Source organism: Tursiops truncatus, chromosome 10 (genome assembly GCF_011762595.2).
Source record: "Tursiops truncatus isolate mTurTru1 chromosome 10, mTurTru1.mat.Y, whole genome shotgun sequence".
Lineage (NCBI taxonomy): Eukaryota > Metazoa > Chordata > Mammalia > Artiodactyla > Delphinidae > Tursiops > Tursiops truncatus.
In genome coordinates, this window is record NC_047043.1 from 13,266,579 (window position 1) to 13,329,410 (window position 62,832).

At 41.5% G+C, this 62,832-nt stretch overlaps 1 protein-coding gene and 1 non-coding gene across 2 annotated transcripts; both read left to right on the top strand.

Annotated features, from left to right (window-relative positions):
• The first annotated feature begins 24,801 nt into the window (after positions 1-24,801).
• Positions 24,802-24,908, top strand: LOC117314038 (U6 spliceosomal RNA). Its single transcript, XR_004528721.1, has one exon. It is a non-coding gene; the product is annotated as a U6 spliceosomal RNA (small nuclear RNA).
• Positions 24,909-45,246: 20,338 nt separating this feature from the next.
• On the top strand, positions 45,247-58,680 carry RBM24 (RNA binding motif protein 24). Its single transcript, XM_019944975.3, has 4 exons — positions 45,247-45,918; positions 47,032-47,155; positions 48,606-48,660; positions 55,417-58,680. The coding sequence occupies exons 1-4, from the start codon at positions 45,751-45,753 to the stop codon at positions 55,778-55,780; spliced, it is 711 nt and encodes a 236-aa protein (XP_019800534.1). The 5' UTR covers positions 45,247-45,750; the 3' UTR covers positions 55,781-58,680.
• The last annotated feature ends 4,152 nt before the right edge of the window (positions 58,681-62,832 follow it).

The following is a 62,832-nucleotide window of genomic DNA, read 5'->3' on the forward strand; positions in this document are numbered from 1 at the left end:
CATATGGACAATATTTGAAGTTAATAGTCTGGTGAGATTACCAAGGAAGTGTATGTACATAAAAGTAAGAAGAGGGGATTCAGGGGTTCACCCTGATGAACCCTAACATTAAGACTTTGAGGAGAAGAGGAGGAATCCACAAAAGAGAGAGGGGATGAATAGAGAGTGAGGGAGGTGAAGAACCAGGTGACTGTGCTGTCGTGGAAGCCAAAGGAAAAGGTACTTCAAGAAGAAAGAATAAGGGCACTTCTACTCTGTCAGATGCTGTTGATTGGTAACTTAAGTTGAGAGCAGAGTTTGGCCATTAAATTTAGCAAGGTCATTTGTTGTCCTTGACAAGAGCTGTTTTGGTAAAGTGGTAGGAGAAAGGACATGAGTGAGTGGAGAAAGAATGGGAGAACAGGAAAGGTAAGCAGAAACAGAAGCAGAAAAACAAACAGAAGCAGAAAAATGGGTAGATGGAGGGAGATTTGGGGCCAAGAGAGGAGTTTTTCTCCCTAGGATGGAGAAATAAGCATGTTTGCGCACTGGTGGAAATAACCCAGTAACGAGTAAAAAATTGAATAGGGAACAAGGAGAAGGGAGAATTGCTAAAGCAATATCCTTAAGTAGGAGAGAGGGATGGGATCTAGGGCATAAAGGAAGAGTTAGGAGCATGGGTAAGTTCATTATGTTAATAGGAAATATGTGGGTGCAGATGAGGGTGCTTGAGTTGGGTGGTCGAGATCTGTGGAAGTTCTCTTCTATTTCCAGTTTCTCATGGAAGTTAGAAATGAGGTCATCATCTTAGTTGTTAGATGTTAATTTTAGAACACAGTTGCTCATATTATCCTCTTATTTGTAAAATAACCAGAACATCAGTAGTGGAAACTTGGTTTCATTCTTGTTATTGGTTATTTGTGCCTCCTTTTTTTTGTTCTTAAACAATCTCACTGGACATTTTTCAGTATATATATATTTTTCAAAGAACTGCCCTTCCCATGATTGAGTCTGCATATGATTTCTTCATTTAAAGTTCATTTAATTTATTTCTGTACTTTATTTCCTTTCTTCTACTTTGGGGGGGGCACGGTGGGTATTTTCTGCTGCTTAGTTCATTAATTTTCAGCCACTCTTCTTATCTAATATATATTTTCCTTTATAAGGCATGTTAGCGGCATTCCATAAGCAGCTAAACATATACTAGTTTTATAATCAGTTCAAAATATTATGTAATATCTATTACGGTTCCTTCTCTGACTTGTATGTTACATGGAGTTACATATTTAATTTATAAAAATGTAAGCTTTTCTACTCATTTTAATTATTGATTTTCAGCTTAATTACATTGCAATTGGAACCAAGCTGTGTAAAATTTCAGTTTTTTGAAATTTATTATGACGTGCCTCATGACCTTGTATTTGGTCCTTTGCTATAAACACTCTATGTGTGCCAGGGAAAACTGAATCCTGCAGTTAGTGGGTTCAGTTTTACATCTATGTTCATTAGATCAAGATTGTTAATAATGCTATTAAAATCTTCTGTACCCTATCTAATTCTTATGTGCTAAATTTATCAATTACTGTATGGTGTATGTTGAAATCTGTTATGACTGTGGATTTGTCTCTTTTTTCTTACATTTCTGTCTATCTATCTGTCTACAAAATTTGGGGACTAAATGAATAAGTTATACTGCCTAAAATGTATTGTCTTTAGTTTGAACCTTTAGTTCAATCTTCTCTTATAAGGACACCAGTCAGATTGCATCAGTATCCACCCTAAGGGCCTCATTTTAACTTAATTATCTCTTTAAAAGCCCTGTCTCCAAAAGGGTCACATTCTGAGATCCTGGGGTTTAGGGCTTCGACGTAAGAGTTTGGGAAGGGGGTGCAAAATTTAGCCATAACAGTGAGAAGCTCCTAGGAGACTCCCTACCTTAGGGGGAAGCTGCCTTTGGCATCTGTCCCCTTCGCAGCAGGGAACTGTCAAAATGTAAGCCTACATTTACCTGGCTGAACAAATGCCCTCAGGGCACAAGAGTTTTAAGAGCTTGGGTTCCCATGTAGTCCGCTTGGTTCCCATTTCCATTCAGATTTTAACCTGTTAATTTCTTATTATCTTGTCAGCTTTTTCATGTTTTAATAACCTAGCCTGGCATAGTATCCGTATCACAGATTATATTCTACTGAACCTTATATAGTAAATAGAAGAGCAATTCGCCAGTTTCATGGAAATATTTTCCTACTATATTTGTGTTTAGTTTTTATTGTTCAGCGTACAGAGATGGAATGATCAAGTTAAGCAGGGCCCCGAGGCCTGAGCACAGAGTTGGTCACAAAATGAGAGTTCATTAAATATTTGTTGAATAAACAAATAAATGAATGTTCTTTATAATTATGTGGTCAAATACGCTACTCTTTTCCATTGTGAATTTTCCTATTGGCAGGCTCCAAAGTTAAGAAAGTTATTCCTATCATTCATACATTAAATGTAAGATACATTCTGAAGAAAAATGAATCAGTATTTCTAAAAAATATGGCAGTTATAAATACAGGTGAAATTAATACAGACCTTAACTTTATTTAGGTCTTAACTTTATTTAGACCTTAACCTGACAACATGCCAGGCCTCTTAAGACACTCTATGGTCAAAGACCTCATTCTGGGTGATTTAACACCTTGGATTATGTTTTTCTTCCCTCCTAAAGTCAGTTAATCATATTGGGAGTTGGGCCTGAATACCACCAAGGGCATTACACAAAGTTACTTATTGAGGACGTTTTTCCAAGCCATTTCCAAGGACCTGAACCTTGGAAACACCAAACTAGTTTGAGGACACACCTTGGCAGAGGAAATCACTTCTCACCGTCCTCTCCCAGCTTCTGCTCAGCTTCCATAATCCCTTTTGCCTCTCCCATCTGCAGTGACCAAGGAGCAAGGGGAACAGTAAATCTCCATGTTAGTGATGGTGGCGGTATTGAGCTCCCTCACTTCCAAAGGTCCTGGGAGCACATCCCGCACTTGGTGAGGTGTCCTATTTATACCAGTGACCTTCCCCATGTTCAAAACTTGAGCAGCTGCACAATATATATAACGGAGTGGAAAGTAACATGACACACATTTCAAAGAGAAAATTGGAAAGGGATGTGTATCCAACCTTCCTTCCAGCTCTACAAGGCTATGTTTCTTTGAGTCTATATTATAAAAATAACAAAGGGGCCGGCATGGGGCATGACGGAAGAGGCTGTTTTAGGGGAAATTATTTTGACTCCCTAAAGTGAAAGCCTGAAATAAAGAAGAAAATGTTTAAGAAAAAAGGGATTACTGATAAAGACTCTTATAGAATGATATAATCTTTCTGAATTTGTAACAGTACATTTTAAAAGGTACCAATCATTCCACTTAATATATTTTAAAATGACTGTAGATTTTTTTTACTGGAACCCTTGAGCGGCAGTAGCATGTGTATGTGACTCTATCTTCAGGGGTTGTCTAATGCAGTCCTACACATGTAATAGTCACTCAACTCATGGATTGTAATTAATAAATTGTGACAATCTCAAGAGTGATGGAGGATATGTGTGTGTTGTATCTACACATCTGTAATCATAAGAAATCATCAGCATTTATGGAGTACCCACTGTGTACACCACACTGCTCAAGCGGTTGAGACCTTGGAGGAGATAACACAGGGCTCAAGTAAAGTGAAGATACTGGGCTTTGTGACAGGATAATGACGGAATGTAAAACCATTTTAAATCATCATTTTAAAAGTCAAGGGACTTCCCTGGTGGCACAGTGGTTAAGAATATGCCTGCCAATGCAGGGGACACGGGTTCGAGTCCTGGTCCAGGAAGTTCCCACATGCCGCGTAGCAACTAAGCCCATGCGCCACAGCTACTGAGCCCACGTGCTGCAACCACTGAAGCCTTCAAGCCTAGAGCCTGTGCTCCACAACAAGAGAAGACACAGCAATGAGAAGCCCGTGCACCTCAATGAAGAGTAGCCCCCGCGCACTGCAACTAGAAAAAGCCCAAGCAACAATGAAGACCCAATGCAGCCAAAAATAAAATAAATTAATTTAAAAAAAAAAAGAGAGAGAGACATTGGGTTAGAGCAGTCGTTCTCAACCTTGGCTCCACACTGTAATCAGCTAGGGAGCTCTACAAAATACTGGTACCTGGGTCTCACCCCCAGAGCTGCTGATTTAAGCAGTTTGAGGTGCACCTGGGCACTGGGATTTGTCAAAGCTTTCCAGATGATTCCAATATGCACCCAGGATTGAGAACTCCTGAGCAGGAGAGGTAGGATCTGAGAGTCTGCAACATGAGCTACAAAGGAGTCACTGGCACCAGATATGTGAGGAAGAGGGCTATAGAGACTGGAAGGTGGCAGAGTCCACTGTGAAGTCCGTCTGTGAGGATGTCTCACTAGGAAGAGAGAAGGAGGGACTCTTTGTAAGACTACGTGACAATACAGGGTGGAACCTGGAAGAATGTGAAAGGAAAACCCTATTTCTATAACTTTGGACTAATGGAAAATGAAGGTACCCTAGCACCAACTAAAGTTTTTCTTCACAGTTGAGTAGAAAATAGATATTTTTCTGCTGAGAGGGATTCTGATTTTAATTTCCCTTTCCAATGTCTTTTTCTGCCCCCACGTTAAAAGTTTTTGTTTTTCTTGGGCTTCCCTGGTGGCGCAGTGGTTGAGAGCCCGCCTGCCGATGCAGGGGACGTGGGTTCGTGCCCCGGTCCGGGAAGATCCCACATGCTGCGGAGCGGCTGGGCCCGTGAGCCATGGCCACTGAGCCTGTGCGTCCGGAGCCTGTGCTCCGCAACGGGAGAGGCCACAGCAGTGAGAGGCCTGCGTACTGCAAAAAAAACAAAAAGTTTTTGTTTTTCTTTTGCTATTTCAAAGGCGTTCGTGAGCACGATTCATATTTGGGCCTCTGATTTTGAGCAGTAACGTGAATGCTAAGAGAGACCGTGGGGAGAGGTGATAGGAACCAGAACTGTGCAAGATGTTTCGTGGATCGCAATGCAGGCCAACGTGATGGGGCACGAGTTATGAGCACCTCAGTGTTCACGGCATTGCCCTTTCCCCACTGCTGAAGAGAATTTTGGATTGTCGACTTAACTTCAACTCTCTTCCTCCCCCGCTGCCCCCCAGATGGAAGGGAACCTACATGGCGGAAGTTGGAAGGTGGAGAAATGCCAGAAAACTGCATTGGCTGTTTGTTGAGAGAATTTTGTTCTGGACCAGCTTTGGGGTGTGAGAGAAAGAGTGTTACTGTGGATTATGAAAGGGATCCTTTTGACATTCTCTGAGAAACACAAATAAGGGGGTGGAACTGCTTTTTTAAGTACTTTCATTTGCTCTGTGGATGCACCCCCACACTCTGAAGCTGGTTCCAGATATGCAAATATCAGGTAAATAGGAACATAGTTTTGGGAGCTGCAGTGCTGCCCCAGGGACTTCTGCTCCCCTTGTACATTAGAGGCAAGGTCCTTGGGGCAACACTCCACCTTTTCAGCATTTATATCTACTTTTATTAACAAGATGTTACCATGACTAGTTGATTTTTCAGTATCATGAGAGAAGAGCAAAACAAAACATGTTCTCATTGTGTTTTTTACTCGTTTTACTGCATTTTTTTACCAATTGAAGGTTTATGGCAACCCTGGCATATGGCAAACAAGTCTATCATCGCCATTTTTTCCAACAGCATTTGCTCACTTTGTGTCTTTGTGTCACATTTTGGTAATTCTTGAAATATTCAAACTTTTTCATTAGTGATCTTTGATGTTACTACTACAACTAGCTGAAGGCTCAGGTGATGGCTAACATTTTTAGCCATAAAGTAATTTTAAATTAAGATATGTAAATTGGTGTTTTTAGATGTAATGCTATTGCACACTTTATAGACTATGGTATAGTGCAAACATTACTTTTATATGCACTGCGAAACCAAAAAATTCATGTGACTCACTTTATTGCAGTATTATCTTTATTGGGGTGGTCTGGAACTGAACCCACTATATCTCCAAGGCATGCCTGTACTCTGTTGCAGATGGAATCTAAAATTTAAAATAGTTTGTAGATAGTCATATGAGAGAAGCAAGGAAAAAATTTGTTCTGGTCAGTAGTAACACAGACCACCGTTTTCTTGTATAAACCCGATCTCTCATGTGAAAGAACTTCCTTTTATTTGGTTCACAATAACTGGGCAAGGGTGTAGTGGGAAATGGTGCCGAACAGAGTCCTCAGGGACAGAGATGGTTAATATCCCCCAAATATGGGTGGGCTTCCCTGCATTGCCCCCAACGCCTTACAGCTGGGTTAGGGGCCTAATGACTAGATCTGGACAATGAACTTCAAGTAGAAGTGATGTTCGTCACTTCCAAGCCAGGACATTTCAAAGCTAAAGTGCTTCCTCTCACTTCCCCTCTCTGCACAGTGACTGGAAGTTGTATGATGCAGATAGCACAGCAGTAAGATGGAAGCCCAGACTCCCAGATCTCTGCTTGGATGAGAGCTCCCAAGGGAAGCCTGCATCAGCCTGTTACAAGCACAAATACAGTTTTGTTACTTTAAGCCCCTGAGGATTACTTGAGCTTTATTTGTTATTGAAGCATAACCTAGCTTTACCCTGACTCACATGGTCTCTGAGGAAAATGGGGAAAAGATTCTGCTCTTCTTCTTACTGGAAAACTATGTACAGGGAGGAAAGACTATGGCCACTACTTTAGAAATCAACTCAGGAAGGCTACCTTCCCACTTGATGAGAGCCACAAAGACAGATGAGATACGGACATTGTGAGGCAAGATAATTTTGTATCTATTTGCCTAGTTCTCTGAGGTCCCCACTGATCTCCTGACTAATGCTTTTTGTGACCAACTTTTCAGTAAACCTTACTGCATTTACCTGGAGTCGAGCCTGGACAGAATTCTGTGCTAACTTGGAAAAAGATGTGGCAACACCTTTGATGAAGCCACTGGTCTTAATCTGTTTAATGATTTCAACACTTCCTTCCCATTTATTCAACTGATGTTGAAGACTTTCTGTAGCACTAGGCTGCCTCCAATTTTTCAGGATCTTTTGGTCAAGGCCAGGTGCTCCAAAGAAAAACTGACCTCTTGGCTCTAGGCTCTCAAAATTTCAAAGTAGTGCTACAGAGTATAGCATTTAGTCGAAAGGACATTTCATTGTTACATAAATAATAGCCAGTGGTAAATTAAACAGATGAGATCTCAAAATCAACCCTTTTTACTTAAAGCTAAGAACTTTCCTTAAAGACCTGATGAGCTAATATTTTTTGAAGCCCCAATTGGATAATGTACTTGAAAGTGCTTTTTGAACTTCTTTTTTTTTTGCTACTATCCAGAGAAATGCTCTCTTCCTTGGCTTTAGAGAAATGGAGAATACTAACCTTATTTTTATGACTATTTAACCCCAATAACAATTTAGAATTACTGTCATGCAGCCGGCTGCCTCATAGCCGCCTCTGTCTTTATCTGATAGAGCTGTGGCTGTCTCCTCACTGCCTGTCTCTCTTTCAATAGTGTACAGTCTGGTTATTATGTGAGTTCTATTTTTTCAGCACCAAAACCCAGCTTTTAGCCCATAGGTTTCTTTATTACCATCTAAGGAGTCCTGGCAGACTGGAGCCATTTTTCCCTTCGACAGACCTTTAAATGATTCTTCATGCTTTTGTCACATAATTAAAATTAGATTACTTTAACTCCCTGCTGGCTGGCCTGAGCAGGGGCCCTTGTAAAGCCTCCAGCTGGCCAAGGGGCCTTTAAAAGGAGGAACGTGGTCCAAACACACTCAGCCGCTGCCTTCCCCCACCCAGCCAGGAGGCCACTGTGTTCCTTGCCAGTTAGACAAGATTTACCCCGAGTTTATCAATGGCTGCTTATTTTCTAAGGTCTAGATTTTCTTTTCAAAAGACTTGGAGTCAGGGATTGGTATGTTTGTTTTTAAGGGGCTGAAGCTCTTCTAGTCACCATTCTCCAGCACCTAGAGAGAAGACCAAGCGGCTGAGCGAATAAACTGTCATACCTGTTTGCACCCAAATACTTGTTTGGTTTCTCAGCCAAGGCCGAATGCAAACTCCCTTCTCTCTTCTTTGGGCTCTTCTCCTTTAAACCTCCCCCTTCCCCTCTGCTACCAGGACACTCCCTGGCTGCATTTCGAAGCACAGCCTCAATTAGGTTTCCACTGGAGTAGCAGGGAGAGCTCCTATCACACAACAACCTTTCACAACACACCTACTCCTGCTCAATTTTTGACACCTGCGTCTTGCGCCTTCTCAATTTCCCCCCCAAAAATACAGAGGCAGGACAAGTAAAGTCCAGTGTTACTATCCATCAAAGAATCTCAGCTCTCCCTCCAAGAGAACAGCTCTTGGTTACTCTTGGCATTTTCTCTAGCCAAATGCCGCCTCACAACCTTGCCCTGGATCATTTCATCCTTCCATCTCTCTGCCTGCCTTTCACCTATCCACGTTCTATTATACAGCGCAGCTGTGAGAGAGGGTTTGAACTTGATCAGATGTTCAAGGCTAGACTCCTGTGTTAGCAACTTGTTAGGGTTGTGACCTAGAGCGAGTGACTTAATGTCCCTGTATTTTCTTTTCTTATCATAAAATTAGGGATAATAATACCCACCTCCAGTGGCTGTAGGGAGGATTGGGAATAACACTCGATGCCTGGCTTAACCAGGCATCAGGTAAAATGCTTTAACCTGGCTTCTCAACAGAGCTGAGAAATTGCACTCGTGCGCTTTGTTATTAAACACTGCTTTCCCGTCTTTCTGTAAAAGGCAGTTAATTTCCCTAGTCTATTACTGCATCTTGACTACCTCGTGATAGAGTGGATCTCCCCTCATCTCTTAAAAAAGAAGATAGAACATCATGTGAGTTTTCCTTGAGGGACAAGGTTGACATTTCTGACGCAGCGACAAGGCAGTTTCTGCTTCTCCTTTGCTGCCACACTCTTGGTCACTCCCCACTGTGCCCCCTGCCATTGGTGTGTTTGCCTCTTCCAACCTCCCCACTTCTGATTTTCTGCTGATGGTCTGTTCTTTACATGAAATAAGACACCTAAGCTGGCTAAGATTATCAGTGGAGTTAATAAGCCCCCAGTGACAATCTGGGGACTCTCTGAAAGATCATACCCTTCAGACTGTGTTTGACAATTTCAGTGACTGGGTAAGCTTCTACATGTTACCTGTGGGCGTCTCACAATCTAGTTGTGGGAACAAGACAAACATGCAAAACAGTTGAGAATCATATAGGTCGGACGAGAATCAAACCCCACCACTATAAACACTGTGGAAAAGGGGGGAAGTGGTGAATCCATCTCCAGTGGCAGACAAAAAAAGGGCACAGAAAGCACCCCATGTCCCAGTTCTCCCCTCCCTCACCGTTGCATTGAATTCCGTACCCTCTCCTGCCTCTGCTTCCTCATCTGTAAAATGGGGGTGATAATACTATGCACTTTGTACTATTTTTATGAGAGCTAAGTGAGTCCGTGTTTGTGAGCTTCTTAGATTAATGCTTGACGTATAACGTGTTCTTAAGTGCTTTCAAACAAGTTGTGAAGATGCAGGGGCTGAGATGGTCAGCCAACACACAACAAAGAGGGGCAGGGAGCCTGGGCGTAAAGCGAGCTGTCCAGCCAGGCCAGGATTCCACCCCGCCTCCCATGTTGCTGAGCAGGCGTGAGCATCCACCCCTGACTGCTCCCTGAACCTGCTTCTCTGAGCATCAGGGTCAGACTGGGTCCTGCTCTTGGTTCTCCCAGAAAAATAAAAATGTTCTCTGCCTAAAAGGCCACGTATGCTTTTGTTCCCTCATCAGACATCCCTTTGACTTGGATCTTCAGAGACAACCCGAGAGCATTTTTATAGACAGTTGTCTGTCTTCACACTAGGACTGGTCTTGGCATGTATATGCTTATAGCTGTGCTTACCTATATAGACGTAAGAATGGAGTTTCTGTTTTATTCCAGAAATGATCTGAGGCCACTGGAGAAAGTTTTGTGACCTGGTGCCCATCATTTGCCAAAGGCTGGGCGAGTACGTACCTGATGCCCATAAAATAGCTTTATGAAATGTGTGTGTGTGGCTTTAGTCCCAGTTGGCTGAATCTGGGTGAGCTGTGCAGTGCCCCCTGCAGCATTAGCCATGTTCCTGGCACTAGCAGGTAACCGGAAAACCTCAGAACTTATTTCCCTGGGATGTGATTTCTTTTATTAGCGCTGAGGCCTGGCAGGTGTAAGTAGGTAGAAATGGTCTGTGGTATTACAGAAGCCCAAGGACACTTCCCAAGTGGATAAGGTGGTAGGTGCTGGTTGGGTGGCCTGCCCTCTGTGGGACTCTGAAAATGCTGCCCCAGGCCCTGAGAATTGTGGATGGAAGCCCCAAGGAGCAGTGCTCTGTCACTCACCATCTTGCTGGTGTTAAAATGTCATGTCCACATCTACCCCCCCACCCCGTGCCAGGAGCAGGTGATGACGTGTAGTCAGAAGCCCGGTTACGTTTAGGAATGGGTTTCCTGGTGTATGGGATGGGGGGCATCTTTAATGCCTGTTTTGTACCCTCTCAGCACCTCTTTTTGTTGTGCGCATTGCCGAGGTCGCCAGGCGCCCTCAGGTGGAGTGGCTTTTCTCTTGCTGCCTGCCGGGAGCTCTCCACCTAGGATGTCTGCAGAGACCACTGAGCCACACATACTCCCACATTCTATACAGTTCTGGGAGAGAAGGGAGTCAACATTTTCAGAATAATCCTTGAGCAAGAGACGTTGAGACAAGGAGTAAATACTCCCATGCTCCCTCTCTCTGGATAGTCCCAAAATACATTCTAGAAAGTTTCTCAGAGGGGCCACAGTGGGCTAGATCCCCACTGATTACAGGCGTTAACAAGGTCAATCATGCCTCCTTGAATTGGCTTTCCTTCTTTCTCTGTTTCACTCTCCCCAGTGCCCCCTTCCTTCTGTTTCTTGGGCTCAAATCCCTAAGTATACTGGCTGCTCTAGTCTGAGACTAGGCACCAGTCCTAGTCTCTGGCTGTGTGTTTCCAGGCTCAGACAGCAGGAAAGACCACAAGAGCAGGATGGCATGAGCCTTCCATGGATTTTAGCCAAGACTCTGTGACAGTGTTACCACACAGAGCTCTTAAAGAGGAAGATGAACTTCAATCCACTGTACGTTATGCTACCATGTGCTTGTTGCTAATGGTATCGGTAACAACCAGTGTCCCCAGATTGCAGGCTTGCAAAATTCAAGCGAGTCTGACAAAAGGAGGGCACTTAAAATTGTTCCAAAATGGGTAAGAGGAAAATTATCATGTTAAGAGACGAGGAAATTTAACACATCCCTCTTATTACTGAGTTTAATGGAGTTTCTTCTTCCAAACTAAACTGTGGTTAAAATGTGTGGTGCCCTTAAGAAGGAATCTTCAGTTGAATTCCCAGAATTTCATTTCTTAGTGGAAAACTGCCTGCATTTCACATAAAGTCATCTGCTAACATTCGCACAAGTGTGTTTGTAGGAATATCTTGAGACCCACAAGGAACCAGCCTTGTTCTGGTCATAATGTCCTCATTTTACATCATCAGAGAAAATAACTCTATCATATTTAGAAGGAATATGACAAAAACATACAGCAAAAGCCGATATTCCTATTTTTAAGTGATAATAGCTGAGGTCCAATCCTTGTTTTCACTTATCAGCGTTGCTGCACAAATTTCTTTAAAGAGAGATGCTAAAAAGAATGTCAAGAAACTTAAGTACTTTGAAGTTTTGATTCAAAGAAAAGAAAGGAATGAATCAGAGGCAAGAAGGTGATAAAGATGATGACAGCAACATAAAGAGTGCTAGATGGTCAACGAACAGCTCTGAAAAGTTAGGAAAATTGAGGGGGGAGAATTTAAGTCTAGTTTCCTAATTTAGAACTAGAACTGGGAAAGCACAATAAGCCACTGCTTCTGTGATATGAAATAATAAATTCTAAAAACCTGACCTATTCTAGAATTTCTTATCCCTTTCAGTTACTTCGTTTAGAGGCATTATTTAAAACAAAATGAAAGAAAAAAAAAACGCACCTGTGAATGCTGGGAAGCCTTTATCCTGCATTTCTTTATCAGATGAATTGTCACCTATAGGAATTCTGATGGGATGGGGTACAAGGCAATAACTTTTGATCCTTTTAATTATTATCTGGAGGCTAGAAGCACAGCCCTGGGAGAACATATTCAGCAATTCAGTAGAGAATCTTGGTTAATCAAAAGGCAGCATGATACAATAAGTAATTGATGGAGAGTTCACATAGGGAAATTTAGTGTGTATTAAAGGTTATATTTCAGATAAGTGGGGAAATTTCAATTATTCAATAAATGGTACTAGGACAAGGAGGTAGCCACCTGGAAAAAGTTAAATAAATCCACATCTCATTCCTTGAGCCAAAACAAATGACAGGTAGAACACATAGTTAAATATAAATAAAACCATAGAGTATTAAAGAAAACAGAAAATTTTAAAATAATTATGGAGTGGCGAGAACTTTCTATGACTCAGAACACAGAAACTATAAAAAAGGTAAATTTAACCATGTGAAAATTTAAAATTCTGCACAACAAAGAAAAAACAAAAATTCAAGACAACCATCACCTAGAAAAGTAACAGCAACCCGTATCACAGACATGGAGATAATTTCCTTGCTATATAAAGACTTACAAATGGCTCTTAAAGTACATAAACATATTCTCAACCTTACTCATACTAGATGAAATACAAAATAAAACCATAAAAAGACACAGTCAGAATGACAGCTGTCCATAAAGAGGCAAGAGGACGTCTTAAATCTTACACACATAGAGACCACCTGGAGGTGCGATTAACTTGCAGAACCTCATGGATAAAGTCTGGAGTGGGGCCTGAGAATTTGCATTCCTAACAAGCTCCCTGCTGATGCCTGCACCAGGCCCAGTGACCACAGCCTGCGTAGCATGCATTGCTGGTGGGCATGTACATTTATATTACCTGTCTGGAGGGCCATTTGGTAACACCCTTCAAAATAAAAAGTGCACAGGCTGTCGGCAAGTCCACTTTAGTAATCCTGCAATAGGAGCAATGGATACAATTGAATTTGCTGAATTTGCAGATGGGAGAAAGCCAGACAATCCAGACAAAATCCATACATTGAATATGCAAATGAGGCAAAGAATAAGGCTGATACTGATGCAGAGAAATCTCCAAGAAACTTTAACTTGATAAAGAAGTTTCAGAAAAGAAAAACCACACAGATTTGTGTCTCTGTGCGTGTGTGTGTGCGTGTGTGTGTGTGTGTGTTATTGAATGGGCTGAAGACATACCTGAGTATTTTTTCCACCTTCACTACCTGTACAAACCCACTCTGTCATCTAGTTCTGCCTCAGACAGTTTCCGTAACTTTCTCAAACTCTCTTGGTAACACACAAGCACACACACAACTGCAAAGTGCTATTGGCTTCCCATGGAATTCCCTTTCTCTCTGATCCATCATTGTGGGCAGACGGTCACAGCTTCCTGCCCCTTAGATTCTTCAAATATGAATCATCGGGCATCATGCTTTCTTTCCCCTCCAACTCCAGGAGACACACTTCAAGCTCTCCAAGTAGACTCCTTGAAGCCCCTCTCAGGTTTAAGGAGTGGTAAGGCAGAATCTTGTATGTAATTTCAGCCGCTACTTCTGGAGCCTCTGCCACTTGCTTCATTGAAATAGATGTAGCTGTAGATCTTATTGCATAGACTCTAATGTTAGAGACCATAAACTGGTAGCCTCGGCCATGTCTGGCAGCAGAGATATTTGGATATTTTTCTTCTTATTTTATTTTGTTCAGAAATTTTTTCCCAGCTTTATTGAGAGACATAGACACATAATATTGTGTAAGTTTAAGATGTACAACATTGTTGATTTGATACATTTATAAATTGCAAGATTATGGCCACAATGGTGTTACCTACCACCTCCATCCCATCATAGAGTTACATTTCTTTTTCGTGCTGAGAATATTTAAGATGTACTCTGAGCAACACTGCAAGTATATGGTACAGAATTATTACCCATAATCACCATGCTGTCCATTAGATCCCCAAACTTGTTCATCTTCTAACTTCAGGTTTACACCCTTTGAGCAGTTGTCTCCCCATTTCCTCCACCTCTTCACCTCCTGTTTCTCTGCGTTTGTCTTTTTGCGATTTCACGAGAAATATTTTGTTTGACTCTTGACATCATGCTCAGCATTCCCAAACCAGAAGATTTCACTTAAACCTCCAGAGTCTGAAAATTTGAAAGATCTGCCAATAAAGGGCCTGTGTTCCTCCTTTGAAAGATTTGGCTGGAGCTAAGCTGTGGTCGTCCCTTTAGTGAGACCCACAGGGGCCATGTTCCAACCATTCCCTTGTCTCGGGTTTACTCGTTATTATGCTAGCACTGTAGTCTTTCTTCCACCCTCCTGTTCTTTCCCGGGTGTACGTTTGAGTGTGTGATTCCTCCCCCCACCGTGGAGAGCATTACCCTTGGGGCAGGGCTGGGCCCCAAGCAAATCTGCAGAGCTCCAGAGCATCCTATCACGTCTTTCTAAACTATTTCCCCCTATTTAATGCCTCTTCCCAACCTCCAAATCCACAAGTTAGTGCTTTCCTATTGCCTCAGGTTCTCCTCTTTTCTGAAAGAAATGGGATCATCTCATTCACACTAAATTGTTAGTGATTTAATGTGCCTTTGGGGGGAAAAAAATAGCCGGAAAATGCTCAGCACTTCCAAATGGTGAAATTCCAGCCAGTTGGACACTTGGATGAATGAGGCATTTGGGGGCAGGAGACTCTTCTCTAAGACCCTCCAAACCACACCTTGTGAGCGATTACTCCTTCTCTACTTTACGTCAGCCCGCTAAATTATTTGCCAAATCCATGAAGGGCTGTTCCTTTCTGTTTCTCAGGCTAGTGGTTTGCCAAGGAATCCCTGCCCTAGTTGGTTCTTCCTGGAAGAAATATTTATATAATTCACTCCTATTCTGAGATGGGGTGCCCTGTGTGTTTTAGCCTACCAGAAGCTTACTATGTGCCAACAGTGCAGTGTGGCTATAGACAGACGCACACACGCGTGCGCACACACACAGACACACACTTGAACGCAAACTTAGCCACGTCGTCCATAGATAAAACGTAAGAAGTAGTTTCACTGAAATTTTAACCCACATCTGGGGATTTGTACAGCTCATTCGGAGAGACCACATTTTGAGAAGAATGCTGGCAAGTTAATAACATTCTGAGGAAAGAAACTGGGAGAGTGGAGAGGTTGGAACCGCACCAGTAACAAAAGAAGGTTAAAGAAAGACTCAATGGCTGCCTTCAAAGGTTTGAAGGACTGTCACCAACAGGGAACCAGATGGATTAGGTTCTTGTTATGCCAAAGAGCAAACCAAGACCAATGGATACATGTTAAGGATGAGAGTGGGAAGTGATTTTGGCTCAGGGAAGAAAATTTAACAGCTACTAGATAGAGATTACATGAAAATGACTTTCCCTTTCACTAAAAATATCCCAGGAGAGGCTGTTTGACCATCTGCTTGGAATGCTATAGAAAGAAACCTTACAATAGTTGGTGGCCTGATTTGATTTTTCTGGGACTCTTGATACCAAATTCCACTTTTGTATGATTCCACTTGCATTTCGCAGAGAACACATCATCCACGAAGGCAGGATAATGTCTCTACCTATTCCGTTTGAACTTCAGTATAATCATTGAGGTCCAATTACACCAATGTTCCCTTTCAGACCCAGCATCTGTGATTTCTGTAATTTCACGTTCATGCCCCTTGGATGTGCATCCTTTGTATTCTTGTTGTCAGTTAGCATGTAAAATCGATTTTCACTCAACGGGTTTTTCCTAAGCACCCTTGTAAAGCAAATGATGTGGCCAATTGTTTATTTTCTGGACAGCCTTTTTCTGTCCCCATAATGGGGCTAACATATCTATGACTCACATTCACAGGACAGAAGGATTGTTCTGGTTTGTGCTTTTACTTCTTTTGGCCAACTGGAGAGTTATTTATAAACATTTATCGATTTGGATTCATAAACCAAAGGGGGGGGAATCTTGCTGTGCTGGTTACTATGGTAACTAGCATTTCACACGTTTACTCACCAGCCAGCAGTGATGGCTCAGAACAAAACCCAAAGCCTACCTGTAGCTTCAGACTGCGTATTTGCTCCTTTTACATTTTTAATTGAAAATCAGTTATTTCCTCCACCAGTGCCATGCGACAGCATACTGTATTGAAGTCGAAAAAAATATTTTTCAAATTTATTCCTGAGAATAATAATTTATTCTGTACTTCTCTTGGGGCATTTTCCAGACATATGTGACTTCTAATCAATTTTGATTGTCAAGAATGAAAAAGATTCCACCTCGACTCTCTGCCATATGTTGAGAGTGATAGGGAAGAAATTTGGGTTCTATTTTTTATCTTCAAGGAACTTACAGCTGAATTAAGGACCATAAGTATAAAAGCAGCAGACAGACAACACAAGAAAAATGTAGTTAAGTGTGATACCAGGTAACAAAGAGGGTAACAGCAGCAAAGCATGCTGGCTGGAGCACAGGCTGCAGAATGAGACAGAACTGGTTTGACCCTAGTATGGCCTTGAGTAAATTACTTCATTTTTCTGTAACCCTCTGAAATGAGAAGCATATCAGCCACAGGGTTGTCTTAAGGATTAAATAACAGAATTATATAAAGTGCCTAAAATAATGTCAGACCCATAGCAAGCCCCCAAGTAATAAGAGTTATTACTTTTGTGTTGGGCTAATTTATTGAGGTAATAAATTGTGTTTTGTTTTTGCCATGAGAAGATCCAGGTTTTATGGGGGAGGGGAGCTTATACAATTTTTAGGTCCTGTTTTAAAAACATAATAAAAACTTATGAATGTAAAATCAAGTATAAGGAAGAACTACAAATGCAAAATAAGCAGACAAAACCCCCCCAAATAATATATTTTATTATTTAGTTGCCTGACATATGTCTGTAATATTTCTTCCTACACTTTCTGACTATATACTCTTTGATTGCCTCTTCATATGACATTGTTTTTGTAACACATTCTACAAAGCAAATACAAAGATAACTCAGTCATTCTTCCAACAGGGTTCATTGAAATTTGCTTTTTGTTACTGACAGTTGGGATGCATAAAACATGTGACTTCACATTGGATATCCTTGCTGTTTACTGCTACAGGCTTCTGTCTTACAAGCACAGGAATTCTGATCAATTTTATTTCATGTGATTGCCATGAAATAGGAAGAAAATAAAAGGAAAATAGGATAAAAAATATAGTGTGTGTATAATTGTATATGCAGCATCATAGGGTATATTCCGAGAGCTTCTGTTTTGACTAGGCACCCATGAGAATGGAATACTTGGCGTACATTTTCCTACATTTGGTGATCGGAAGAATTTTTCACAGGTCCCCTTCCAGTTCCATGCAGTTTAAACCTAGCTTTTCTTCCACTATCTGTGTATTCCTGGTGCCAGGTACCCAAGGAGACATACATGCCCTAATTGATCCGCCAGCCTTGCCCAGGGAGTTGACAGAATGGTAATAGCAGGATTTCTAGGAGCCATTCCTAAACCAGAATGGCCAGCAAAAACCTAACAATATATGTGAGTAACTGCCTACCACATAAATATATTCTACTAAATCTAAACTGAATGTTTTTCCAAGTTAACTTCCTCTAAGCTGGATCCCCAAAATGCCCATGGCCACCCATCACCACCCAACACTAGGGGACAGAGAGAGTTGTCAGCTGAAATTAGAATATCTTATTTCTGCTAATTTTGTAATGACCATGTGAATACATTGCTGGGGTTCCTCCCAAGGCCTTAGGACCATGCAAGTGAGGCGCCCTGAAGCTAAATTTCATTACCTCCATGGAAATGCTTTCAGTTCTTTCTGCTTTAGAGCAAAGTGAAAAAGAACGTGAGCAAGGTCTCGGAAGAGGTGCAGCCCTTGATGGGATCCTGGGACAACTCCTCAGATATGAACCGAGTCCTTGTCAATAAGCTTATGAAATCCATCTCTGGAGGACCTTGAAGGGCAAGCAGAGGAAGAGCTAAGAGTGAAAGGCTTTGGGCAGGAGAGAGACTAAATGAAAGCATTTTAAAAGATTAGTTTGGTTAATTTGAAAAGATACATGCACCCCAAATTTCATAGCAGCGTTACTTACAATTGCCAAGATACAGCGGCAACTTAAGTGTCCATCAACAGATGAAGGGATAAAGAAGATGTGGTACATATACATGTATATACACACACACGCTATGGACTACTATTCAGCCGTAAAAAATGGAATGTTGCCATTTGCAACAACATGGATGGACTTGGAAGGCATTATGCTAAGTGAAATAAATCAGACAGAGAAAGACAAATACTGTATGATATCACTTATATGCAGAATCTAAAAAATACAACAAACTAATCAATATGCAAAAAAAGAAGCAGACTCACAGATATAGAGAACAAACTAGTGGTTACCAGCAGGGAGAGGGAAGAGGGGGCAAGACAGGGGTAGGGGGGTAAGAAGTACAAACTATTATGTATAAAATAAACTACAAGGATATATTGTACAACACGGGGAATATAGCCAATATTTTGTAATTATAAATGGAGTATAACCTTTAAAAATTAATTTTGAAAGGTTAAAATAAATAAATATATATATAGACAGTTTAGAAAACTTTGAACTTCCATTCTTCATATTACTAAGAACAAATCTGCATTTGATTCTCTCTGACAAAATTGAGCAATTATAATATCTACTATTTCAATGTTTTCCAGAGAATTATTTCATTCAATTCTTAAGTAAAGAAATTGTTTATGGTACTTCCCTGGTGGTGCAATGGTTAAGAATCTGCCTGCCAATGCAGGGGACACAGGTTCAAGCCCTGGTCAGGGAAGAACCCACATGCCGCGGAGCAAATAAGCCTGTGCGCCACAACCTCTGAGCCTGCACTCTAGAGCCCGCAAGCCACAACTCCTGAGCCTGTGAGCCACAACTACTGAAGCCCACGTGCTACAACTACTGAAGCCCAAGTGTCTAGAGCCCATGCTCCGCAACAAGAGAAGCCACCACAATGAGAAGCCCACACACCGCAGCGAAGAGTAGCCCCCCGCTTACCGCAACTAGAGAAAGCCCGCACGCAGCAACAAAGACCCAATGCAGCCAAAAATAAATATTAAAAAAAAGAATGATTAAAAAAAATTGTTCATGTTTAAAAAAAATGTTTTAAATAGAAAATAAATAAAAGACTAGTTTGAATGAGTACCCTTAGTTATTTGCAGAGGCCCAAAGAGAAGCACATGGACCTCAGCCAGAGGCAGAACTGACCATTTCAGGAGCCCAGAGAGGAGACGAGGGAAGTTGTATCTTCCAAAAATACGCTGTTTAAGGCAGTCTGTGGGTCTAAACTACAGACCGTTGGGTTAAAATGCTCTTATGATGAATCTACCTGGCCTCAGACACAGGGGGAATATACAAAAACTGTTGCTGACAGTTCTTTCAGTACACTTACTCCAACTGGAATTTTAAACCAACAAGCTGTCTTGTCCTCAGAAGTCAAGATGCGAATGACAGATATCAGAGAGAAATTCCGCTCCAGCGGCCAGGCCGTTCTGCACCCCCTGAGGTCTCCCAGCTGTCACCCAGCGTATCCCAGCTTGTCTGGTGGACCATTGCATTGTCTCCTGAGGACTACTGGACAGTAAACAGAAGAGAAACGAGGCTGGCTGTGGATCACTCAGTTACACAGGGAAAAGTGGCAAGAAATAAGAGATGGACCCATAAAAAGAGGAAAGAATGAACCAGGATATCTGGCTGAAAAGGCCTTGTAATGAGTAAGAGAGGGAAACAAGGGCCTAGAATCATATGACTTTGAATATCAAAATAAATATGGCTACCATATGACCCAGCAATCCCACTACTGGGCATATACCCTGAGAAAACCATAATTCAAAAAGAGTCATGTACTACAATGTTCATTGCAGCTCTATTTACAGTAGCCAGGACATGGAAGCAACCTAAGTGTCCATCATCAGATGAATGGATAAAGAAGATGTGGCACATATATACAATGGAATATTACTCAGCCATAAAAAGAAACGAAATTGAGTTATTTGTAGTGAGGTGGATGGACCCAGAGTCTGTCATACAGAGTGAAGTAAGTCAGAAAGAGAAAAATACCGTATGCTAACACATATATATGGAATCTAAAAAAAAAAAAAAGGTCATGAGGAACCTAGGGGCAGGACAGGAATAAAGACACAGACCTACTAGAGAATGGACTTGAGGATATGGGGAGGGGGAAGGGTAAGCTGTGACAAAGCGAGAGAGTGGCATGGACATATATACACTACCAAACGTAAAATAGATAGCTAGTGGGAAGCAGCCGCATGGCACAGGGAGATCCTCGGTGCTTTGTGACCACCTAGAGGGGTGGAATAAGGAGTGTGAGAGGGAGGGAGACACAAGAGGGAGGGGATATGGGGATGTATGTATATGTATAGCTGATTCACTTTGTTATAAAGCAGAAACTAACATACCATTGTAAAGCAATTATACTCCAATAAAGATGTTTAAAAAAAACAAAACAAAACACATGGAGATACCACTACCTACCTATTAGAATGGCTAAAATAAAATATAATGACAAGACCAAAAAAAAAAAGGCCATATTGTGTACCCTAAATCAGTACAGTGGAATATATGTATTTGTATGATAGGCCAATATGCCTGGATTTTCAGTTACTTATTTGTTCAGTGACTCTTGACTGAGTGTCTGCATGTGTCTATAAGCATTACTGTTGGAGGGAAGAAAGTAATGTTCAAGACAGACAAGGTTCCTATTCCCATGGAACTCACATTGTAGACAGAAGGAGAAGGGAAGTGAAAAGATAAAAAAGCAGAATAGTTTCAGATGCTACATTGCTAAAAAAAAAAAAAAGGATAATAAGATAGAGTTTGTGGCATATGGGGAAGGGGCTCAGCTATTTTCCCTTAGGTGATCAGGAAAGGCCTCTGTGAGGATAGGATGCTGGAGCTGACAGATAAGAAGCCATCCGTCATCCAGACACCTGTGGCAAAGCATCCCTGACAGAGGGAGCACGGAAGAGAAGATCCCTTGAGGCTGGAGGAACAGACAGAAGAACAGAATAGCCAAGTAGAGTGGGCAAGGGGGAGAGCGGTTAAAGCATGAGGGCACAGAGATAGGCAGGGGCTGGCAGATCCTTTACGACCGGTAGCCATGGTAAGGCATCTGCATTTTAGTCTAAATGCACTGGGGAGTCATTGAAGGCTTCTGAGCAGGGGAGTGACACAACCCGATGAATGTTTCTAAGAGATGATCTTAACTAATAGATGGGGAATGGATTGTAGGGACCAATGGTAGAAGAAGGGTAACAGGTATATAATGGTGGCTATGGAGCCATAGAGTCAAGACATACTATGACTTGGCCTAGGGTGGTGTGGTAGAGTGCTTGCATGAATGGCCCCAATTAATGGCCTTCTAGTATCCAAGCTCTTTGGTCTAGAATTTACAATCCTCTTCCATCTGACTTTGGGCTTTGAGCAATGGGATGCAATCAGAGGCTACAAAGTGCTATGCAATGGGGCTTGCTCTCCTGCAGGATTAGTCCTGCTTAGTCTTGGAGCCCTGCCATGCCATGAGAACAGGCTCAGGCTAACTGCCTGCTGGAGGAGGAGAGATCACATGGAGAGGTCCTGGGTCCTGTATCATCCCAGCTGAGGCCATCCTAGATCATCCAGCCCCTGACCACCTTTCAGTTTGAGTGTAGACACGTGAGCAAGCCCAGCTGAGCTCAGTGGAGCCCAGTCCAGATCAGCAGAAATGTCCACACAAACCAAGGACAGGTAAGAAATACTAATCGTTGGTTGTTTAAAGCTAGTACATTTTTAGAGTGCTTGTTACTCAGTGAGAGCTTGCTTAAAGGAATTGATCTTGAAGGCCAGGACAGCTAAGGAGGAAGGTGCAGCCAGGCGTGGGGCTGGTCAACCAGCATAACTAGAAGGAACCAGGGTAAGAAGAGGTTCATGGAAGTGAAAAGCTTTGGTGTAGCAGCCGTATCAGGGGGCTGCTGAAGTGAGGTGAAGGGCCCCACGTCTTCTCCTATCAGTAATTTTATCTTGGGCCTTATCAATAAGCAATGATCTTAGGGTTCAAATATTTCTAGTCTTGCTGGCCCTCCTGCCTAAGAAGCCAGTAGCCACCTTACCTGTCAGGCCTTGTGTCTGACCTGATATCCTCTAATTCTCAAATCCTTCGATCTCTCCTTCATCTTGGGTTCCAATAGTCCCTGTTGTCAGCACCGTGAAAAGATGACCTATCATACCTTTGTAGATCGGAGTAGGAATGCATGACTTCTTGGTAAAGTGTGGCTGGGAAGATGAGTCTTTCCTCTGTGGGATTATCTTCTATCCCTCTGAAAACCTGACCTTTTCTTCCTACTGACAAGACAAGGAGAAAATGCTCTATGGCAGAATTGATTTTATACCAAGACAAAATGCATGTATGTATATATAAACGCTTTCCACATGGGATATACCCATGTGCAACCGCAATGAGCTATGTTTAAGTAAACTTGGGACAGTAACAAGACTTATGTTTCATATGCATATATGCATGTATGTAAAAATCCTATTAAGGATTCATTAGAGATTGTGAAATATGTCTGTTCTATGAGATGACATCTGAGTCAAGGTGATCTTTATTTAAATGACATTAAACAAGGTTACATGAGAACTGCTGTAGTCTTTTTAGGGGACAATAGTAGAAACCAGAGATAGATGAGACCATTTAGGTGATTCAGCACCTCAAGATCCTTGGCAGAGAAACTTTGCCCAATGCCCTGTGTTCACTTATGCTTCTCCCAGGTCGGTTATAACAGATGCAAGAAATCAGGCTGTCACCAGCTCCTCAGGAGTTTCTCCTTTGCAGAGTTGATTAAGACCTCTGGCCTTGTTCCACTCTGGTTTAATCTTGTCATTGCCTCCTGGATATACAGTGAAATTCCTGAGCCATAAATCCTGCTTATCACAAGTCCCTTCAGAATGTCTTCAAGAAAAGAGGGGAGGGTGTACGTTTCCTTATAAGGAAGCTTTGGACCAAATGACCCCCCATAACCAGCTCACTATTGACCTAAACCACAGACCATCACAGAACCCTTCCCACTTGCCTTAAGGACCAATAAAGAGAGTATCCCAGGCCTCACAAGAGGATAGTTAACTTGACAGGAGAGGTCATAAATAAGTAATTCACTCCCAGGTTCAATTTCTTTTGTTTAGTTTAAGTGTCCAAACGCCACCTTGTTGTTTTATTAATGCAGGTGTCTCATTTCCATTCTCAGTTTCAAAGCTGATGGAGTCGGAAGAAAAACAAAAACCCAAACCAAACCCCTGCATCTGTTAGTAGGCCAAAGTCCATCAATCTCCCCATGAAAAGTATGTTACTTTGGAATACTAAAGAATAAAATTCTATTGGCATTGTCTCTAGTTTGATTGTTTAGGGCACATACCTTCCTATCCTGTCTTTGTTTGCTGCATCAGTGCTGTCTTACAAGGAGAAACCATGCCTGGCTGTATATAAATTGGACTCTACCAATCTGTGTGATCAGCTTGTAAAGGAAAATTGGCTCTCCTCCTCTAGGATGGATCAGGAAAAGGAGCCCTCGACATGCCTGAGTGATGGTAGAGGAGCTCAAGAGAATGTCTGCTCATAGGCAAATGCCAAAGTTGAACCTAGTAAGCTAAGGACTGGAAGAGATCCCTCGAGGCTCAGAACCAGAAAGAATTGTAGAGATGGTCTAGTCCAATCCCCTACAGGCATGAAAACGGAGGTCTAGGCAGTTCAAATAACTTCTACGACACTAGCAAGAACGGGGAGCAAAGACAAGAGTAAAATCTAGTCCTTCTGACCCCCAAGCCAACACTATAACCTCAGATTCTTAAACAGAATGACCAAATCTTGGGGATACAACTGCCAGGAAATACCCGAAGCTGTAGCATAACTAGGCTACTTCTTTGAAATCTTAAATATTACTTTAAAATAAGTAAGTTAAAACAATTTTTTATTACAAGAAACAAGCATGTATTTATTTTCTAGAAAAGAGGGAGAACCCAAATCTCAAAGGAAGTTTCTGCTTGGGGCAGCCAAGCATAGACTCTCGGAAGGAATGTGTAGTCATTGCTCAGGGCACATCATGGGCTGGTGTAACACGCACTGCTTTTCACTGCAGCACTATTTACAATAGCCAGGACACGGAAGCCATCTAAATGTCTATCAACAGAGGAATGGATAAAGAAGATGTGGTACATATATATAAAATGGAATATTACTCCACCATAAAAAATGGAATATTACTCCATTGGGTTATTTGTAGAGACATGGATGGACCTCGAGACTGTCATACAGAGTGAAGTAAGTCAGAAAGGAAAAACAATTATCATATATTAACGCATATATGTGGAATCTAGAAAAATGGTATAGATGATCTTATTGGCAAAGCAGAAATAGAGACACAGACATAGAGAACAAACATATGGACTATGGACAGCAAGGGAGGGAAGGGGGGATGAGTTGGGAGATTGGGGTTGACATATATACACTATTGATACTATGTGTAAAATAGATAACTAATGAGAACCTACTGTATAGCTCAGGGAACTCTGCTCAGTGCTCTGTGGTGACCTAAATGGGAAGGAAGTGCTCGCTTCGGCAGCACATATACTAAAATTGGAATGATACAGAGAAGATTAGCATGGCCCCTGCACAAGGATGACACACAAAATCATGAAATGTTCCATATTTTTAAACTCAAAGTGGAGTAAAGACCTAAATGTAAAGCCAGACACTATACAACTCAGCAGAAACACTCTATGACATAGATCACAGCAAGATCCTTTATGACCCACCTCCTGGAGAAATGGAAATAAAAACAAAAATAAACAAATGGGACCAATGAAACTTAAAAGCTTTTGCACAGCAAAGGAAAACATAAACAAGATGAAAAGACGACCCTCAGAATAGGAGAAAATATTTGCAAACGAAGCAACTGACAAAGGATTAATCTCCAAAATTTACAAGCAGCTCATGCAGCTCAATATCAAAAAAACAAACAACCCAATCCAAAAATGGGCAGAAGACCTAAACAGACATTTCTCCAAAGAAGATATACAGACTGCCAACAAACACATGAAAGGATGCTCAACATCACTAATCATTAGAGACATGCAAATCAAAACTGCAATGAGGTATCACCTCACACCAGTCAGAATGGCCATCATCAAAAAACCTACAAACAATAAATGCTGGAGAGGGTGTGGAGAAAGGGGAAGCCTCTTGCACCGTTGGTGGAAATGTAAATTGATACAGCTAACATGGAGGTTCCTTGAAAAACTAAAACTAGAGCTACCATGTGATCCAGCAATCCCACTACTGGGCATATACCCTGAGAAAACCATAATTCAAAAAGAGACATGTACTACAATATTCACTGCAGCACTATTTACAGTAGCCCGGACATGGAAGCAACCTAAGTGTCCATCAACAGATGAATGGATAAAGATGTGGCACATATATACAATGGAATATTACTCAGCCATAAAAAGAAACGAAATTGAGTTATTTGTAGTGAGGTGGATGGACCCAGAGTCTGTCATACAGAGTGAAGTAAGTCAGAAAGAGAAAAACAAATACTGTATGCTAACACATATATATGGAATCTAAAAAAAAATGGTTCTGATAAACCTAGAGGCAGGACAGGAATAAAGACGCAGACGTAGAGAATGGACTTGAGGACACGGGGAGGGGGAAGGGTAAGCTGGGATGAAGTGAGAAAGTAGCACTGATATATATACACTACCAAATGTAAAATAGATAGCTAGTGGGAAGCAGCTGCATAGCACAGGGAGATCAGCTCTGTGCTTTGTGACCACCTAGAGGGGTGGGATAGGGAGGGTGGGAGGGAGGGAGATGCAAGAGGGAAGAGATACGGGGATATATGTATATGTATAACTGATTCACTTTGTTATAAAGCAGAAACTAACACACCATTGTAAAGCAATTATACTCCAATAAAGATGTTAAATGAATAAATAAATAAATAGGAAGGAAATCCAAAAAAGAGGGGATATATGTATATGTATAGCTGATTTACTTTTCTGTACAGTAGAAACTAACACAACATTGTAAAGCAACTATACTCCAATAAAAATTAATGTGAAAGACGATACATATTCATTGCAAACACACATTGAGATTTGCAAAAATACAAAATCAACATTCCAGGCTACAAAGGAAGGTGTTTCTAAATGGTCTACATCAAGATGAAGGGGGAAAGTCACTTAGTTTTTACTCATTACTCCCTTTCCACATCCTGCATAGGGAGTTTAGTACCTCTCTTTGTATGCTCCTTATTATTTTGTTGTTGATCTTAAGTGGCCTCTGCAGAAATTGAGACAGAAAGAGTCCCAATATAGCACTCTATTATTATTATTATTATTTTTTGCGGTACGCGGGCTTCTCACTGTTGTGGCCTCTCCCGTTGCGGAGCACAGGCTCTGGACGCGCAGGCTCAGCGGCCATGGCTCACGGGCCCAGCCACTCTGCGGCATGTGGGATCTTCCCGGACCGGGGCACAAACCCGTGTCCCCTGCATCAGCAGGCGGACTCTCAACCACTGCGCCACCAGGGAAGCCCCCAGTATAGCACTCTATTACATATATTTTCTATTCGTCTCTTTTCAAATTTTTCTGTTTTTCTTTGGTGTGCTGTAGTTTTACTCCAATGTATTTAGGTGTGGATTTATTTTTATTTATTCTGTTCATAATTTGGTTTTCATCTGCATGTTTTTCTTTGATTTGAGAAACAGCCATCTATTATCTCTTTAAATATTGCCTCTCTTCAAATACTGTTTCTTCAGTGTGGATCTCCTATTAGGCATATGTTACGCCTTCTGATTCAGTCTTCTATGTTTCTTAATCTCTCATTTTCTATCTCTTTATAATAATTCCCCCCTCCTCCCATATCTTCTTCTCTTTGGATGAATTCCTCAGCTCTACCACGGGCACATTACTTCGCCATTCATCTGTATCAAATCTCTTGTTTACTTATTGATTGAGTTTTTATTTTAATTTTTTCATTTCCTGAAGTTCTCTTTGGTTCCTTTTAACTCACAGTATCCTATCTTGCAATGCATTCTTTGTTCTTTCTTTTGTCTCTTTAACAATTTAAAATATACTTATAGCATTTTCCCAGTTATCTCTTATGTCTGATACCTGGCATAGGACCTGTTTTTTCTATCGACTCATCCTCACAGGAGTTCATTTCTTTGTGTCGTCCGTAATTTTTTTACTGGTAATTCACATTGTTTCCCTCCCACCCCCAAGGGCACCACTTAATCCTGAGAGGTGGAACTGTCCCTACAGATCCTTTTGCATTTCCTTGTGTCAAAGCCCCGGACATACTACTGACTGTGGACTAATTTTTTTTTTTTTTTTTTTTGCGGTACGCGCGCCTCTCACTGCTGTGGCCTCTCCCACCGCGGAGCAACAGGCTCCAGACGCGCAGGCCCAGCAGCCATGGCCCACGGGCCCAGCCGCTCCGCGGCACGCGGGATCCTCCCGGACCGGGGCACGAACCCGTGTCCCCCGCACCGGCAGGCGGACTCCCAACCACTGCGCCACCAGGGAAGCCCCCTGTGGACTAATTTTTATGTCTGTTTCTAAGCTTCATGTTTCTTTACACTGTGGGTAATAAAAAATGTGGACTTCATACCCACATGGAACACAGGTTTGGAATTTTGTTTTTTCCCTTATTTAGGTTTGCTCACAAATTTACAAATATCTTTGCCCATCATTGCTCTAAGAAGACAACAAAATTCTTTTTAGCTTTCTGGGCTGTTGGGCAAAGTTTTTCTGTCCAACATACAAGGCAAGACTCAAATATTCCCAGATGTAATAAAGAGCTTCATTCCAAGCTCCCCTCCCTGCATAGGTTCAAGTTGATGTGTCCTGTTCCCCATGCGGACAGTAAAATCCTACCTAGTTCTTAGTGTCTGTATTTGGGTCTGGTAGTCCCTGGGGCTTTACTGCTTCATTTCTTGTCATGACTCCAACTGTGAGTTTCTTCTCTGTTATGACACCTAGGCATTTCCCTTTCTATCAAGCGAAATAACGTATTATATTTTATTGTTGATATTTTCATATGATTTGACATCATATGGAAGTTAAAAGTGTGAAATCAGACCATCTGGATTCGAATCCCAGCTCTGCCACATGTTGACTATGTGACCTTGAGCAAGTTACCTATGTTCTTTGAACATCAGTTCCCTCATTTGTAAAATATGAGGAATAATAATACAGACCTCATACGAGGATTAACAGGATTAACATACGTGGAGTGCCTAGAGCAGTATGTGGCACATGTTAAAAGTTAAATACGTTATTAGCTATTATTGTTCTTGCTATTTTTCTGATGATCATCACCACCATTATCATCTCATGTATTCCCATGTGTTTATAACAAAAGCAGAGCCCTTTTTAAATGGAAATGCTACAATATATTTTCTTTTTAATCCCAAAACAGTATCACCCTGCCATCTGTCATACTAAACAAAACTCCCTCCTCTCTAGCTCACATAGGCTCAGAGGATGCAAATCAACTTTAAATTTAGTCTGTGTCAACCAGAATTAGGAAGAGTGAAGTGTTTCAAGGGCAATTTATATTTTTCTAAACTAATTATAAATAATTTTTATTATCTTCTCTCTCTCTTTCTTTGAATCATCTGAATCATGGCTCCTCTACATCAGGGCAAATAATTGAAAGAAGGGAGTTGCAGATTAGTGATAAAACCAATGGCTCAACTGTCAAAACATGCTTTGAGTTGAATAACCTGTTGTGAATCCCTTAGGGACAGAGGTCCTCAGACGTGAAGGCTTAGCAAGAATGAACGAAGTGGAGAATAATGAGGGAGGCTTTGTAGCAAAGTCTAATGAATGACTCCTTGACATTCTCTGATCTCTGACATGACAGGCATATGGTGTTTATCAATAAATAAAAAGGATATAATTACGTTGAGGCTGAAGCAGTCAGGGCTTGGTAACATTTGGTAAGCTGGAAAGCTGTCTGCCCTGCTGTTTATTCTGACAGGTGGAATAAAATAAAATATCTCCACAAAAATCTATTTATAGTATACGACAGTCCAGTTGCCTTCAGATTCCCCAAAGAAGCAGTAGGTCATGCCCTAATTTGTGTCCATAGATTAAATAAATATATTATTTAAATGACACTTCGAGGTAATCACAATTAGTCCTTAGAGCTTTCAATGCATAGCTCCTTAAAAATATCTCCAGTCTGAAGGTTAGGGCTTTTCATGGCATGTGCTTAGCGTAAAATCTTTGCTATCACCCGTAAGTTCTTCTTTCTGTCACATCTCATATTCAATCTTTAGGAAATTCCGTTGGTTCAACCTTCAATCTATCTCTGGAATCTCACCATTTCCCCCCACTTCTACTGCCACCGCCATAGTCTGCGCCCCTTCACCTCTCACCTTGATGATTATGATCACCTCTTAATAGTCTCCCTGCTTTTAGCCTTATCACTCTATCATCTAGAGTGATCTTTAAAAAGATAAGTCAGGTCATACCACACCTCTGCACAAAATCCTGCAATGGCTCCAAAGTCGTTACAATGGCTTCCCAGACCCTGTGGTCTGGGCCCCCATTTTCTCTCCTACCACTCACTTTACTCTAGCCAACTGGTTCCTTGCTGTTCCTCAGTATTTTAAACACTGTCCCTCAGCCTGGAATACTCTTGCCCTAAAGAGCATCTGGAAAAATGCTCCAAGTCCTTGTTCAAATCTTGCCTCTCAATGAGGCTTATCTCACCAACAACCCTATTGAAAATGAGAACCTGCCCTCACACCTAGGTTAAGGGATCCTGCTCTCTTCTTTTATTCTAAAGCATTTATCTTCTAACATACTATATAGTTTACTTATTAATTATGTTCATTGTATTGTCCATCTCTCCCCTCTAAAAATATAAGTTCTATGACAGCATGAATCTTCTATTCATGATGTACCTTACGCACCTAAGTTAGTATTACCAGGTAAAATAAAAGCTATCTAGTACTATTTTAATTTCAGACAAAGAGTGAATAATTTGTTTTAATATAGGTATGTCCTGGGCAACAGTTGGTTTACTTGTTGTTTATCTGAAATTCAAATTTACCTGGATATGCTATATTTTTATTTACTAAATGTGGCAAACCTAAGCTAGAACAATGCCTGACATCGTCATCACAGAAACATTACATATGATTTTTTTTTTTTTTTTTTTTTGCGGTACGTGGGCCTCTCACTGTTGTGGCCTCTCGCGTTGCAGAGCACAGGCTCCGGACGCGCAGGCTCAGCAGCCATGGCTCACGGGCCCAGCCGCTCTGTGGCATGCGAGATCTTCCCGGACCGGGGCACGAACCTGTGTCCCCTGCATCGGCAGGCGGACTCTCAACCACTGCGCCACCAGGGAAGCCCATGGTCTATTTTTTAATGAAAATTAATTTGAAAACGTAATGGTGTTTTGAGCTAACTGAAGATACCCTGGACTATCACCTGAAGGCTTTTATGTCATCATTATAAATACTTTTAGGAAAAGCATATTGTCAAAAACAAAAACACTCAGCTGAAACAACCTAAGTATACCAATCACAATTCAATAGAGCAGAGATACAGTAAATCAGCTTTAAGCATTAGGCTTTGTAGTATTGGGCAAAAAGGAAAATGGAAAGTCCCAAAACCCAAAGCTGAAAAATATGTTGGGGAAATCATATTAAGTGGAGAGCTAGAGCTTGAGGTCAAGTGTAGTCTATTGTTGAAGAAGGTCTCTAGAGGATGAGAACGTGACCCAGATTACCCACATAGCGGACCTCTAGTTGTCTTTTTCAATTAACTGTTGTCACTAACTACTTATGTGACCTTGGGAGAGTCAAGGGATGACAGTGTTAGATGTCTCACCTTTATACAAAGATTTGTAAGATCCATTCTATCTCTAAAATCTGTGATTCTATAGAAAAATATGACCAGAAAGTAAAGAGACTATTTTTACAAACATACTAGAAGTTATATATAACAAATAATCAGTGTAATCACCTAATAAGCTATTCACTTATCCCAATAATGCTACCAACGATCAAAATATTCTTGGCATTTGTATTTTCCTTTTAGCAGGGTAATATTTAAGAATTATTAACAAATGTTTTAATCTCAGCAAGACACAGAGCTAGGACTTGAACCCAGGCAGTCTGGCAGCACCATCTGAGACCTTAACATCTATGCTATACTTAAAGTTACACTTCTTGCACGCCACAGTTTGTGGACCGAGATTGATCTACTGCAGACTAATACAAGGTTAATAAAGATTTACATTTTCTTCTAAGAGTTTCATATTTTTACCTCTGTACTTAAGACTGATCCATTTTGAGTTAATCTTCGCATATGGTGTAGGATGAAAATCCGACTTTGTTTGTATGTGGATATTCAACTGTCTCAGTACATTTGTTGAAAAGATCATTCTTTCCCATTTAATTTTCTTGGCACACTTGTCAAAAATCAGTTGACTATAAATGTATGGGCTTACTTCTGGACGCTGAATTTTTTTATTCTGCTGATCTATATGTGTAGCTTTATGCCAGTACCTCACTGTCTTGATTACTACAGCTTTGTCATAATTTTTGAAATCAGGAAGTATGAGCCCTCCTACTTTATTTTCTTTTTCAAGATTGTTTTGGCTATTCTGGGCCTTTTGTAATTCCATATGAATTTTAGGATCAGCTTGCCAATTTCTGTAAAAAAAAAAAAAAAAAAGCAGCTGCAATTTTGAAAGAGATTGCACTGAATCTTTAGATCAGTTTGGAAGGTTGCCATCTTAATGTTAAGTCTTCCAATTCATGAACATAGGATGTCTTCCCATTTGTGTAGGTCTCCTTTAATTTCCTTCAGTGATGCTTTGCAGTTTTCAAGGTTCAACTCTGGCTTTTGTTTTGTTAAATTTACTCATAAGTATTTTATCTTGATACTGTTATAAATGGAATTGTTTTTTAATTTTATTTTTGGATTGTTCATTGCAAGTGTATAGAAACACAAATGATTTTGTATTGTATTTGTAATGTATTCATTCGGCTTTTGCTTTTGACAGTTTGACATGAAATGTTTATAGGTGTATGCCTAATTGAGTTTTCCTACTTGGAGTTTATTGAACTGCCGTGATGTGTAGACTAATGTTTTTCATCAAATTTGGGAAACTTCAGCCATAATTTCTTGAAATATCTTCCTATTTTTTTCTTTCTCTCTTCCTTCTTTGACTCCCATTATAAATATATTTGTACACTTGTGTTGTCCATAGGTCTCTGAGTCTCTGTTCATTTTTCGTCTTTCACTGTTCCTGCTCAGTTTCCCAAGCTGGATAATCTCAATTCTATCCCCAAGCTCAGGGTTATCCTTTCTTCTGCCAGCTCAGATCTGCTGTTGAGCCCCTTAGCAAATTTTTCATTCAGTTGTACTTTTCAACTCCAGAATTTCTAATTGATGCTTTTTTGTATAATTTCTATCTTTTTATTGGTAATCTCTATTTGGTTGGGCATCATTATCATACTTTCCTTCATTATTTATTTAGATATGGCTTCTTTTAGTTCTTTGAAAGTATTTATAATTCCTGATTTGAAGTCTTTGTCTAGTAAGTCCAACTTGTGGGCTTTCTCAGGGAGAGTTTCTTTTGACTGCCCTGCGCATGGGCTTTTCTGTTTCTTTGTATGACTCTTATTTTTTGTAAGAAATTTGTTAAAACTGGACTCTTAAAATATTATAATGTGGCAACTCTGGAATTCAAATTCCCCCTCTCCTTGGTGCTTATAGGTGTTTATTATTGTTGTTGCTTCTTTGCTTAGTAACTTGATGAAGTAATTCTTTAAAGTGTGTATTCTTTGTTGGGTCTAACCACTAAAGTCTCTGCCTGGTTAGCTTAGTTATCATCTAACAATTGGACATCAATTTCCCAAATGCCTTGAACAAATGTCTCCCAGCGTTTCTCAAGAAGCTTTGTGTCCATGTTGGGATACACATTCAATGCTCTGGCAGTTTAAAACTGTTTAGCCTTTACTTCCTGCTTGCACAGGCCCTCAAGGTCAGCCAAAGGTGAGAGATTAGGGTCTTCTCTCAGGTCTTTCCCGTGAATGTGCGCAGTCTTGCAAATGCACGTGGCCTCCTAGATTCTCAAGAATATGGCAGAGTTTTTCAAAGCTCCCTATGGACATCTCATTCCCCGGCTTTATCTTTTAAGTTTCTTATTCATCACTGGGTATCATGACCTCAGGCAGCTACAATGTTAAACAACTACCACTGAAAGTTTTTTGACAAGTGCCCCAGGAAAAAGGCCATCTGCACTGAGTTCTTCATGAGGTCAAATAAAGACAAGCTCTGTGAGTGGAGATTTTCAGGAAGCTGTCGGACAGGTCAAATAACGACAGTTCTCTGGGAATGGCACATTTGGGGGGATGCTCCAGAACCACTTTACTCCCTCCAGTGGCTGCTAGGCTCCTGTTTTTCACACCCACTGTGATCGCAAGGGTATTGGTTTTCAAGACTCCTATGAAACTAGAGAGAAGAAGATGGAGATTGGGGAAGATAAAATGCCACAAAGCTCACTGTTCTTATCAAGAGTCACCTGTTTTTCTTCAATAAATGTGACTCAAATTTTTGCAAGTGTTTGATTAATTTCCAGAATTCTGAAAACACTGATTTTGACAATTTTGGGGGCTGATGCTCTCATTGCTTTTATGTGAGAACAAATTTTCAGAGGTCCTTATTCCACCATTCCTGAAGAGTTTCTCCTCTTTCAGTATATTCTTAAACTACTTGTTTAGACCCTTTGATTCCTCTTGACCAAGAAAAATAGATCAAATTTTGAAAGTTCTGTCTACTCTTTTTTAATATATTGCAACTTTTTAGAGTTTTTTACTATCACAGGCAACTTCTCCAAATGGAATCTTTTTATGTGGGACCCATCCTTTGGTTTTGGCTAATACTGAGCAGCTCATTGATTTCCAAGTGAGGAAAAAGCACTCTTTTTTTTCCTACTTTTTACCTGCTATTTAGAGTTGATTAAAATTTTATTTCTTCTGAAATCTTCATATTCTAGCCTCTTCCTCCTGGTTATAATAGCTTAACAATGTTTTGCTGAGCTAAGATATAAAATAACACAAGTATAGCCTAATTAATATTAATAAAAGAGTGGCAGAGAAATCAGGATACTGACGAACATGATACACACCAAACACTTCAGAAAAGTTTTTCTCTGCCTTACACCAATAAGAAATAAAATAGAGCAATTCGGGCTTCCCTGGTGGCGCAGTGGTTGAGAGTCCGCCTGCCGATGCAGGGGACACGGGTTCGTGCCCCGGTCCGGGAAGATCCTACATGCCGCGGAGCGGGTGGGCCCGTGAGCTATGGCCGCTGAGCCTGTGCTTCCGGAGCCTGTGCTCCGCAACGGGAGAGGCCACAACAGTGAGAGGCTCACGTACCGCAAAAAAAAAAAAAAAAAATAGAGCAATTCATCTCTTTAACCCATCTTGTCTGTGGATCTGAATGACCTGGGGAGAATTCTGGAAATCCTTAACCAATGCATTTTGGCATTTAGAGAGTCTTGTGATAGAAGTGTCCAGGATGGTTCCAGGAAAATGGAGGTAGATTTGGGTTTTCTAACATTTAAAAAAATCTCCAAACGTGCACTATTTACCAGTCATAAATATTTTATTCTTCCTAAACTTACCAATATGACTGAGATGATGACATCTCAACATGAACAGGAGGAAAAGAAAAATATATATATATATATATTCACTAAGAAATATATTTTCAAGAAAAGGTAAATATTTAATGGGCATATATGTATACAATATTTGGACCTAAGCTAATTTATTTTGATACATAGTACTATGATATTTCTTATAAAGTACAAGACATCCTGAGAAAATGTTTGTTTGCTTTTTTCATGTAAAATTGCTTGTTGGTCTTCTTTTCCTAAGAAAAAAACAATGACAGTTTCACACCCATAAGTGTGCAAGAAAAAGAAAAGGTAAATGGAAATTGGAAGAAAAATACAATTAGAAAAAAAATCTGTTTTTAAAGCTGTGAGGGAAAATATTTTATAAACATCATCCTAGGATTAGAAAAATAACCAACTGTGCAGTTAGTTACTTAAGTTAAATAACTTTTATATCAGAAATTCATCTCTTGAGTTGTCCTTTTAAATTAAAAGAAAACTGCTTTAATTGTGATAGCCTATATTGACAGGGATTCTCAGTACAAGTTGAAAATGACATTTTTCCATATACAAAGAAGGGCCAAGTACTGTTATGCAGTGTAATATAAATAGAAACAGAATAGATAAGCCAAAATAAATTATCTTCATAAAATGTTTGGGTTGTTTCACTGTGTTTTGGTGGATATAATTAGCTGAACTGCTTTGCTTTGTAAACAGAAAGAGGTATCGCAACCACAGTTATACGTATACACATGCATATTAATCTTTATGTCTTTATTTTCACTGTTTATGTGATTTAAAACAGAACAGTACAGAAAGGTTTCTTTATTTGCACAAGATCCCCTCAGAATCACTGCCAGAATCTGACAGAAACCCTGATTGTGTTTGACTCTTCAGTGTGTTTTTTTGGCTAATTTACTGTTACTTGTCTCTTTGGCAGAGCCTGATATAAGTATAGATAGACTTCGTGCTTTCCTTAGTTGACACTCCTAAGTGGTCATTAGTTGACACTCCTAAGTGGTCATTCTGCTGTTTCTTCTATTTCTCCCTTCTAGTCTCCAAATTTCTGGAGTTGCCTCTCACAGCAAGGACATAGACCTGTGGTTATATAGGAATATTGCCGGGTAAGGAAAGATCAATATTCAGATGTCAGAGAAAACATCTGGAATGATGTTTTCAGGCCCAGAAAGTTTCCAAGAGAAAGAGAAAGCCAAGCCATTGTAAAGCACTATGATCCGCTGAAAAAACCACACGCTAGGAACAGATATGTCCCCATTTTCATGTCCCTTCTCCATCCAGAACAGGGGGCTGTACACAGCCTTGCCAAACACTTCTGGTTCCTCCTTGACCATGTTCTTTTAAAAAACTCACCCATGTACGCTGAGGCAGTGGTTGCAAATGCTTATATCAATGAGCATAAAATTTCTGTGCTCAAGAACTACATTTGCAGAAAACAAACCTATATATGTATGAAGAAAGGAGAAAGAATTCTAAGGCAGTGAAGATTCACACTTCAAGCTTATGGCTCTCTTAAAAGACATATTTGCATTGTAATTTTGACTCTATGTTGGTTTTAGTTCAGTTACACTGCTTCTGAGCATTGTCATTAACACAATTATGTTCTAGGCTAAACTTGGCGATATTATAATTAATTTTATACAATTTACCCAGAAATTGAGGGATAAGGATGCCAATCTGGGACGCTGACTTTGATGGACCCATAATTTTTTTTGCTTCTGTATTTCAAAATCTGATCATTAAAACTGATCATTTCTTCGTCTTTTGGTTAAGGCAAAAAATTAGTGTGAAGAAGATATTTATTTACTCTGGTAGATTTTTCTGTATGAATATGTACCATAAAAACAGACAAAGAGAGTCCGCCTGCCGATGCAGGGGACAGGGGTTCGTGCCCCGGTCCGGCAAGATCCCACACGCCGCGGAGCGGCTAGGCCCGTGAGCCATGGCCGCTGAGCCTGCGCGTCCGGAGCCTGTGCTCCGCAATGGGAGAGGCCACAGCAGTGAGAGGCCCGCGTACCGCAAAAAAAAAAAAAAAAGAGAACTATCCTGCATTTTTGGTAAAAGTTTGCTGGAAATCCAACATAAGTACACTCATTGCTACAAAACAAGCCTCAAGACATGTTTGTTTGATGAGTTTTAAAAATAAAGAGATACATTAATATTTTTAGTGTAAAGGAGTTTTCACCAAAAATATCCATATAATTGATTTAAAGGAATTCTGGTTCAGGCCATGATAAAGTAGCTGGTAATAATCAGTCTATTATGTGGGATACGAGCCAAAAATGAATGGTGACTGTGGTACACCCCATTCAAAGGTGGCCTTGAAAGACAGTGGTGATAGGAAATCCTCCCTTTGGATACAATTTAGGCAAAATACCAGTTCATCCACCGTTATGTCGGAAAAGAAGTGGTCGGAGGTTAGAATCAATACAGAGGGGTGGCAGCAAGTTATCTGGCCATCTGCTCAGACTCCTGGAAGGAGAAATGTTGGAAGATCAAGGACCCAGAAGTCTTAGGAGAAAGAGGCAGAAGGATCGCTACAGGGCAGTGGGCACCAAGTGTGAAGACATCTGTAGCATGCGTTAATGCCCGTCAGAATGTAACCACCACAAAATGTATCACCACATCAGGTAGACAAAGTGGCTTGACCAGTAGATATCAGCTAGCTTCTGTCATCAGCCACCCAGGGCAGGCACAATGGATACAGGAACAGAGTGGCCAAGGTGAGAGGGATGGAGGCTATGCACAAACCCTACAGCTCTTCCCGAGGTTCATTGGATGTCTAACCTGCCAGCAGCAGGGATCAACGCTTGTTCCATGATACTTCCCTATCTTTCTATGAGACCAGCCAGCCCCTTGGCAGCAAGTTGACCACATTGGGCTCCTTCTACCCGGGAAGGAGCAGAGATTTTGATATGTATGAGTATATATTCTGGGTATGAGTTTGCCCTTTCTGTTCACAAGGATCAGCGTTTGATCCACTAGCATAGGCTTCCACATAATATTGCAATAGGCCGAAATATCCCCTTTACGATAAAGGGGCATAAGACTGGGCACGTGATCATGGAATCCACTGGTTGTAACACATGCCTCACTACACAAAAGCTGATGGCCAATAGAAGGATGGGCTGTTCTGTTCAAAACACAGAGTGCTTTCTCAGAGGTGAGACCTTGCAAGATTGAGGCATCATCCTCCAGGACATAGTGTACACTTTAAATCAGTGACCCTTGTGAGGTAATTTGTCTCTGTCTGCTTTTCTCTGATACCAAAAGAGTGGTGTCTTTTCCAACACCAGCTACGTGTCCAACAACTCAATTCAATTCTGACACTAAGTACCCAGAGTCAGCACAGACCCCACGGGTCAAGGGCTCAGTCCTACAGCATTGCCTCCACTTCAGATGCCAACAGCCTACATCGTGATCTGGGTACCGGTTACATGGGTGTATGCACATGTACATTTAGATTTGCGCAATTGAGTACGTCTAAGTTACATATAAAGTTAACAGAATTTTTTTTCAAATGTAAGATAGGGTTTATTTGAATCCCAGTTGCATCCTTTGCTAGATATGTGACCTATTAGAAGCCATTTCTCTCTAGGCCTCAGCTTTCTCAACTCCAAAATGAGGGATTGGACTCGATGATCCGAATTACATCAAATGAGGCCATCAAAACAGCTCTTTAAAGTGTTCTTAAAAATCGGGGAATTCCCTGGCAGTCCAGTGGTTAGGACTGTGTGCTTCCACTGCAGGGGGCCTGGGTTCGATCCCTGGTCGGGGAAGTAAGCTCCCGCATGCCACGCAGTGCTGCCAAAAACAAATAAATAAATAAATAAAATAAAGTGTTCTTAAAAGTTGAAGGAAAAGACAAAAACCCTATTTTTTTTCCAAAAAAGTTCTCAAAAACAAATGGCCCACAGACGTATGGAAAAACAAGCAACGAGAACACCTTTTTACCCCAGAAAATACATGTGTTTTAAAAATTAAATGCTAACGTTTAGTGTGGTTTTTTAATTGCTTCTAAAGCATTCACTCTATTATGTCTTCTTCCCAAAAGAACCCAGAATCTCACAACCATGGGGTTGAGTAGTGTTCCTCAGTTCCGGGCCATCATGGGTCTGAGTGAATCAATGTCATCTCATCCCTGCGTCTTAGGGATGTGTCCCATGATGGGAAAACAGAATGGAACCCAGGCCTAAGAAAATCAACAATTACATTCCTTGGCTTCTAAGTTTGGTTCAAAGGCAAGCTTGTGACCTAAGATGATACAATCGAAAGGAAGATGGGACTTTGGTTTGATAATTGGGCAAAAGAAATTCAGTTTTCCCCTGCATGTGACCAAGGAGGCTCATGGCTCTGAGAGCTGCCGGCAGCCAACTTGCTACTTTGAGGGAGTCAGCTAAGGAACAAAGCCAACCAGCAGAGGAGGGCGAAGACAGGCGGATCGCAGCAAATGCTGTCATCCTCTTGGTGACAACATGCCCCTTGGGGTCAAACCACACCTAAAGCCTGCCCTGCCTCTGGACTTTTCAATTATAGGAGACAAAAAATTCCTTTTTATTACTTGAGCCAGTGTGAGTTAGGATTTTTCTCACTTGCAAACAAAATTATTCTATTTTATATAGCAACATCAATGAGGATTCTAGAAAACTGACCTTAATATGCTCCTGGTAGAAGTAAAATCTGCATTACCTTTTGAAGGGCGATTTGGCAATACACATCAAAAGATCTGAATATGGGCATACCCTGCGACCTAATATATAAACTTGTAAGAATTCATTCATTCATTCAACAAGTATTTAAGCACTTCTTATGTGCCAAACACTAAACTAGGAGTTAGGGGTTCAGCCACGGACCAAACAAAGTCCCTTATGGATCCAGCCTTAGGAAATAACCAAGGATGTGTAAAAAGATTTATCAACAAGGATGTTAATTTCAGAGCTCTTTATAATAGGGAACAATTGGAAACAATAAAAATGCCCAGCAAAAGGGGATTGCTTAAATAAATTTGGGGGCATTGACATGATAAAGTGCTATTTAGGCATTTTAAATGAACTGTAGCAACTATTTAATAATAGACAAAACTATTCACCATATACTATTAGGTGAAAAAAGCTGATAGTAAAACAGAATGTAGGGTAACTCATAACAGCAGACATGTAAGCATATATTTATGTACAAGAAACACCTGATATTAGACACTGTAAAATATTGTGTTATTCTGAGTAGAACTGTGGGTGATTTTGATTTTCCTTGTACGTCTTATGCTTTTTCATAATTTTCTGCCATAAATATGCCTTTCCTTTGTTAGCAGGGAAAATATCCATCTTACAACATAACTACAAGTAGTATATATATATATATATATAAATTTTTGTTGTTGTTGTTGTTGTTGTTGTACACGGGCCTCTCACTGCTGTGGCCTCTCCCGTTGTGGAGCACAGGCTCCGGACGCGCAGGCTCAGCGGCCATGGCTCACGGGCCCAGCCGCTCCGCGGCATGTGGGATCCTCCCGGACCGGGGCACAAACCTGTGTCCCCTGCATCAGCAGGCGGACTCTCAACCACTGCGCCACCAAGGAAGCCCGTAGTTTATATTTTAAAAGTAAATAAATAACACTTGAGTGCCAACATTGGGCTGTCTCCTGATTCCAAGGTGACCCTCTAAGCATCTGTAAGTAAAGGGTCAGACTAGCATCCTCCATTCTAGGCCGTATTTGCTCAAGGAGGACTGTCACAGGTTTTTCTAACCACATTTGTACTTTTTAATGGAGTAAAGCAAACAAGGTCTTGGAGCTGGTTAATGACTGCTTAGACTAGGCCCTAGGTCTCCTGTTTTGGGATCCATGGCTATTTCCACCACACAGTGTCCTCTGCCTCCCAGCAACAGCATTAGAATGAATCTGTCATCAAGAGACAGTCATTCAGTACATTTGGAGAGATCATCAGCTCCTTAAAATAACTTGGCAGCTCCAAGGCTCACTGTTTAAAGATTTAGAACCAAAGTACACCCTGAATTTAAAATGTGAAGAAACACACGGTGGATTTAAAATGCTTGCATTCTCTTCCTTCCCTTTCAGATTTATATACTAGAATGTAAAGTGTGCATACGCTTAAAGCCACTTCTACATGGGCAGAGTGAAACTGTCCCAAGGGCGAGATTGGCAGGGGACGTTTTTGTCCCCCTCCACTACTGCCCGCCAGTGCCCCCGCTTTCGTTTTTGCCCTTCCCTCATTCTCCAAAGTGACCCTATTCCACTTTCTATTTTCTGGATGCTTGATGTGAAAGAGGCATTATGATTTTCATGATTGAATTACAGTTACAAATTTCCATTGCACTTTACTTACCAGCTTAGATGTGGTTTAATGCAGCATGACTAGAATTCTCCCAGAGGTGGATCTGAGCTGAACTGACTAGGTTTCTGACTGCCAACTCTTCTGCACACTAAAATAGCAGCATAACCTATTACACACATTTGTTATCTGTTACTAAGAGAAAATTACCCACCCACCCAGAGAAACAGAAATACATCTGATCATGGGACCTCTCCAAAGGGCAGAAAACCTGTTGGTTTTACATCGGAGTGCTCACACAGACTCTCAAAATAAGTAAACGTTTCCAAACAACCGAAACAAAAGACTCCGTGGAAGCCATTTTTTTGTGTCCCAAATTAAAAAAAAAAAAAAAAAAAAAAAGTGCCTGGCCTAAATACTCTACAAGTGGTTAGTTCTAGCTAAGAATGTATTTTCTCTCATCAAGCATGCAAGTAGATATCTTTAAGACAGCAATTCTCTTCAGTAGGTATTTCTTCAGTGCTCATGTGTATAGAACCCCGTGGAGGACGTAGGACTGACCTACGGGAGATCCAATAACATCTAAGAGGCCAACCCTGCCTGGAGGAGACTTGCTGCCCAGAGCAATGTACTCCCTCTGGAACAGGCACCTCCTTAAGTGGGGATAGTACTTCTCTCCCTTCATGAAATGCTATTACCCTCTTTTCTCAACATTCTTCATAAGCCTTGGGCCTGGAGTTCATTTCCATGATTAACTTAAGAGGAAGGGGGTGGGGGGGGGAGAAGAAAATATATAAATAAATGTGAAACTTGTAACTTTGGTTTTGGCTTTTAATAGTCAGATAAAGATTTTGAACCAAGTGGACAATAATTTACTGTAGGTAATAAAGTCATATCGATCTTGCCATGGAGTAGGAACCCAGGATTCAGGGCTATCCATATGTAGTCATTTGGATATGACAAACGTGGAACCTATTTATAACTTTTAAAGTACTTTATGGCTCTTTCTTTCCAAAGAAGCACACATCATATTGCATGAGGTCTGTGAATATACAAGCGTTCTTCTCTGCCCGAAGCAGCTGAGCAAGCAAAAGGATTACCCCAGTATTGTTTTTCAAACCTGAATTTGTAATGGGTAATTACACAGAAATATTTGGTACTTAATAACCTTGAAACTTTGAATTCAGAAAGATTTTATGCCCCCAAGGCTACATGGTCTGATGGCTCAGGTTCATAAATCCACTGAGAATGTATCTGGCTATAATAACTGTACCCACCTTTGTGCAGATGTCACACGAAACCAGCGGCAGTAACGCCTGGCCCTAGCCCAGTGCCTGCCTTTGGGGGGGCACTCAATGGTTTGTCAAGCAGAACCGGGTATGAATTATGGCTTCGGGCTTCCCTGGTGGCTCAGTGGTTGAGAGTCCGCCTGCCGATGCAGGGGACGCGGGTTCGTGCCCCGGTCCGGAAGGATCCCGTATGCCGTGGGGCGGCTGGGCCCGTGAGCCGTGGCCGGAGCCATGGCCGCTGGGCCTGCGCGTCCGGAGCCTGTGCTCCGCAGCGGGAGAGGCCGCAACGGTGAGAGGCCCGCGAACCGCAAAAAAAAAAAAAAAAAATTATGGCTTCTATTTAAATTGGTTTGGAAAATAAGGAAGTTCCATTCCTCTTAACCTTTGTTTTCAGTGAATCACATAACACCTGATTATTGATAATGCTTTAATTATCTCTGGAATTCAAAATTAGGGATATCCAGGTATCATTTCATACAAAATGAAGGAAGTTTCAAATGAAGCTATAGATTTACTGTTGGATTGAAGGAATAAAAGCACACCAGGCAGGGATTACATGGGGTAGGGGGAGGGTGGCTGCATTATTTTCTCTAGGACTATGGCAGGGAAGCATCTTATTTCCAGAAGCCGAGTTCTACAACACAGGTATCCCAGCATAGGATCAGAATTTCCTTGTAGATCTCACCACTTTACCTAGTGAACATTGGAGCTTCTGGCTACCCTCCCAGACACTCTCCTTCCCTTTATCACAGTCCCTCTGGGGTGGGCTCCTGTCCCGGTAGGAAGAGAAGTGAGACAGCCAAAGTCACTCTTCTCTGTAACTAGTCTCCCCTCACAAAGATGTTTTGCCTGAGCCTCATCTAAGTACAGTAATTCTTAAGTGACACCGCAAGATGGATGTTGAATATTAAACACGCCTCCTCTGTTTCATGGCCTGCTTTGTTTTTCTAATTTAAAAAAAATCATCTTTCATTGTACCAGTACACAGAGTTCCTTTTAAACCTGTATTTTACTTGAGCAATGAGGAGAGGGTGTTTACAATTTCACTTTCTGGCTCTCATATGTCTGTAAAATATTTTTCTTCAACTGGATTTTAAAAACATTTTCTCAGGAAACTTTAGATTTGTTTCTTTCTATCTCCCGCTGGGGGTTCAAACTTAAAGAAACTGATGACCTCAAAAGGTCAACCTCATGCAGATGTCAGCAAGATGAAGAACAGAATTCAAAATTTTGCTCAAGAATATTTGCATTCCCATTAGCTTTTGCAAATGCAATATATCTCATCCTCTTGGGCTGACTACAGAGGTGCTCTGGAAAGAAGAACAGAAGTATGTGCCTCTCTAATAGGTTAACATACTGAACTGCTTTAAAGAGAATAAATGTTGCAGCCCAGGGGCAATTACTGGGTGGACTTCGGCGAACGCTCCTGGTGGAAAAAAGCAAATTGTGTGCCAACAGTAGGGGGTGGGGGGTGGGGCGGACATTCTGCTCACATTAAATATCTTCATCCAAACCTCAACTACGACCATGATCTTACAGCCTAGTTGAAGGTACTCTTGATAAAAAGAAGTTGCCAAAAGCTGATACAAAAAATAAATATATATGGGCTGCACTGAAGTCTGTATTTCTACAAATGCTTTAAAGATTTGCTGGTAGAAACCAGTGATTATGTAACAAGTCGATTTCAAAAAATTACACCTCTTACAATTTCTGTACATCCTGATAAGACACTTGAGATCAAGTCAGTAAACATCCTTACAATTCAAATAGAAGGAAATTGATTAACTCTCTGCTTAGGGGAAAAAAGAAAAGGATTTATGATGAGAAATCTATACCAATCTTCCCGAATAGTTAGGGAGGCCTAAGTTAAGGAGGTAACACAAATTTGGTGACCGTGAGGTGAAGTACTAATTTATGGTCCTTTGAAATAGAAAGCAGTGTCTGATAGACAGGTGTCTACGGTTACTTAGCTTAGCTAGGCGGTGAGCAACGAAGGCTAGTGGTTCTCCGCAGCGCACCCGAGGGCCAAAGCTTTTTTTCCCTCCTGGCTCTGCCTCGCTGGTTCTCCCCAGCACCGGCTCTTTGGGGTCAAGAAAGGTTGGGGGCCCTCCTTCTCACTCTCCAGACCCGGGAGCATCCAATTCCGGTATCGTTGGCGGAGCTCTTGGGCCCCCGCGCCCGGGAGGGAACTGGCCTCCCAGCGAACCGCCCCAGGCATCCGGGCCACCCCCCAGCTCGTCAGTCCGGGTCGCCGGCCCTGTCGCCGAGGCCGAGCGCAAAGACCTCGCGTCGCCGTTTTGGAAAGCGACACAACTCCCAGTTCGGGCGCAGTCCCCGCGACCCGGGTCCCGGCTGGGGCCGCGCCGAGTCCCTAGGACTTTGACGGGTCAGGGCAGGCGACGCCGAGAGCCAAGCCGCCTCCAGCCCTCCCCAGCCCTACCCCAGCGCCGGCTCCAGTGCCCGAGCCCGGCGGCCCAGCGCCGCGCCGCGCCGCGCGGGGAGAGAAGCAGCTGTTCCCAACAGCTGGGGGGCGGCGGCGCAGGGCGCCCCAGGTGCGGCCGCGGCCAATCGCAGGCGTCCGGCCCGCCCCCTCCCCAGCCAGGCGCCGACCCCCGGCCAGCGGGGGAAGGGAGCAGAGAGGGGGAGAGCCGTCCTCGCCACTTGTCTTCCAGCTTCCGCGGCGGGAGGGACGGAACCCGAGCTGAAGCGCGCGGAGTCCCCCGCCCCGGGCTCCGCCGCCTCGCCCCCCGCCCGCCCACCTCCGCGCCCGGACGCTCTCACCGCCGACCCTCCCCGCGCCGCACCCGAGACACCTACCTAATTTCTAGGGAAGAAAAATCTACCTCTAAACGCACCCAGTTCTTCGCTTGAGGACCACCCTCCCTTTTCAGCTTTGGCCTCCCCGCCGGGTGAGTGGAAACCGTTTGCACATCCTACAGAACCGGAGCCTAACCCAGACGATCCGGAGAATTTGTACCGTGACCGGCAGGGGGGGCGGGAGGAGAGAGCGAAGTCAGGTCTCCGGGGCTGCTGGCGACTTCGGCAGCCGCGCGCCCCGCGCCCTCGGCCGACCCCGGCCGCTCGACCCCGCCTCGCCGCCGTCCTCGCCCCCGGGCTCGCCCGCAGCCCCCGGCGGCCGCGCAAGAGTGCGGGAGACGCGGAGCCGGAGGAGGAGGCGCAGCCGCTGCCCCAGCCGCAGCCGCAGCCGGAGCCGGAGCCCGAGCCGCGGGGCGGGCGCGAAGATGCACACGACCCAGAAGGACACGACGTACACCAAGATCTTCGTCGGGGGGCTGCCCTACCACACCACGGACGCCAGCCTGCGCAAGTACTTCGAGGTCTTCGGCGAGATCGAGGAGGCGGTGGTCATCACCGACCGGCAGACGGGCAAGTCCCGGGGCTATGGATTTGTAAGTTGCGCGGATGGGGATGGTGGTGGAGGGGGCGATAAAGATCTCGGCGGGGAAACAGAGGACCACGGGGGCGGGGAGGGACAGAGTGGCGCTTGGCCCGAGGGGTCGGAGTTGGGAGTGAGGGGCTCGGCGTGGCCGCGCGAGGACCCCAGCGGACGTGACCAGCGCTGCCTCTTCGCTCCCGGCTGAACTGAAAGTTTGCGCGCGGCGGAGCTGGGGAGGGAGGGCCGGCGCCTGCCTCGCGGGGTTCCGAGGGGACCGAGACCGCTGCGGTGTCGGGGGACAGGCGGAGCAGGGGTGGAGGGAGAGAACTGTGATGACTGCCGGATTTGGGGGTGCGGAGGTCTGGGAGGGAGGGGCCGTAGCCCCTAAGAATTGCACTCCCGGGTTGGAAGCTGGTCGTTAAGCGCGCTGTTGCTTTGTAAAAATATGTGTGTCTTCCTGGCGTTCCGGCTGGGGCAGGGAGGGGACAACCCAGGAGGTCTGGGGCTTTTCTTCTTATGCCACCCCTCCCCACCCCTTTTTTAATTGCAAAGATGAGTTCTTTTAAAAGATGAACCTCTGGCTCTTTCTTTGCCGAAATGAAAGAGAGCATAGTAACCTTCCTGGAGATTTCAGCGAGCAAATTCATTTGCCGAGGAGCCGGGAGCCCCAGCGTAGGACAATAGCTATTGTCGCTGGGGAGTGTTTGCGGGGTTGGGAACACCGGCCGGATGTGAGGCTAGTCTTTCTTTAAAGCAAACAGTGCCTCTCAGGCCGGGTAGGGACCTGGGGAATGGTCGGCGGAGGGGGAATCTGGAGGAGTTCTAAGACAGAATTCAGGCTTCCAAATCTCTGCTAGGCCCTACTAGCACCCTTAGAACTTTGGGGGGTGAGAAGGCGGTGTTTCTTTCTTTCCTCCTTTCTGTTTTCTTCTTTTGTTTTGTTTTGTTTTGGATGGAGGATCAAGGAATAAGTTCCAGCCCCCCCCAAAAAAGAAAGAAAGAAAAAGTTTAAGACCCCCCGCCCCTCAGTTTTATTAACAGGAATGACTTCTCCAGTGCGATTGTTGGTTTCTTCAGGGGTTGATTTAGAGCTTTGTGTGTATGTCTGTGTGTGTACGTTGCTAAGGTCACCATGGCTGACCGGGCTGCTGCCGAAAGAGCCTGCAAGGATCCCAACCCCATCATTGATGGCAGGAAGGCCAATGTGAATCTGGCATACTTGGGAGCAAAACCAAGGATCATGCAACCAGGTGAGCAATGTCCCTCGATGCCCCACCCCCAACTAGAGACCCCCCCCACACACACTTCTGAATAGAATGAATCCCTGATTGGGAAGACACTAGTTCCCTGAGAATCTGTAGATGTTTAGTAAAGGTGAGCTGTGGCTGGTTATTCTACCAAGGCATTAAAGGTAGATGAGAGTTGTAAACACTACTTTCCTGACTTGAAATGTACCTGTGGGCAAAAAATAGATCTTGGGGGTCAGTTCAGTTTGCACACACCCAGGCTTGAGCTTGACTCATCTGTTTCCTATATACAATCATAGTTCACTCTTCACTGTCTGGTTTTTAGCCACTTGTAGATCATTCACATGTGGATGCTATGGGCCAAATGTGTCAACTCCAGCTGGTTATACTTCTTAGTGTTGTCTCTCCTTTTGCCACCCGTTGCCCTGTGTTCAGAGCGGGCAATTCAGCTGGAACACTGAGCCAAGAGAAGCATAGGGGTGGTGGTGCCTGGCTGGTAAATGTTCAAAATAAAGTCCCAGAATATATTAGTAATGAAAGAGGATGAAGAGATTTCATGCACTCCAGGACCCTTATGTCACAGATGAAGAAACTGATGCAGAGATGAGAAGGGGTTTACTCCAAAGTCACATAGCTATTAGTCACCAAAAGGGAGAGAATTTTGTTTATGTGAAAACATGACCTCTTGAATGGTTTACAACACTGCCCTGTGCACGAGCACAAATAATTGTGAATCGACTCTTGAACAAATGTCATCTTTTTCTTGGGCATGCAATTTTGAGTAAGTTGTGTACTCTTCATTCTTAAGTCTGTGCATCTGAAATTTTGGAAAGAGGTGGACACTTCAAACAGATTTACTAGGAAACTAGGTTGTCAAGAAAGGGAGTGCATGTGCAAATATTTGTGAGCATTGAAAAACATGTATTTGTCTAATACAGTGTGTGTGTGTGTGTGTGTGTCTGTGTACGCTATCCAGAAAAGAAAGAAGAGTTTGTTTTGTGAATTTTTAATACTATAATCTGTAAAATCCAGAACCTTACAAAGCATTGTCCAAAGCATTCCAGAATGTTCCAAATTAAAAAGGCTTTTTTATAGATCATGATTCAGAATTGTAGGAAGATTTGTGACATGTAACTTCATTATCGAGTCCTATTGTTCTTGGTTTCATTCCACAAGAACTTTCTCTATGTCTGATTTTCTAAGGTCGTATTCTGTGTCTGTCAACTAAACTTTGCAGATCATTTTTAGTTTCCACTTGTAGCCTATTAAAATTTTTATTTAGATCAACAACAACATTAGTAAAATGACTTTTAAAAATACGTATACTATTTTCTCTAAAGTATTAAAAGAATGATTACCTATTCTAAGTGAAAGGTGTGATTGCATTTTATGTGTAGAAGTAATAAATGCCTAACCATGCACAAATAGAGAATGTGGTATGTTTTATTGTTAGGTTTTGCCTTTGGTGTTCAACAGCTTCATCCAGCCCTTATACAAAGACCTTTTGGGTAAGTCAATTAATCAGGCCCTCCTAAGTTTCAATATGGATATCATTTGTTAACCTGCCTCTTTTTTATATCCAGATAAGACCATCATGTCACAGATTGTTCCTGGTTATACATATTTATATATGTTTGTGTATTTTGAATGCTGATAAAATAAATATTTTTAGATGAGTCAAGTTATCTGACCAAGTATGCAGCCTCCAAAACAGACACATTTGAGCTCATGCTTAACAAAACAAAACAAAACAAAAATACCAGGTATGACTTGTGTACCAGACGATTGTGTCCCAACACCATTACTACTGTTCAACTTGACTCAATTGTATTTATCTCTTTCTAACCTGACAGGGCTCGTATACAGTTAAGCTAACTGATCAGAAGGATACGATGATAAGAGGTGGAATAGTTCTGTTTGGAATTAAACTCTGTAACCAGTAGACTCAGACACACAAGCTCAGATGGTGATTAACGATGCATGGATGTTGCTGTTGTTGTTTTATTTTTCACAATAGTCAATAGACCTCCGTGTGCTTTATTTTATTTATTACAGTAATGAAGTGCTGTTGATAGCTAAACTGTGTGCTTTTTTACTTATGAAAAGAGCTGTAGTGAAAGTGTTTTCTTTTCCTCGGGGAAGGGGCTCTTTGTGTTTTTGGTTTTGGTGGTGGTGTTGACGGGTGTTGACTTTTGACTTTGCCATGGGAAGCAAAGGGCCTTTTTATTCCTTGCTTTTAAGCTGTAGCCTGTGACTTCCATTTAACCGTATTTTTGTAGTGAGTGCTAAATGGTGTGATTTCCCTCTGTAAGAATACAGATTCATCGCTTGCATGTCCTAAGTTTCTGTTTTACTGGGGTGTTTTTCTGGGAATGGGGTTCTTTCTTTGGCAATGTATATCCACTTCTAGGCCTTCTAATGTAAAGGTTCAACAACTCTCATCAGATTTCATTAACACTGGCCAGGTTTTTGAGTAGAGTAGCACTGACTTTCACCTTCAGACCTGACTCAGGTGAACAGCCTACTTATATTTGTGTTCTGTGGGTTCTGTGATTACCAGCTTTCCTCATCCAAGCTCCCCCAGTTCCCTTCCATTCAGACACGATATGGGTGGGAGATCCCCACCTACCTCAATTTATTCCAAACACCTAGGGTCTGATTTGGCTGTTTTCTACCTGATCAACATGGTTGTAACTCTAATGCCAGAGATTTACACTCTCTTTTTAAATATTCTAACTGTTTAGAAGTGTTTCATCCTCGACAATAGTTTCTTCTCTAGCTTAGCACCTGAACATCTACATGTGTAACCTGGAAGGTTGGATTCTACCTACAAAGACAGATGTCTACCTTATGTGTCTCCAAGAATAGATCCAAAAAAGTAATAATAAATTGACTCGGAAGAGTCAAGTTATACTTTCCACGAATACCTTCTTTATAACCTTCCCTTTACCATATCGAGAGCTCACTTACTGACAACCCTTACTTTTTTTGAAGCCGTAGAAGAGTCTTCTGTCCAATATGATTAGAAAGGGCCTTCGTATACCCATAACGATTTATCAGTGCCACATCCAAACCATTCCGGATACTGATGATAAACAGTGGGCTGATGGGTCCAACTACTTCTGTGGATCCCCCTCTCATTGGTCTAGACTATGTTTAAGGTAGAATCGGGGACGAGAACATACATCTTAAGAAGTGATGGTGAACTTAGTCATGATCTCACATGCATAATCTTGAGACAGTTGTTAATACAGCTAAACTGATCAACCGGTATTAGCATATGAGTAGTTCTCTCTGTGCCAGTGGATGGTACAAAATAAGGCGATGGCACTTTAGTTGGGGAAGCCAAACTAACACAAACGAATCAGGACCTACTAATTGCTAAATTACTTGGTATTATTTTAAGTATAAAAGGAATTCAGAAGAGCAAGAAAATAGGTGAGTTGGAGGAGTTGGACAAGGCTTTGTGAGGACTGGAGCTAGACTTGGACCAGTGGGTAGGTCCTGGACAGGTAAAAGGAAGAAGGGACACGTCTAAAGGGTGTAAGATGAGGGGAGGCTCAGCAAAGGCAAAGAGGAGAAAAGACTCAGTGCGTGGAGAAACCAGACTCTTATGGAGGGTCTTGAGAGCTAGAATAGAAATTTGGACAGGCTGTGGTAGTCCTTATAGATCCTTGAGAAAGAAAGTAGCACGAGGGCAATAACAACCAGAATAAGATGTGTCATATGGAAATTTTAAATGAAGCATATTTTGATAGTAACCTTTGGTTTTTCATCCCTTCTAATATTAGCTGTCTTTATAAAGGATGGTGATTATTACTGTTTGTGTAAATTGTTTGAACTTGATTAGAAATAGATAGCATTCCAAATAGACCAAGCAAGCCTTCTCTTTCTTTTTTAAGGGATTCTTAACACTGCTCTAATTCCCGGAGTCTGTACCTAACAAATCACACCTGGTCATCCTAAATTCTATTTGATGCCACACGTTCTTATTTTTAGGCCTGGAAAGAAGCCTGAGAATTTTTAATCTTACTTGACTTGTTTGAAATTCTAGGAACTATTTTTTTATATGGTCTTTAAATGGCCCCCAGGTTACTCTGGGCCTTTAAAGAGAAAAACCTTGGCCTGAAGGAACTTCTGATGTAACACAGTGGGCAGATGTACAGAAATTTGTGGATTTGCTAAACAATATCTTATAAATATTTTATATTTGAAAGAATCATTTTCTTATTGAAACGTTGGAGAGGAGAGCCTATGGATCTTGAGTAGAAAATTCTGGGCTAGTTTAGATCAGGTTGAAATACACTTAAATATTTACTTAGTAAATATTTAGCACTTAGCACTTAGTACTTGGTACTTAGCACTTAGTACTCCTTTAAGTGCTACGTTTAAAGGAGTACTCCTTCAAGTGCTAACCTTAGCACTTAGTACTCCTTTAAGTGCTAAGTTTTACTCTAGTTGTGTTAACGCATAATAAGTATTATACTGTCCACTACGTGGAGCAGAAGGGACAGTAATTAACATTAACTGAACACCTGCTACTTGCCTGGTACTGATAAGGGATTTACATAAATTATATAATTTAATTATCACAGTAATTATTTGATGAAGGCACTGTTAATGTCCTTTCCATGGGTGAAAAACTGAGATGCAGAGAGGTTAATTAACTTCCCTCAGGGACTACTAAGTGATAGAGTCTGGTTCTAGGTTCCGAATCATGGCCTCCAAAGCCATGTTCTTTCCTCTGTGTCAAGCTGTAGTCTGAAAGACACAACCTGGCTCTCTCTTATAATCTAGTAAGAAAACTGAGAAGCGCCCAGAAGGGCTGTCTATATGGCTTCAGATAAGGCAGAGAGACATCAGGTTGGTGGGATCCAGGAAGTCTTCATGAAAGAGGTAGAAGTTGACCTAGATTTTAAACTATGATGGAGGATAGGGAACTCTTGCAATGAATATATTCCTCACTGTAGGCTCTTCACATTGATAATTTTATTTAATGCACAGCAATTCAGGGTTGGAAATACTAGGATTGGAAATATTAGCTTCATTTCACTTATGAGAAATACATGAGACTAAAAAGGTGAAGCAAATTCCTGAAGGCTTTACACGTGGTGAGTGGTAGAGCTGGGGTAGATAGGATTGCGATTTCAACAGGTAGAGATGGAGTGAGGATTGGCATCCCTGACAGAGGGATGTCGCGAGCGAAGGTGAAGCTCTAGGTGTGTATGGTATGTCCAGGAAACATTGAGGAGCCCAGCTGACCTGGGTTCAAGGAAAGGTGAGAAGAAATACTGGAAAAAGTATTTTGGAGCCAGAAGTATAAAAGGCCTGGCATGCCAAAGTTTAAGAAGTTTGCACTTAGTTTGGTAGGATGTTAGGGACCTAGGTTACTTTAAACAAGTGAATGAGATGCAGCCTGTGTCAGCAGTTTATGTGATAGGTTGAAAGAGGAAACCCTTTAGGATGTCAAAAGTCACAGAGAGATGCCAGAGGGACCTGAAGAGATAGGAAGAAAAGGAAAACGTAGTAAATTTTCTTTGAAAGTTGTCCGAAGTGTCGGCTTTGCTCTGGTGCTTTTATTTCTGCTAGGCATTTACATTCTGTGATTCACTGAGGGAAAGGATGTTGGTAGCTCTCTAGCAGGAGGGAGATTCTCAAATTGCCTTAATGGGCTCCGCAGGCTATTAAAAGAGCTCCTAATACAGGAATTGCTTCAGAAGTGCCGCCTCACCCTTTAGTCCGATTCTGCCTGCCTTCTGAACTATTTTAGTCTCTCCGTGGTCTTCTGGATTCTCCTTTCCCTAAGCCTTAAAAAGTCTAGGGTTTCATTTGCCTGCTAGATAGCTTCCTAACCCTTGCCAGACTTCATGTAGGTTTCTGATAGTCTAAGGAACTTTATACTCATTGGTTGGCATTTTCAAGTGAAAACTATTAATGTAAAATAAACGCAGAGACAAGAGTCCTGTAAGCAACGCTGCCTATGTATCATTTAAAGCATTTTTCATACACACACACACACACACACACACACACACACACACACACACTTTTATCCTGCCTTTTTGTAGGCTAAACTTATTTTCAGTTACCACCTTTATTTAGAGATACAAGCCTAGCAGCTGTCGTGTTGTCTTTGGAACTTTGGGAGCACAGGGGTTAATGTTGCAGTATCAGTGAGATTCATACTGGCTGGCCTTTGGAGCTGATAGATGTTTTACTTTGGCCTTATAAAGACATTTTACCCGCTGGAAACCCTTGTCGCATGACAGGATCAAAAATAGCCCGGCTGCAGCCCCTGCTGTCCATCACCACATGTAAACTGGCATGAGTAAGGCTTTCTTATCCGTGTCTGCACATCGTGGACACGGCGGCCTCCAGGGACGGTGTTTCATAAAGCCACACCTGTCGCTCTGAACGAGCCAGTCACCTGACCTGCAGAGAAGTTCTGAGTGTGTGCATGACCACGAGTCTGGTTTCTGACAAGCAATTAAGAACATCTCTAAGTGTCCTCAGAAACACTTGATGACGTCGTTTCTCCTGGCACTGGGAAAGATCTACAAGTCTAGTAAAATTGAGTGTATTTTTATCATTGGGGTCAAAGTTCACTACCCTCTGTGATAAATTCATCTTTTCCATGGATGTTGGTTAATGAGTGCTTTCAGTAAAACTCTGAAAAGGCAAAGCAAAATTTATGTTTTCATAATCTAAATATGAAGTTTTCTGTTTTGAGTTCTTTAAAATTCAAAGATTGTTACTTGTGCTTGTACTTCTTGTAAGCTGCTTTTGGCAACAACCAGATGGCATTATGGTGTCATATTTTTAGAAATACAGGGGGTTTTGATGGAGATTATTCTAAAGAAGGATGAAAATAAATCAGATATTCACAGTAGCGTTTTAACTGGGCAGTTATGAATCGCAAGAGTGAGAACTGAGATGCATGGGTTTTTTAAAATACCTCTTGTGATTTCTTTTTTTTTTTTTTAACAAAATTAACTTTTAAGTGAGGCCATTGGAGTGTGTCTTGTATGTGACCTCTGAATGTATCATTTTAGAAGGTACTCAATTTTGTTTCACTTTCTAGAACTTTTGCAGGATAATACACCATAATAGAATTGATTTGTATAAAATATCTACCAGTAAGGAAGATTTAAAACAGATATGCTAATAAGTCTATTTCTGTTGAGTTAGAGGATAAAACAAGACTTAGTAGATGCTCAAAAAAAAAAGTTTCCTTACTGTTATTATGTAATCCTTTTAAGTTGATATTAATTTTAGAAATATTTAGTTGTGTTTCCCTGACCCTACCTTTTCCCTCAACCTCATCATTTCCCCAAAACCCCTTCTGTCTGTCTTGCATAGAGATAAACAAGCTGGCTGACCTTCAGTTGCCTGATAGTCAAACAGGTTTGATTGACCCTTGTGTCTTTATGAATTTAATGGAGAAAAAGAAAGAAAGAAAGACCAAAAGCGTGCTGCACATCTCTTTGGGAATCACTGCCATGAATGTTAATAGCATTTCTGTAGCTTCCCACAACAGCCTCTTGTGATAGAGTGAGCTGCACTACAGTTCGTTTGAGAAGTGTGATTCTGCTGTGTTTACCACACTTGTGATCTTTTAAACTCCTTTTTTATTTTGGCGCCTGCTTCTCTTTTCATTATTATTATCTTTAATAAGGGTGACTGAGGTTGCAGAGAGATTAATGTGTGCTGAGTCTGCATAGCAATTTCCAGTAGGGTTGCCATGATAATAAACATACGGCTTTTGTTGAAATTTACTGTAGTTTTTGAGAAACCGGCCATCACCCTTATGGAATTGAACGATCACAGATTCCCTTTGGATTCCTCGTTTCACGGTTAAGAATTTTTCTATTGTCTAAACCGTTTTTGTTGAACGAACTCACCACAAAATTTTCTCAAGTCTTAACTCAATTCAGCATTTATTAAATACCTCCTCTGTGCGAGGCCCTCCTGAAACTTGATTTATTTTTCCAAACTTTGGCTCCATGCCATTTCTTGGTTCCAAAATGATCCTGAATCAAAATTCTGGCAGGGAGGGTATCCTATTTACGTTGTTGAATTCCTTCTGGGGCACTCCATGATTTGGGCTCCCGCCAGAGTACTTTCACAGGTGACTGGCAAGTCGATATTGTGGCAACCCTATGCTCATAATAACCACTAAATTTGAGTTTGGTCTGATCTCGGAAGAAGCCATGCTCCAGGCAGGAGGCAACTCCTGCCTGACTCTGTTTTCCGTTTCTCGACAGGATACCTGCCCACTATGTCTATCCGCAGGCTTTTGTGCAGCCTGGAGTGGTCATCCCGCACGTCCAGCCGACCGCAGCGGCCGCCTCCACCGCACCTTACATTGACTACACGGGAGCCGCGTACGCACAGTACTCGGCGGCCGCCGCGGCCGCCGCCGCCGCCGCCGCCTACGACCAGTACCCGTACGCAGCCTCCCCGGCTGCCGCTGGCTACGTCACGGCCGGGGGCTACGGCTACGCGGTGCAGCAGCCAATCACCGCCGCCGCACCTGGGACCGCGGCCGCCGCCGCCGCCGCAGCTGCCGCCGCCGCTGCCTTTGGCCAGTATCAGCCTCAGCAGCTGCAAACAGATCGGATGCAATAGGCCAGAACCTGATCAAAGTCGAATTGTTTCCTCTTTCCCTCCCGATTTCCCAATTTTCAGTAGCTAATAAGAGTTAACATTGACTTAACAGCTTTAAAAAAAAAAAAAAAAGCTATGCTATTGTGAAGCAGAATTATGATGATTATTTTTTTTAATACTCCAGTAGTAGTTCTAGACGTGAAAGAGATGAGAATGAGGAGGGGAGTGGGCGCAGTTTTGGAAGTCAATCCCAAAGAGCCTGAGTAAGTAAAAGGCCGCGACGAAACGGTGGCAGGAGGAACAATGGAACTTCACTTTTATAACGGGATTTTTACTTTTGCTCTTTTTATAGTATCAGGGAAGCAAACTGCCTTTTACCAGTTAGAAAATGCTATTTGAATCCAGTTGAACCAGGGAATACAGAGTGAGCAATATGTAGCTTGAATTACATTTAAAAGCAGATTTTTTTAAAAAAATGGTGAAAGCACTGATTGTCAGTTTTAGCAGTCACTATGGCCTAGAGAACTTTTTCAAGAAGGTAATGTTCTTACTCTCAAAAATGGGCATCGAACAATCAGTCTAGGAGCATGGCAGTGGGTGAAATGGTGGGCAGGCACCAAAGCTATTTTCTCATCTACCCAGTGGATGAGTGGGACTGTGAAACAAGTGATGTGGAATGAATGGGTGCAACAGCTGTACAGACAATCAATAACACACACAGTTCTGGAAAGAACACATCACTTGTGCTTGTTTGATGAGCTTGTCACATTCTAATCCCTCTCCCCATCCTGTTTCAATTTTGGGAAACTTGTATCTGCTGGTGTCAGCAATTCTGATTCTGAAATAGGATCAGGCTTTTACTACAACAGCCTTCTCTTTCTATTTATTGTGTCGACTCGTGGCTTACGATTAAAGGCGGGCAAAGTTTGCAGACTCTAAACCCTTAAGAACTGTCTTAAGGACATTTATTTTTTTCCCTTTTTAAATAATTTTACACTTTTTAGTATCTATTTCAGAGTCATATTTAAAACTATTTATTAGTGAATACAGTACATGAGACAACAAGGTTACTGAGATTACAATTCTTCAACAATTAATGATAATGTGGTTTATACTGTGCCTTAATAGTAATGCTATTTAAGATATTTATTTTTAAGTTTTACTATGCTGCACTCTAAAGAAAGGAACTTTAGATGTGACACTGTAAAATTATGTATTCATCTCATGGCATAAATTATTTAGTAGGTCTAGATGTAGCATATTAAATATTAACCTATTCAACTAAAGATGTTGACTTGGATTTATTTAAATTCATATGTGCACTGTATAAGAGAGTACTCTTACATTAACACATTTTAGTTTATTTTAGTTTTTAGGGTTTTTTTTTTAATTTTTAACAGGACCTATTGCTAGTTTCATGCTTCCTTCTCTGATTTTTGCTCGTGTAGCTCTCATTTATTGGTACTTCATTAGTTTAACACTCTTCTTATGTAGTTTATGTAGTTTTTAAATGCTGCTTTACATTTTTCTTCTGAAACTGCAATACTTGCAATTTTTATTCTTAAAGTAAATTGAATACTATTTTACACTGTATTGGATTTTTATACTTGAACAATTTCATACAAGGGAAGACAGGTTAGCATTTTTATGGACTTTCTCCATTATCACTGGATTTACTTTAAGTATTCCCATACTAGACAGTGTTATGTAATGTAGACATGACTCTCCTGTGCAAATTATTTATTCATTGTGTATATTGCTTTATAACATTTCAGATCTTCTAATCTATTCACTTGTATTAAATATAATTTTTAAAAACTTTTGTTGCATTGGTTGTTTCTAATTTTGTTGTAAAAGTGGAATGATTTCTCCCTTTAACTAGAATTAATGGCTGTGATTTACAGGTAACATTTTCAGTGAGCAGAAAGCTTCCCAGATGCCCTGCTTTTATACCTTTTAAGTAAATTTCATTAACTCAGTATCTGCGTTACATTTAGCAAATGATATAGGTCCTCCCCCAATAGTGAACCCTAAAGGACGATTCATGGCAGTGATACTTGGTTACCTGAAGGTTGCTTGGAAGGAGTGGGCTGTAGAGGGGAACAGTCAACTCGAAGCTGGGGTAGCACAGTGATGCTGGGATCAGGTAAACTGAGGTTTGATGCTAGCCTGTACCAGGTACTAGCAATGTGAATGGAACACGTTGCTTTTTGTAGTTCACTTTTGGGGTGAGGTTTTTATTGATTTCTCGTCTATCATGTTGGACGGTACTACCTATCTTACATGGTTATTTAAGTATTAAAGTATATCAACTACTTGGCACAGTCAAATATATTACTGTTTATCTAGATAAATGATTACTGGTAGCACTTGTTGTAATGCCCTATAGTGAAAGCTAACCAAAGAGGAAGTCACCTCTTGGAATGTTTCTATTTTTTAATTTTTGTCCACAGTGATGTGGCCATATCTAATAATGTGTGTCTTAGAACATCAAATGAATGACTGTCATATTGTCTTAAAGTATACATGTTATGTTAATTATGGAATGGATTGTCTGTTGGTCCCTTGGTCTTAATGTTTCCCAAATGCATGATACGATATCTTTTATTGAATTCCATTAGTTTTCAAAAATTATAAGCAGCAGAAAGTTATAATAACAGATTCCATCATGCTTTCTATTTTTGTTTATTTGTTTGTTTGTTTTTGGCCGCACGGCATGTGGGATCTTAGTTCCCTGACCAGGGATGGAACTGGTGTCCGCTGCATTGGAAGCACGGAATCAAAACTGCTGGACCACCAGGGAGGTCCCAGACTTTGTACTTGATGATAACTATCATCCTATTTAGAGCCATCATCATCTCCAACCTTAACTGCCTTTAATTTTCCAAAGAAAATAGATACCACCATATCCCTGGGGAGAGACTTTATTGCACCCCAAGGTATTATCTTGGATCAATAAAATAATTTTCTAAGTTACTTAATTCAGCCAATGCATCAATGATTATTTCAAAAGACAAGTTCAACATTTAATGTTTCAGATTTACAAAAGGTCACTTTTGTCCTCTGTAAGTCATGTATTGATTGCTGAGCTTTAAAATGAAACATTATTTGATTTATCAATTAAAAATAGGTTCTGGGAAAAGCTTGTCAGAAATAGCCATACTCAGGGGAGTCAAAAGTCCGTGGATCCCTGACTATACCTTTCTTGGAGGTATTTACTGATCAATATTAGCAGTTATAGAGAGGGCGAGATTTTGACTTTATAATGCTAAAGCATGTATTTTTAAAATAAATAAAAGTTCTTAATTTCTAATGAAGAGGGGAGAGTACCCATGACACAATGTCTACCTTGGTCAGGAGGTTAGTTGTATTTGTAGAGTCGGAGAAGGCAATGGTCTGAGATCCAAATTGCTGGCCAAGTCCTGGTTTCTTTACTTACGAGCAGGGTCATCTTGAACCCTTCTGTCCTGGTAACGTGTAAGCTGATAGTACTCAACATAGTTGATTTGTTTACCTGTGATCAAATGAGTTAACTGATATGAGAACATTTTAGAAATTCTGAACTATTAGGCAGATGGAAATTATACTGTGGGAATATATACAATATTAATTTGGAAATTGACCTCAGCAGTCGTCTGGTATGAAATGATCCTCCCAAAAGAGGACAAAAGTATCTCACGATGTTACCTTCGTTCTGTCCCAACCAAGTCACAGCTAAACTTGCTGTACAGCAAGAGCAGCACAAAAATCACATTGAAAGATGGAGAGATTGCTCAGGGGAAGGAAGGGGAGAGGAGAAGATTATGGAATATATTTCTCTCACAGGGGAACTATATTTAGCTCCTTCCTCACTCCTGTCAAATATTGTTCTTCTTAATTCCCTCTGAGGCTTGAAAGTGTTCATTAAGATGACAGCCTGAAGTTTGCAGGGGCAGAGGTACAGAGGAACCAAAAAATAAATAAATGCATTTTCATGCTTACTTTTGTCCTCTCTTTTCCTTCAAGAGTTCCAGGCTGCTTCCATGGAAATTCTTACTTTGTTTTGCTTAAGCACTTCATACAGAAGAGGTTTCATTTTGGATATTTGTTCTGAGTTGAATTTTAGAAGTTCAGTAATGATTTTAGCTAAGTCATTTACATTCCAGACTTTGAAATCTCAATCGTAAATCAAAATGAGAAGGATATCAGACAATACATGCATGTATAAGCACTTTAGAAATTTTAGATAAGAAAAAGGATTTTTAGCTTTGATATCATAAATTAGTTCTGTCTCAAAATTGCACAGCATTTGGTCATTCTTGACCAACTTATTCAGAAAGTACCCTTCTTTCCAGTCACTTGTCTCCCAGAAGATGAATGCAATTATTTTTTAAATTCAAGTTGCTACCACTAAACTATCAATATAGTTTAAGTGAGTTGGAGACTGTGCATTGTCTTCCATTTTTCCGCACTTAGAGGTCATTCTGATTACATCATAACAGGGATTGAGTAGCAATCATTATTTCTTTTCATTTAAAAGTTCAGATAATGTGTTCCTAAAAGGACAGATATCTCAGACTGACTTCCAAAATGAGCGTGAAATACAAAAACATAGTTTCGCCAAGTAGAAAGTTGTGGTTTAGCTCTATTTTTAAACTATGTTCATCTGACAGTCCCAACCAGGTATGAACTTGTTTACTTTCTGAATACTCTGACTCTTAGCTGTGCCACCTGTGCCGTAGGTGCCTCAGGTGAGGCGAAGGAGATAGAGAAGATGCCTTTGGAGAGTCTTAGAGTACGCGCTTCCATCCTGCATTTGCTTATGTACATTTTGAAATTTGAGAAAAGAGTGATGTGCAAAGGAAGTAGAAGAAAATAATGAAGAAAAGAAACAAGCTTCCCTGAAAAACAAGTGAAAGGGGAGGAGATGAAGGAGTGGGGGTCACGTGGGCTGGATCGCACGAGGTGAGGACTTGCCACTAAGGGGGCTGCTGTGGGCAAGAGCCGGAGAGGGGCTGGCTGGGTGGCAGGAGACTTCATCTGGGGGTGAGAGGGTGGGGGGTCATTTAAAGGACACGAATTAGATATCTAGTTTTCTAGTTAAATAAAAGACAGGACAACAGCTGAATTTTTGAACTATGCTTGCAAGGTTTTGATGTTTAAGAAAAAGGAGTATATTTTTTGTAACTGAAAGCTGGTAGGAACAGACAATTATGGTGCCTTTGGTAGGATCAGATAGAGCTTCATCAGGGCCCTTGGGCCTCCAGGGATAAGGAACAGTGGAATTCTTTGATCTATCCTCACTTTCCATTTTAAGCAGACAAGCGAGTCAGAAAAGAGAGGAGGAAGATTAAAGAAAATGTACTTACCTTGCTAACCAGTATACTTTCCTTCTACGTATGAAAAGGTCATTTGTGGCTGAGAAAGGTGAGCTCTTCGCATCGGTGTTTGCACGTGCTTTGCTGCTTCTGCCTCGATGCGATGCTGGTCGCTCCCGTTGATGGGCCTTTGGAGAAATAACAGAAAGTTTGCCAAGGGATGCGAGGGAAGTGGCCTGCACCACTAACCACACACCGCGTACCAGTGCGTGTACGTAATCCTCATTAAACATAAGGTAAGCAGTGGTATCCCCATTGAGCAGTAAGCAGCCTGCCCAAAGCCACAAATTCAGCATGGTGCAGAACCGGGATTTCAGGTTGGGGTGGCCTGGAAACACATCCTCTGTACCCACCACCTCAACACACTGCTTCCTGACCCTGTTCTTTCTAGTGAACCCTATGCGCTTCCCCTGGGTTCCTTAGCACCTGTCCTCAATCTCCTGTGACATATGAGCAAGTGACCACTGAATTAGTGGAGGCAAAATTCCTGCACGTAGGTATGAATTCTGAGAAGAATGGGGGTAGAAGATTCCAGGGGGCTGAGGAAGCTTTCAGCGTTGCTCTGAACATGTTTGATTCATTCCCAATTACAACCGAATCCACTCTTTTGACCTTTAGCCTGACATCTAACTGTACTTTCTGTACCTGCTTATCAGTGGGGAACCATATTAAAAAATTTAATGCCGATTTTCTGCACTATTGCTACTTCATCAATAATATTTTTAAAACACTCCACATAGAGAACAAACTAGTGGTTATTACTGATGGGGAGAGGGGAAGGGGGAGGGGCAACATAGGAATAATCGTTTAAGAGGTACCAACTACTATGTATAAAATAAATAAGCTACAGGATATATTGCCCAGCACAGGAAATACAGCCAATATTTTACAGTAAATCTTTTAAAATTGTGAAACACTGTGTTATACAGGTGAAACATGTAATATTGCAATCAACTATACCTCAATTAAATTAATTAATTAATTAAATAAAAACACTCCATATGCTTCTCATTGATCGTGATCAGCAACGTGCTTGGCATAAACCAATGCCCAATGGAAACGTAATACACTGGGAGAGTGGAACTGGCCAAGTGGGAAGCTGAAGCAAGTGAGAATTCAGAGGGGGATTTTAAGTACAAAATCTTACCTCACGACAGCCTCTTCAATAAGTGGTGCTGAGAAGACTGGACAGCAACATGTAAAAGAATGAAATTAGAACACTCCCTAACACCATACACAAAAATAAACTAAAAATGGATTGAAGACCTAAATGTCAGGCCAGACACTATCAAACTCTTAGAGGAAAACATAGGCAGAACACTCTATGACATAAATCACAGCAAGATCCTTTTTGACCCACCTCCTAGAGAAATGAAAATAAAAATAAACAAATGGGACTTAGTGAAACTTAAAAGCTTTTGCACAGCAAAGGAAACCATAAATGACGAAAAGACGACCCTCAGAATGGGAGAAAATATTTCCAAATGAAGCAACTAACAAAGGATTAATCTCCAAAATTTACAAGCAGCTCGTGCAGCTCAATATCAAAAAAACAACCCAATCCGAAAATGGGCAGAAGACCTAAATAGACATTTCTCCAAAGAAGATATACAGATTGCCAACAAACACATGAAAGGATGCTCAACATCACTAATCATTAAAGAAATACAAGTCAAAGCTGCAATGAGTTATCACCTCACACCAGTCAGAATGGCC

Excerpts from the sequence above, each read along its gene's own strand:
- RBM24 (XM_019944975.3), top strand. The coding sequence starts at position 45,751 with ATGCACACGACCCAGAAGGACACGACGTACACCAAGATCTTCGTCGGG. Across the intron at positions 45,919-47,031 it reads AGTCCCGGGGCTATGGATTT|GTCACCATGGCTGACCGGGC; the intron begins GTAAGTTGCGCG and ends TACGTTGCTAAG. Across the intron at positions 47,156-48,605 it reads ACCAAGGATCATGCAACCAG|GTTTTGCCTTTGGTGTTCAA; the intron begins GTGAGCAATGTC and ends TTTTATTGTTAG.